This window comes from Notamacropus eugenii, chromosome 1 (genome assembly GCF_028372415.1).
Source record: "Notamacropus eugenii isolate mMacEug1 chromosome 1, mMacEug1.pri_v2, whole genome shotgun sequence".
NCBI lineage: Eukaryota > Metazoa > Chordata > Mammalia > Diprotodontia > Macropodidae > Notamacropus > Notamacropus eugenii.
Window position 1 is genome coordinate 319,632,384 of NC_092872.1, and position 72,089 is coordinate 319,704,472.

A 72,089-nucleotide genomic window follows, 5' to 3' on the forward strand; every position below is an offset into this window, starting at 1 on the left:
GCTGTGGGGAAGGACAAGGGAGGTGAGATTGTCATGCAGGGCTTGACTGAAGTAGGAGGAAGATTCAGTGAAGCCCTGAGGAAGGATAGTCCAAGGATACTGCTGTCTCCACCAAGTAAAAGCAAAAAGGTATTGGTTGGAGGGGTGCACAGGTACAGAAAAGAAGGCACAACAGAGATCAACAGCAGTGAGCACAGTGTCAAATGGGGGGAATAAGGGATAACAGAGTATGGGGTTTGGGGACCACCAGGGCCTGGGGGAGAACAAGGACATTAACAGCACTGAGGTCCTGCATGAGGTGCCAACCTTGGTTACCAGGCTTCTTAAAAGGGAAAATGGGAGTGTTGCAAGGAAAGGTACAGGGGACTATCAGTCCTTTGGAAAAGAACCTTTGGAGGAGAGGCCTACCACCTTCAATAAGGGCAGAAGGAAGGGGATACTGATAGAGGCATGGAAGGGGACGGGAAGGGTAAATCTGAACCTCTATGGGGCGACTGTGGAAATGCACCCAATATCTTTACGGTCTGTGGCCCATAACTGGCGCAGAACCTTGACCAGGGATAATTTTTTGTCAGGGGTGCCAAGTATCTCAGACTGAGGTAGGAGAGATAAGGTTGTTATAGGTGCTGGGGAAGAGGAACTGTTGGGGTAAAGCTTAACACAGCAGAAAGGAAGGATAAGATGTCTCGTCCAAGAAGATGACAAGGGTCCCCAGGGACAAGATAGAAAGTGTGTTGAAAATTGTCCTGTCAAGAATGATTGAGACTGGATTAGTTCAGAAAGCCCAAAGAGGCTTAATAGAAATCCCCCCCCACTAGTAGACCTTCATTACACGGAGGAAGGGGGGTGGGAAATTTGCAGAGATCCAAAACTGACAGAGTAGTGCCATTGTCAACCAGGGCTAGAATGGGGTGGCCTTATACTACCACAAACCGTTCCCCTAATTGAGAAAGAGATAGATATGGGTAGATAGAAATCAGATCCTGCTTGGAGTACCCCTATGATTGTTAGGTGGAGTGGTCTTGAAGACACCTGCTCTTTTGAATTTCTATAACCTTGAGATGGGGTCTACATTCAGATTTCCAATGTCCCGGTTTCTTACAGTAGTGGCAATTACTACGTATGTGATCCTGTGCCAGAATGGAAGTGGGGTGTGAATTTGGAATAGGAGCTGTCAGTTGCTGAAACAGCATCGTATAAACCTGAGTCTTTTTAGTTTGAAGTTCCCTTTCTGCTTCTGAGTACTCCTCAGCCTATGTTGCTAGGGTCTAGCCAAGCTGGGATGTAAGTTTAGCTATAAATTGTAGATGTTTGGACTGCCACTCTGGCTGAGTGATTTTGATATTACCTGAGAGGGAAGATTGGAGGTTATCAACAAAGTAGGAGAGAAACTGAGTTTGTCCCTCACCTTCTCAATTATGGACTAAGCCAAAGTCAGCATCAAAAATCTCAGCTAGGTGAGTATAAAATTGAAACACAATCTCTTCAGAGGGTGGTACACTTAATTTTAGAAAAGTTTACAAGTCGGGGAAAGGCTGCTGGGATAGCTTCAACTACAGCTTCCCCTAGGACTTTAGCCTCCTGATAGTGCTTTTCCTGCTTTTTATAAGCAACATAATTTATTTTTTTGCGTTTCCTCAGTTTTTGCTTTTGTGTCTGCCTTTTTCCACCAATTCCTGACTTCAGCTTTCTCAACCAGGATCACCACAAAGAGGCAATTGTCAGGGATCCCTGGGCTACAAGATTGGAAAGTGACCTTGAATTGATCAGTAAAACATATAGGGTATTGGAATGGATCAGGCAAGTCCTTTCTTATGGCCTGCAATTTGCCCCATTCCCAAGGCTCAGAATTATACTGAGTGGTGGAAACAAGTGAGACAGTTGGTTTGACATAGCCCTCTCCATCCACAATAGATACAGTCTAGGGGCTCTGCCTACTGATTACCTTAAAAGGATCAGTTCTGATGGAATTATGTTCATATCTCTGGTCCATAGACAGAGAGTAATTATCCAACTCAGGACTAGACTCTTTAACGGGAAGGGAAGGGGGAGGAAGCAATGATTGAGGAACAGTTACCCTCCTAAGGATTAGAAGAGGCAAGGGAAGGCAAAGAGGGAGAGAGTAACCACAAAGTCCAGTTATCCTTCCCAGGACCAGAGCCTTCAGGGGAAGGAGGGGAGGAAGAAGGTGAGGAATAAGGTGGAGGGAGGGAAGGAGAAGAGACAGCTGGAGAGGAGGGACAAGCTAGGACTGTCAGGCAAGAAGGTAGGGTAGGGTAGAGGGAGTTAGCAGGTGTTGAGGAAGTGGGGCAGGGGGTGGCACAGGAACAACTTCTCAAGCATTGAAGGAAGAGGCCTCTTTCTCACTCAGCCATTTCAATAAACTAACAATGAAACCATTTCCACTCCTGGTTAGATGTTTTGTTGGCCTTTCAACTTAATTTGGTTTTGAAATAAAGTAACTTTGACTGGTCAAAAGAGGCCCATTGTGGTCAACATAATTTAGGGCTATCTTAAGTTAACTGACACAAGCCCTGGCAATACCTGGATCCTCAGGCTGATAAAGGCAGGACGTATAAGAATCAGGGGTCTTGTAAGCCGGATTTCTAATTTCAGTTTTTGATTGACCCCTAGCTAATTTTCTTAGTCCTATCTTTAATTCTAGGGGATCTATATAGCAAACATTTGACTGCAGAGTTGGTTCCTGCCCCACGAGCTACCTTTATATTGTTTTTAACAGGAGATATATACTTGATCCCCGCCTGCTGAGCTAGCTTTTAGTCTTTGCAGGAGATACTTGATCCCTGCCCCCGAGCTAACTTTAAATTTTTATTTTTTTATTGTTAATTAATTAACTAATTTTAAGATTATCACTTTGATATCCGCGAAATTTTGAGTTCCATTTTTTCTCACCATCTCTCCCCTTCCCCTACCCCATAACACCCTGCATTCTGATTATCCTTTCCCTCAATGGCTCCTCCCTTCTATCACACCCCACTCTTCCTTTTTCCCCATCTTCTCACGTTTCTGGTAGGGTAAGACAGATTTCTGTACCCCATTATCTGCATTTCTTATTTCCCAATTATAAGCAATAACAATTCTCAACATTCTTTGCTAATACTTTGAATTTCAACTTTTCTCCCTTCCTCCCTCTCCACCCATCCCCACTGAGAAGGCAAACAATTAAATATAAGTTACATATGTGTCGGTTTGCAAAAGACTTCCACAATAGTTATGTTGCATGAGACTCACTATATTTCCCTCCATCCTACTCTGTCCCCCTTTTATATTATTCTCTCATTTGACCTTGTCCCTTCCCAAAATTGTTTACTTCTAGTTACTCCCTTCCCCCGTTTGCCCTCCCTTCTATCATTCCCCTCATCCCACTTGTCCCTTTCTCCCTTACTTTCCTGTAATATAAAATAGATTTTCATACCAAATTTAGTGGGCATGTTATTTCCTCCTTAAACCAAATGTGAAAAGAGTAAACTTCACTTTCCCCCTCTCATCTCCTCCTTTTCCTTCTTCATTGAAAAAGATTTTTCTTATCTCTTTGATGAGTGATAATTTTACCCATTCCATTTCTCCCTTTCTCCTTCCAGTATATTCCTTTCTCATCCCTTAATGTTTTTTATAGATATCATCCCTTCTGTATCAACTCAACCTGTATTCTTGGTCTATATGTGTGTGTATGTGCGTGCGTGCGTGTGTGTGTGTGTGTGTGTGTGTGTGTGTGTGTATAATCCCTCCACCTACCCAAATACTGAGAAAAGTCCCAAGAGTTACAAATGTTATCTATCCATGTAGGAATGTAAACAGTGCAGATTTAGAAAGTCCTTTATGATATCTCTTTCCTCTTTATCTCTTCATGCTTCTCTTGATTATTGTGTTTGCAAATCAAATTTTCCCTTCCGTTCTGGTCTTTTCATCAAGAATGCTTGAAAGAACTCTGTATCATTGAATAACCATTTTTCCCTTGAGGTATTATAGTCAGTTTTGCTGAGTAGGTGATTCTGGGTTTTAATCCGAGTCCCTTTGACTTCTGGAATATCTTATTCCAAGCCCTTTGATCCCTTAATGTAGAAGCTGCCAGCTTGTTTGCTATCCTGATTGTATTTCCAAAATACTAGAATTGTTTCCTTCTAGCTGCTTGCAATATTTTCTCCTAGACCTGGGCACTCTGAAATTTGGCCACAATATTCCTAGGAGTTTCTCTTTCTGGGTCTCTTTGAGAAGTGATGGGTGGATTCTTTCAATATTTATTTTACCCTCTGCTTCAAGAATATTAGGGCAGTTTTTCTTTTTTCTTTTTTTTTTAGTGGCTTAAAACATGGATACTTATATTGTACTAAAGTAATTTCTGTATAGAAGTTAAATTAATGTAAATCAATTGCCATAACGAGGAGTCAGAAAGAAAAGCAACTCTGAATAGAACTCTGATCAAGTAATGATAAACTATGGGTCCAAATATTGAAGATGGAGCTTGATAAACCCTTCCTGCCAGAGTCCATGTGGGAATTTGTTCTTCTGAATTATGTGTATTTGTTGTGAGGCATTCTCCTTTCCTCTTCTTTTCTCTCTCTTCCTTTCTTTTTCATTCTTCCTTCTACCCTTTCTCCTTCTTTCTTTCCTTCTTTCTTCCTTTTTCTTTTTTTAATTTATTTATTTATTTCACTTTTAACATTCATTTTCACAGAATTTTTTGGCTCCATATTTTCTCCCCCCTTGTCCCCTCCCCCCACCCCAAAACACCAAGCATTCCAATTGCCCCCATCACCACTCCACTCTCTCCTCCATCATTCCTCTCTGCCCTTGTCTCCATCCTCTCCTCTGTCCTCTTGGGCCAAATAACTTTCTATACCCCTTTACCTGTATTTGTGTGTTTCTCCTCCACGATCTTGGCTCCGCCCCACCACCCCCCGTGAAAATATTTTTTGTAATTCTATTCATAATTGTATTGACCACCATGAAGAGGTTGTCTTCTGAGATGGACTCCAAAATATTTTGTGATGTCTAAAATTATTTTATTTTATTTTTTCCCATTTATTTATTTATTTAACTTTTAACATTCATTTTCACAAAATTTTGGGTTCCAAATTTTCTCCCCTTTTGTCCCCTCCCCCCACCCCAAAACACCGAGCATTCTAATTGCCCCTCTCTGCCAATCTGCCCTCTCTTCTATCATCCCTCTCTGCCCTTGTCTCTACCCCATACCCCTTTACCTGTATTTCTTATTTCCTAGCAGCAAGAACAGTACTTGGCAGTTGCTCCTAAAACTTTGAGTTCCAACTTCTCTTCCTCCCTCCCTCCCCACCCCTTCCCTTTGGAAGGCAAGCAATTCAATAGAGGCCAAATCTGTGTAGTTTTGCAAATGACTTCCATAATAGTAGTGTTGTGTAAGAACTAGTTATATTTACTATCCTGTCCCCCATTACTTCTGTTCTCTCTTTTGATCGTGTCCCTCCCCATGAGTGTTGACCTCAAATTGCTCCCTCCTCCCCATGCCCTCCCTTCCATTATCCCCCCACCCTGCTTATTCCCTTATCCCCCACTTTGCTGTGTTGTAGGATAAGTTTTCATACCAAAATGAGTGTGCATTTTATTCCTTCCTTTAGTCGAATGTAATGAGAGTAAACTTCATGTTTTTCTCTCACCTCTCCTCTTTATCCCTCCACTAATAAGTCTTTTGCTTGCATATTTTATGAGAGATAATTTACCTCATTCCATGTCTCCCTTTCTCCTCCCAATATATTTCTCTCCCACTGCTTGATTTCATTTTTTTAAAGATATGATCCCATCCTTTTCAATTCACTCTGTGCACTCTGTCTATTTGTGTGTGTGTGTGTGCGTGTGCATGTGTGTGTGTGTAATCCCACGCAGTACCCAGATACTGAATAGTTTCAAGAGTTACAAATATTGTCTTTCCATGTAGGAATGTAAACAGTTCAACTTTTATAAGTCCCTTATGACTTCTCTTTGTTGTTTACCTTTGTATGCTTCTCTTCATTCTTGTGTTTGAAAGTAAAAATTTTCTTTTCAGTGCTGGTCTTTGCATCAAGAATGCTTCAAAGTCCTCTATTTCACTGAAAGACCAATTTTTCCCCTGAAGTATTATACTCAGATTTGCTGGGTAGGTGATTCTTGGTTTTAGTCCTAGTTCCTTTGACTTCTGGAATATCCTATTCCATGCCCTTTGATCCCTTAATGTAGAAGCTGGTAGATTTTATGTCATCCTGATTTTATTTCCACAATACTTGAATTGTTTCTTTCTAGCTGCTTGCAATATTTTCTCCTTGACCTGGGAATTCTGTAATTTGGCTGCAATATTCCTAGGAGTTTCTATTTTTGGATCTTTTTCAGGTGGTGATAGGTGGATTCTTTCAATATTTATTTTGCCCAGTGGTTCTAGAATCTCAGGGCAGTTTTCCTTGATAATTTCATGAAAGATGATGTCTAGGCTCTTTTTTTGATCAAGGCTTTCAGGTAGTCCCATAATTTTTAAATTGTCTCTCCTCTATCTATTTTCCAGGTCAGTTGTTTTTCCAATGAGATGTTGCACATTATCTTCCATTTTTTCATTCTTTTGGTTTTGTTTTGTGATTTCTTGGTTTCTCATAAAGTCATTAGCCTCCATCTGTTCCATTCTAATTTTGAAAGAACTATTTTCTTCAGTGAGCTTTTGAATCTCCTTTTCCATTTGGCTAATTCTGCTTTTGAAAGCATTCTTCTCCTCATTGGCTTCTTGAACCTCCTTTGCCAATTGAGTTAGCCTATTTTTCAGGGTGTTATTTTCTTCGGCATTTTTTTGGGTCTCCTTTAGCAGGGTGCTGAAATGTTGTTCATACTTTGCTTGTAAGTCTTTTATTGCTCTTCCCTGTTTTTCCTCCACCTCTCCAACATAATTTTGAAAATTTTTTGAGCTCTTCATGACCTGTTCCCAGAACTGATCCCATTGAGTGGGCTGGGATGTAGAAGCAATGACTTCTGTGTCTTCCCCTGATGGTGAGCACTGCTCTTCCTCATCAGAAGGGAGGGGAGGAGAAACCTGCTCACCTAGAAAGTAACCCTCTACAGTCTTGGTTTTTTCCCTTTTCTGGGCATTTTCCCAGCCAGTGACTTGAGCTCTGAATATTCTCCTCACACCCACCTCGCCTCCTGATCCTCCCAGCCAGAGCTTGGGGTCTGAGGCTCAAATGCTGCTTCCCAGCCTCAGGGCTTTGGGCGGGGGCAGGGCTGCTATTCAGTGTGAGATTAAGTTTAGGTGCTCAGGTGGGGACAGGGCCGCCTCAGGGGCTCAGTTCCCTCACGGGGTTTATGCAGAGACCTTCAACAATGGATCCAGGCTCCTGCCTGCTTGGGGAGCCCCGGCCTGCTTCTGCCTCTGCTGTTGCCTCCCGAGGGGGCCTGAGTATGGGGGCACCCCACTCCCCTCTCTACCCACCAAAGAGACCTTCTCACCAACCCCTGTCACCTGTGGGTGGAGGCACCCGCGTGGCCCCTGGAGATCCTGTCCCTGAAGTCCGCTCGGATCTTCTCTCGGTGCTGGCGCCAGGGCCAGAGCAGAGCTGGGTTGGGCTCCACGTCCGCTGTGCGATGGACTTTTTGTGAGAGGTTTGCAGGTCGCTCTGGAACAGAAATCTTATCTGCTCCGCTGTTATGTGGCTTCTCTTGCTCCCAAATTTATTGGCAGCTCTTTACTACAGATATTGCATGGACTGTGGGTTCGGAGCTAGCGTATTTGTGTGTTTCTACTTTGCCATCTTGGCTCTGCCCTAGGGCAGTTTTTCTTGATAATTTCTTGAAAGGTAATGTCTAGGTTCTTTTTTTGGTCATGGCTTTCTAATAGTCCCATAATTTTTAAATTGTCTCTCTTGGATCTCTTTTCTAGTTAAGTTGTTTTTGCCATGAGACATTTCACATTTTGTTCTATTTTTTCATTCTTTTGGCTTTGTTTTGTAATTCCTTGGTTTGTCATACAATTATTAACTTCTCACAGCTCCACTCTCATTTTTAAAGAAGTATTGTCTTCAGTGAACTTTTGAACCTCCTTTCCCATTTGGCTGATTATGTTTTTTAAAGCCTTCTTCACCTTGTAGGCTTTTTGGACCTCCTTTTGCAATTGAGTTTGCCTATTTTAAAGGCGTTATTTCTTCAGCATTTTTAGGTCTCCTTTAGCAAGCTGTTGACTTGCTTTTCAAGTTCTTCCATGGCCTGAGCCCACTGTGTAATAATTTTTGAGGTAATGGATGCAGAAACCTTGACTTCCTCTTACAGTATGCATTGTTCTTCCTCATCTGAAAGGCTGGAAGGAAATACCTGTTCACCAAGAAAGTAATCTTCTATCATCTTATTTCCCTCTCCTTTTTTGTGCATTTTCCCAGCCAGTTACCTGACTTCTGAATCCTTTGTCAAGAGAATAGTCCTAGTGCTTCTTCTCACTCCAGGACTGTGCTCAGGGCTGAGATTTAGATCAGCTGCTCAATTCCCCCAGGAGCTTTAAGTTGAGCCCTTCCAGCAATGAAAGCTGTCGAACAACTCAGATATTGTCATGCTCTACTGCTACTGCTGGTGCTGCTGCCTGGGGTCCCATGCTGGGGGATACCTTGCTCCCCTCTCATCCAGTTGGGAAATGCCTCTCACTGACATTTGAATTTTTCTTTGGCACTTGTGGGTTGAGGGATCTGAGACCCTCCCTGCTGAAGATACTGCCCTGAATGCCTATTCTGGTCCTCCTCCTCCCAGTTCCACATGACCAGGTCTGGGATCTCCTCCACTCAGTGTCTCATGTGATAGACCTTTCCTGTCTGCCTTTCAGGTTACCTTTGGCTAGAAATCTCTTTCACTATGTCTTTCTTTGGCTTCTGCTGCCCTAGAAGTTGTTGAGAGTCACTTTTTACAGGTATTTTATGGACTGTGGGAAACAGCTATAGTATGTGCATCTTTCTACTCCACCACCTTGGCTCTGCCTCCACAGCTTGTAATTTTTGCAGGAGGGACTTGATGCCTCCCCCCTGAGCTAGTTTTTAAGTTTTACAGGAGATCTATTGATCTCTGTCCCCTCAGATAGCTTTTAATTTTTCCTTAGCCTGATCATCAAAGGACATGTAAGTAATACAAAGTAATTTAATAAGACTTGGTCCCTGCCCCAAAGATAGCTTAAAGGGAATTTGTGGACTTCACCCAAACTACTGGGAGTCCTTTGGGAACTGGGAATTGAAGAACGTACCCTGACCCCATCAAGGTCAAAGAGTTCAGGAAAAACGGATCCTGAGGGGCCTGAGACTTGGCGTTGACCAGGTGAGGAACTGTACTTTCTAGTCCATCAGTTGCAATCTGCATGTCATGGCACCATAACTGGTGACCTGAAAGTTTGGTTAAGAAAAAGTAAGCAGGCTAAACACATACAATTTATTCCCTTTAAGCTAGTGGTCACGTGATCACCAAGCCAGAAATTTTTCTGACAGCCTGATGGAAAAATGACCAGATTTAAATACACTTTTCCATAAGAAAGGGACTTTCTGAGTTGAATAAGTTGTAAATTCAGTGAGATAAGAAAATTAGCAAAGGAGGGTCAGGTGGAATTTATGATTCCAGGATGTGTGAATTTCCTCTGTATAGCATATGTCTCTGTGATACAAGATAAGAAAAAATCCCACCACTCTGGTTGCAGGCATCCTGTCATAAACATGTCTTTGAAATTGCTGACATGGGAAAGGGCATTTTTAGAGCAATGTAAAGCAGTCTGATTGATTAGTTCAGGTTGGGCTTCTTATTAAATTTCAAAATTTATGTTAAGTGATTTGCAGGGGTAAAGGAAGAAGGTCTCAGCTTGTGAAAGTGCTTCCTGCTGGCAAGGGGTGTAGAGATGTCCCTGCCTCGATGGGTACTGTTCAAGGGGTACATACCCTGACCAGTTTTCTGGAAGTTGATGACTTGCGCTTTGGAAAAGACAAACCTAGCAAGGAGGTTAGACAAAGACCAAACAGGCAAAAAAGGAGTACAAAGAAAAGACAATTTCTCTGGCAGAAAAGATAATTTCTCTGGAGAGAATTAAAGATGAATATAACATGGCCAAAAAATAGAAGAGTATGTTTGATAGGGGTGCTTTTGGCTGTCAGATATCCCCTTTCTTTCTAAATTGCTCCCTGGGCATATAGAACTATGAAAGCATATTTTGAGTAAATAAAAGCATTAATTGGGCTGCGGTCAAGTCCTAAGATATGGATTAAGACTCCCAAAGCCTGTTCTCTCCTTTCATCAACTTACAAAGTGAAAAGTTTTTCTAGATTAATCTTAGTTTTCAAAGTCTTAAAAGCCTGGTCTGAGTCAGGGCCTTGAGTAGAGTCACAAAGGGGTTTAACAATAAAACCAAAATCAGCAATCCAGAGTCTACAAAATCCTGCCGTGCCTAAAAAGACTCAAAGCTATTTCTTAGTGGTTGCATCAGGGATAGTGCTTTTGCTGTGAAACGTGACAGAGAGAGAGGTGGGCATGAGTTTATGGCACAGATACTTTATGAATTGGCATGCTATCTGGACTTTGTTCAAAGAGACTCTATTGTTTAGAGTGTCCAAGAAATTAAGGGTTTCTGTGGTAGCAGCCAAAGACCCAGCCTGGGTGGGACTGCAAACAGGAGTATCATTCACACACTGAATTAAGCTACTCCCTAGTAGTTTCAAGTCCCCTAAATCCTTTCCAAAAGCCTGGCCAAATACATGAGGGTTATCTCAAAACCCTTGGGGCAAGACTGTCCATGTTAGCTGATATAGACTTGATTCCCCAGGAAGAGTCCATACAAAGGCAACAATAAATTGTGAGTATTCTCCGTTAGGCTTTTTTGTGGGAAGGATTGCAGAGTTACGTGGAGATGAACAAATGACAAGGATTTTACACTTGAGGAATTTTTCAATTAAACGTTATACTCCTTCCCAGACCTCAGGCTTTGTCAGATACTGGCTGTGAAGAGGGAACACTTTAGAGTCTGGAAGAGTAACAACAACTGGGGTGGAAGAAGTAGCTTGCTCTGGAATTCCAGGATCCCCAACAATTGTCTTGACTGTCTCCCACACTTTCAAGCAAACATGGGGAGATCTAGTGAACAGAGGCAAATGGGATATGGGAGGTTTAACTAGAGAAAATTGGCTCCCTAATTTCACCATCGGGTCCCTTCCCAACAAGGGGATAGGGCAAGAGGAGATCATAGGGAAGGAGCATTTAAACACATCCTCAAGTAGATTGGGGAAGGGATATGTCTAGGGACAGCCCTTAATATCCCCTTCCATGTCTATCAACTGATGGGTCCATGGGTGGGTAAGGCCAGAGCAACTGGCTAAAGCAGAGAACTAAGCCATGTTAACGTGGGTAATGTTACCTTCAACCTCTGATTTTGCCCAGGGCATGGCAAGAGAGGTGGAGAAAGTGGGAGCACTGCCAGAACCCAGGCTTTCCTGTTGTTCCAAGACTTGAGAAGACTGGAGTACAAGGTACTGGGAAGTAGCTGCACCACTTTTTCAACCTGAGGGAAAATCTTTCCTCCAATGTGCCTCCTGGTCACTTGGCCATGGTTTCACACGTGTTGGTTTCTGGGCTCCCTCTTAGGGAGAGGAACCCTGGAGGGTCTCTTCTTGGACCAGTGACCCTCCGTGTGTCATCGAAAGCAAGTTTCCCCACTGCCCAAGTAGCCAGCCTTCTTCCAAGGGGTGCCCTGGAGGGGTGCTTCCTGGGTATTTTCCTGGCTGTGGAATTAACCGGGAATTGAGCATCTTTTCTGACTCTGAGCGCTATTTCCTCTGCTTTGACTAGGTCTCTGTTGTTGAAGACTCCAAAGGCCATCTCCCATAATTGGGCCTGAGGTGTTTGGGGTCCCATTGCAATTTCTGCAGTTTCCTCCTAATATCTTGGGCAGACTCATTAGTGAAACACATGCTAAGGATTGCTGCACCTTCAATGGAATCAGGTTCCAAGTTTTTTGCTTTTGAATAGCTGCTAGTAGCCAGTCTTGAAAAAGGGCAGGGTTTTCCTTTTCTGCCTGAGTAGTTTCCCTAGCGTTTTGAAAACTTACTTGTTTTGGAAGTACAGGTTTTAGGCCATCTAACAGGCAAATTACCATATGGTCTCTCTTTCCTCTATCCTTACTCTTTTGACAATCCCATCCTGATTCATCAGTGGGAACAGCAGCTGCTCCTGGTGGGTATTTTATGGGATCATTGCTAGCCATACAATCCCCAAACTTTTGGGCATGTTCCCAAATTCTCCCCTTCTCCCCAGTGATACAACAGGCAGAGAAGAGAATAAGCAGATCATTTCAAGAAAGTCCAAATTGTAGGAATATATCCCTAAAACCCTCAGTAAACTTAGTGGGGTCTTGCCAGTATCTTCCTAGTTTCTCTTTAACCTAAATGAAGTCTGAGATGGAGAACAGGACATGAACTCTAATAGTTCCACTAGAGGCAGACACTTCCCTCAGGGGAAAAATTTTTGAAGGTACTGTGGGGTCAGGGGCTCATTTAGAAAGATAGAAAGTCTCACTTTTTCTTAGGGAGGTGCTGGGGAATGTTGACTGAACTGTATTGCCCTGCAAGGTCAAGGGATTGGTCTGGCAAGGGGAAAGATCAGCTGGTATCTGAGGAAGGGAAGGGGTCAGAGCAGGAGATGCCACAGATCAGGGCCTGAGGCCAGAGTGGATGTTGTCCCAGGGAGAGGGGCTGCAGAGGGAGGCACCTAAGCACGACCCACGCCTAGGGTCTGAGCCAGGATCGCCAAGGGGGGAGAGGACAAGGGAGGAGATGCAAGGTAGGAGACATGGAAGGTAAATGAGGCTGGAAATGAGAGGGGTTGCGGTAGAGAAAAAGGGAAGGGAAATCAAGGAAAAAAGGGATGGCCAAGGAAGGAGAAGAATGGGAAACTAGGAGGGCTGAGGAATCTTAGGTAAAAGCCGGAGGGCCTAGCGGAGATTGGGGTGAAGATAGGAGTTGGGATGGTAGGAATGGAGGTCGGGATGGAGAGAGAGCTAAAACCCCAGCGGCCTTAAAATGGGGGTCATCCAAAACGTCCAGTTCATCACAATTGCCCCTTTCTGTGGTGGTTGTAGCTACAAATATCTTACAATCTTTTTTAAGAATGGGGTTCTCAGAGAGCTTAACAAAGGCCCTTATGTAAGGTATTTCTATCCATTTTTCCTTTTGGTCACAATATAATTAAACTATAAAAGAGTATTACATTATATGGCCCGAAAATGGGCCATACTTTGTGATCCTCTAGGTAATACTGAGGCCAAACTACGTTGCAAAAGAACACCAAATATTTCTTTTTAAGTTCTTTAGAGAAGCTAATTTTTTCCCCAATTTTGTAAAAGGCAACCCAAAGGTGAATTTTTGGGGATTTAAGAGGATTGACCCATTACTGGCATGGAGTTGGAAGTCCCTTCCTCCATAAAGGGGGATGTGAGAATAACCCTTGAAAAAAATACATGGGTAAAAGTAACTGATGTTTTCCCAAGTCCCTAGCATCGAGGAAATTCAGAGTTGAGTACACACTTCCCAATAGGGCATCTGTCTTTGTCTATGCTTTGGAGGGTGTGCCCAGGTTCATGACCTGGAACACAGCAGCTGGATCAACCAACCTGAGATCATCAGGCTGAGTGCAAGACAGCCTTCTAGCTGTCTGACCTACTGGGAACTGAGCCAAGGTCCAGAAACTCTTTCCAAGGTGCTTGGAGAGTGAAACTGGGATAGGGAGAGGGTGAGGTTTATATACCTTCCAGTCTTGGCAGAAGAACTTGAGATTAGCAGTTCTTCTCAGTAAGGGAACCATATGTTGAAGGTCAGGGGTGCTGGTGACCCCAACATACTGACATTCTGGATTCTGCTTGAATGAATTCAACACAGGCCTTCTTAAAGACAAAGAAAAACAAAGTCTATTAGATTTGCCACATTGAGTCGGCTCTTAAAGAGCTTAAGCATTTGTAATACTTGTATTCACAAGTAGGCCAGATACAATCTCAGCTAGACAGAGTCAGAGCTGGATTGAATCTGAGCCAATTTTTGACTTTTTAAACAGTTTTTAGCTCCAAATTTTATAACTCCCTCCAAACCTACCCCTTTCCATGTGACAGTGAGCATTCTAATTATAGGATTTCCGTGTTTGGTGGGGCCCTTTGACTCAATCCAAATTTCACTTGAGGATCTAGAGGACCAGAGTTGGTCTTGAGGCCACTGGTTCCCCATCCCTGCCTAATGAGTGGCATCCCTTTGAATTCCAATTCTCAGTCATCACCAAAAGATTTGCCACAAATATTTCTGTACAGGTAAGGCCTCTTCCGTTTTTTGTGATCTCTTTGGGATAGAGACCAAATAATGATATTGCTGGAACAAAGAATATCTACAATTTGATTTCCCTTTGGACATACTTTCAAATTACTCTCCAGAATGGAGTAACACCAATGAGATTCCCATAGCAACTGCTATAAATATGCACATGCATTTCCAGCATTTGTTTAAAAATGTGAAAATATGTTGTCCTTCAAGATAAAACCAAAAAAAATTTATTTGAAATATTGCTATTAGGATACCAGAAAGCAAGATTTAGTGAGGTACTCTTTACCAATTCAGGGAGCAAAGATATTGGAAGCAAGTTCCCCTAGGCAAGTTCTTTCCTCTGTCTGTGTATCTTCCTATTTAACTCTCCCTGCCTACACTTTTTCCTGCAATCAATGTAAAATGCATAATGTTTCCAATCAAAGATTCAGCACTTGATTGGCTTAGTGTCAAGAACCTTGAAAATCGGCACTTAATTGTAAAGGTGTGGGAATCCATGTGGTCCAGATCCTGGTTGGCTCTCCTCCAAGGTTCCATGTGAGGCCTATTAATGGGTAGGGGAAATCTTATATCCTATTAACTTCACAGATAGTTGGATAAGTTTACAACTCCACTGGAAGCACATTTGTGCTCCAATTTTCCAGTATCTTCTCCAACATTTTTCATTTTAATTTTCTGCTATATTCACTAATCTGATAGGTTAGAGCTGGTATCTAAGAGTGGTTTTAATATGTATTTCTCTAATCAATAGTGATTTGGTTCATTTTCTCATAAGACTAAAGTTAACTTTGATATTTTCATTTGAAAACAGACTCTTCAAATGCTGCCATCATTTCAGTTAGGGAATGACTTGTATTATAAATTTGACTCAAATGTCTATATATTTGAGAAGTGAGATTTTCATTAGAGACATTTATTAAATATTTTCCCTACAGCATTGTGCTTTATTTTCAATTTTGGTTGCCTTAGTTGTATTTGTATGAAAGCTTTAATATGAGATAATCAAAACTATCCATTTCATATTTTATAATGCTTTTTATTTCTGGCCTAATTCTAAATTCTTCCTTTAGTCATTGACCTTAAAGGTAAACTAGACCTTGTTCTCCTAATTTCTTTATGGTATCACTCTTTGTTCCTAAAACATGTAAAAGATTTTTGACTTTATCTTGGTATATTCTGACATGGTGGACCTAGTTTTTTTCATGCTATTGTGCAGGTTTCCTTCCTTCCTTCCTTCCTTCCTTCCTTCCTTCCTTCCTTCCTTCCTTCCTTCCTTCCTTCCTTCCTTCCTTTCCTTTTTTCATATCTTCTTGCACAGAATTACGAATATGACAATGTTTTATATGATTTCATATGTATAACTTGTACTAGATTGGTTACCATCATAAGAAAGGGTGCAAGGCAGCAGGGAGGGATAAAACTTAAAACTCAAAATTAAAAAAAAAAACAGTTACAATGTTTTCACATGTAATTGGGAAAAATGTTTTTTATAAAAGATATGGATATATGGTTTACATTTCTAGTCAAATAATGAGTTTTTGCTCCTAAGTTGTGGGTCTTTCAGTTTATCAAACACTAGATTACTGTGGTCATTTACTACAATGTCTTCTGTAAGTAATCTGTTCCATTCACCCACCACTGTATTCTAGCAAGTGCCAGATTATGTTAATAATTACAACTTTATAAGACAGTTTTATGTCTCATGGAGCTAGTTCACCTTCTTTCAAATTCTCTTCATATTCTTCACTTTTTGTTCTTGCATAAAAATTTGTTTTTTTTAATATTTTCTAGCTGTATAAGGTAATTCTTGGTAATTTGATTATTATGTCATTGAAGAACGTATAGTTCAAGAGTAATTTAAGGTCAGAATTATTTAAATAAAATTGCTGTTTTTATTTTATTGATCCAACCTACCTGTAAGCAATGAATATTTTTCCAATTATTTGATCTCATTTTGTGTATGTGTGTGTGTGTGTAAAAGGTCTTTTATAATTGTGTTCATACAGTTTTGGGGTTTGTCTTGACAGGTAGACTCTCACATATTTTATGTTATGCATAGTTATTTCAAATGAAATTTCTCTTTCTATGTATTTGTAGGTAATATTTAGAAATACTGATGATTTGTGTAGTTTTAATTGGTATACAGCAACTTTGCTAAAGTTGTTAATTAATTCAACTAGGTTTGAATTGATTCTCTAGGATTCTATAGTTTTGTTTCCTCACTGGTTATTTTAGTTCCTTCAATTCTTTAATTTGTTCTTCTATTCTTGTTATAGCTAACCTTTTTGGACACTGTTGAACAATAATAGCAAAAATTGGCATGCTTGCTTTACCCAGATTGTGTTGCGAAGATTATTGGGAAGACTTTATCCCCACTACAGGTAAGGCTTGCTGATGGTTTTAGATAGATACTACTTATCATTTTAAGGTAAACTGCATTTATTCCTCTCCTTTATAGTGTTTTTAATAGGAGTGGGTGCTGGATTTATTCAAAAGCTTCTCCTCTCTCTGTATCTATTGAGGTAATCACTTGGCACGCTGATTTTGTTCCTGTTATGGTCAAAACTCTGGTGATGTTGGATGTATCCTCTATTCCCAGAATGAATCTCACCAGATGATAGTGAATGATTCTTGTGACAGATTGCTGTAATCTCCTTGCTAGTATTTTATTTAACATTTTTCATCAAGGTAATTAGGGAAATCAGTCTATGCTTTGCTTTTTGGTGTTGTTTTTCCTCTTCCTTATTTAGGTTTGATATTTTTGTCAATAAAAAGAATTTGTTAGAATTCCTTCTTTGCCAATATTTTAAAGGAGCAATGTGGCTTTGGAATTAATACTTCCATAATTTTTTGGTAGAATTCACTTGTGAGTTCATCTGAAATTTTTCTTAAAAAGTTGATTGATGTGTTGTTCAATTTCTTTTTTCTAAGATATTGTTATTTAAGTGTACACTTTCCTGTTTTGTTCTGGGCAATTTATATTTTTCGTGAAGGTTTTATTTTCAATATTGCTTAGATTGTCAGATTTCTTGACATCTAATTGGATGAAATAACATGAAATCATTTCTTTTATTTTCTCTTCTTTAGTGATGAAATCAACCCTTTAATTTTACATGCTAGTAATTTGTTTATCTTTTTTTAAAAAACATCCAATTAACCAATAATTCATCTATTTTATTATTTTCTTTTCCCATAAAACCATAAAGTACTTTTCCCATAAATAGTTCAGTGGCTTTCCTATTTTTAATTATATTAATCTTTTTTGATTTTGTAATTTCTGATTTCCTATTTAGTTGGGGATTTTTAATCCATTCTTCTACTTTCTTAACCCGCATATCCAATTATTTGATCTCATTTTTCTCGATTTTTTGAAGTAAGCATTTTCGTATAAAATTTTTTTCTCTAAATACTGCTTTGGCTACATTCTATCAACTTTGGTAGGTTTTCTCATTGTTCTTATTCTGCTTAATTTTCTTACTGATATTTTATTTGTGCTTTTTGAATCATTTATTTTTTAAATACTTAATTGTTTATTTTTCCAGTTTTCCACATTCACTTCCACATCACTTTTAATTTCAAAATTTCTCCCCATCTCTCCCATTCCCCATTCCAGGAAGCATGCATCACATCCACCCCTTTCCTCTTGGCTTCCAGGCTGTCTTGGGAAAACAATCTGTTTCACTCTATCTTTTTGTGGCTTCTGCTACTCTAGAATTTGTTTAGAATCATTTTTGAACAGATCTCTGTTTCTACACCCCCATCTTGGTTCTACTCTCACTGACTCATTTATCCTTTTGAATTAGATAAATTAGTTTCCAATTAATTGTTTTCATGTTTCTTAATACTGCTCCTTATTGAGTATATTTTTAATGCATTATGACCTGATGAGGATTAATTTTATATTTCTGGCTTTCTATATTTGGTTTTGAACGTTTTATGCCTAATACACGGATATATTTTGTTTAATGCCATTACACTGAGAAAATACATATTTTTTTCCGTTCTCTTTCAATTTTGTCCAGAGATATTTCATATTTAACTTTTCTACAATTCTATTTACCTCCTTGTTTATTTTGAGGATAAACTTATCTAGTTCTGAGAGGGGAAAGTTTTGGTTTCCAGTAGTATACTTATATAGTCTCTTTTCTCTAGACTAGTCTATTTCCACTAGAGAAAGTATACAACACTATATTGCAAATATACATTTGGATCATGTGAGATTTATAATTAAATGCAAAGTTATTTTTTTTTATTTTTTTAAAATAAACTTTTATTAATATCTTTTGTTTTCACTTTGCCTACATTTCCCTCTGTATTCCTCTCCCTCCCACAACCCAGAGAGCTATTACTTATGACAAAGTTTTTCTTTTTTTTTCTTTTTTTTTTTTTGGCTTTAGTAAATCTGTTTTGTTTATTTTTATTTAACTTTTAACATTCATTATCACAAAATTTTGGGTTCCCAATTTTCTCCCCTTTTGTCCCCTCCCCCCACCCCAAAACACTGAGCATTCTAATTGCCCCTATCACCAATCTGCCCTCTCTTCTATCATCCCTCTCTGCCCTTGTCTCCATCTTCTCTTTTGTGCTTTAGGACCAAATAACTTTCTATACCCCTTGACCTGTATTTCTTGATTCCTAGTAGCAAGAACAGTGCTCTACAGTTGTTCCTAAAACTCTGAGTTCCAACTTCTCTTCCTCCCTCACTCCCCACCCCTTCCATTTGGAAGGCAAGCAATTCAATATAGGTCATATCTGTATAGTTTTGCAAATGACTTCCATAATAGTTGTGTTCTATAAGACAAACTCTATTTCCCTCCATCCTATCCTGTCCCCCATTACTTCTATTCTCGTTTTTGATCCTGTCCCTCTCCATGAGTGTTCACCTCAAATAGCTCCCTCCTCCCCATGCCCTCCCTTCCATCCTCCCCCCCACCCTGCTTATACCCTTATCTCCCACTTTCCTGTATTGTAAGATAGGTTTTCATACCAAAATGAGTGTGCATTTTATTCTTTCTTTAAGTGGAATGTGATGAGAGTAAACTTCATGTTTTTCTCTCACCTCCCCTCTTTTCCCCTCCACTAAAAAGTCTTTTGCTTGCCTCTTTTATGAGAGATAATTTGCCCCATTCCATTTGTACCTTTCTCCTCCCAATATATTTCTCTCTCACTACTTAATTTCATTTTTTAAAGATATGATCCCATCCTCTTCAATTCACTCTGTGCACTCCGTCTCTATGTGTGTGTGTGTGTGTGTGTGTCCATGTGTGTGTGTGTAATCCCACCCAGTACCCAGATACTGAAAAGTTTCAAGCGTTACAAATGTTGTCCTTCCATGTAGGAATGTAAACAGTTCAACTTTTCTAAGTCCCTTATGACTTCTCTTTGCTGTGCACCTTTTCATGCTTCTCTTCATTCTAGTGCTTGAAAGTCAAATTTTCTTTTCAGCTCTGGTCTTTTCTTCAAGAATGCTTGAAAGTCTTCTATTTCACTGAAAGACCAATTTTTCCCCTGAAGTATTATACTCAGTTTTGCTGGGTAGGTGATTCTTAGTTTTAGTCGTAGTTCCTTTGACTTCTGGATTATCCTATTTTACACCATCGATCCCTTAATGTAGAAGCTGCTAGATCTTGTGTTATCCTGATTGTATTTTCACAATACTTGAATTGCTTCTTTCTAGCTGCTTGCAATATTTTCTTCTTGACCTGGGAACTCTGGAATTTGGCCACAATGTTCCTAGGAGTTTCTGTTTGTAGACCTCTTTCAGGCGGTGATCTGTGGATTCCTTGAATACTTATTTTGCCCTCTGGTTCTAAAATCTCAGGGCAGTTTTCCTTGATAATTTCATGAAAGATGATGTCTAAGCTCTTTTTTTGATCATGGCTTTCAGGTAGACCCACAATTTTTAAATTTTCTCTCTTGGATTTATTTTCCAGGTCAGTTGTTTTTCCAATGAGATATTTCACATTTTCTTCCATTTTTTCATTCTTTTGATTTTTTTTTGTGATTTCTTGGTTTCTCATAAAGTCATTGGCCTCCATGTGTTCCATTCTAATTTTGAAAGAACTGTTTTCTTCAGTGAACTTTTGAACCCCCTTTTCCATGTGGGTAATTCTGCTTTTGAAAGCATTCTTCTACTCACTGGCTTTTTGAACCTCTTTTGCCAATTGAGTTAGCCTATTTTTCGAGGTGTTCTTTTCTTCTGCATTTTTTGGGTCTCCTTTAGAAGGGTGTGGACCTGCTTTTCATGTTTTACCTGCATCTCTCTCATTTGTCTTCCTAGTTTTTCCTCCACCTCTCTAACTTGAATTTCAAAATCCATTTTGAGCTCTTCCATGGCCTGAGCCCATTGAGTGGGCTGGGATACAGAAGCCTTGACTTCTGTGTCTTTCCCTGGTGGTAAGCATTTTTCTTCCTCATCAGAAAGGAAGGGAGGAAATACTTGTTCACTAAGAAAGTAACCTTTCATAGTCTTATTTTTTTCCCTTTTCTGTTCATTTTCCCAGCCAGTGACTTGACTTCTGAGCATCCTCTTCACATCCACTTGGCGTCCAGATCTTCCCAGCCAGTGCTTGGAGTCTCAGATTCAAATGCTGCTTCCCAGCCTCAGGGCTTTGGGCGGGAGTGGGGCTGCTGTTCAGTGTGACATTAAGTTCAGCTGCTCAGGTTCGGGCAGGGCGCCTCAGGGGCTCAGTTCCCTCAGGGGTTTATGCAGAGACCTTCAACAATGGATCCAGGCTCCTGCCTGCTTGGGGAGCCCTGGTCTACCCCCGCCTCTGCTGCTGCCTCCTGAGGGGGCCTGAATTATGAGGACACTCCACTCCCCTCTCGGCAAGCCGAGAAGACCCTCTCACCAACCTTTGGGACCCGTGGGTGGAGGGACCCGTGCGGCCACTGGAGATTCCATCCCTGAAGCCTGCTCGGATGTGCTCCTCTCGGTGCCGCGTGGCCAAGGCAGAGGTGGGCTAGGCTCCACGTCCGGGGCATGACGGACTTTTTCCATCAGGTTTTCAGGTCCCTCTGGAACGTAAATCTCCTCTGTTCCATTGTTCTGTGGCTTCTGCTGCTTCAGAATTTGTTGGGAGTTCTTTTTTACAGATATTTTATGGGCTGTGTGTTCAGAGCTAGTGTATGTGTGTCTTTCTACTTCGCCATTTTGGCTCTGCCCTGCAAAGTTATTTTAACATAAGAAAACCTACAAATGCTATTGATTTTATAAATATTCAAAGTTTCAAAAATGAAATGATTATATCAGCTGATGCAGAGAAAAAAACTTATCCTAAAGCACAGCACAAATGTCTATTAAGGCACTTGAAAATATTGCTATTAAATAATTTTTTCCTTAAAATGACAAAAAGCACCTTTCTAAAGCAATCAACAAGCATTACTTGTAATGGGGTTAAAATGGAAAATGAATTTCCAGAAAAATAATATGTGAAAAAGGATGCCCAACATCATCAATATTAATCAATACTATATTGAATATTATAGCAATAGGGAATTTCTTTTTGCATACAATGTGATAATATACTCGGAAAATCTGAAAGATTCAACTGAAAAGTTAACTGAAACAATTATTTTAGTAAAGTAGCAGCATAAATCCCCATAAATCATCAGCATTACTTCATATCACAAATAAAATCTGAATTCATTTCTGAACAGCTTGCTCTCCCTCATAAGAACTAAGTTTTCCAGGCCTGCTCCAGAGAAAGAGACATGGTCAGAGTAAAGTGTAAACACTTCCAGGCTGATGCCATTGAAAGAAAAAACAATGTGCTCAGAGAGAAGCAGAGTCGGCTACTAGAAACTTCACTTCAACTTTCACCTCCCGCATGGTCTCAATAAATTTTGTCTCGTTAACTTTTACCTCCTAAACTTTCATGTGAAGAATATCAGAAACTAGAGGCAGACCAAAGGTGTCAGAGTGAGAGCAAATACTCAGTTAAGCTATTAGTCAACTCCTACAGATGCCTCTAAAAAGAGAATCTCACCAAATTTTGGAGATAGAGAATCCAATAGGAGGCAGACTGTGGCAGAATCACAGAGCAGGACAGACTGGAAGATCCATAGGAAGAATCTGTTCCATGGGGGTGAGCCCAAAGCACACCAGACAGCGCATCGTGCAGTGGAGTGGCCAAGAAGGACACACCCAGGGTGGCCTTAGGTAGCTCAGGGTAGGAGACCAGCGGAGTTGAATGAGTGACAGCAGCTGAGCCCCAGGTATCACTTGCAGAAGCTCCCTGAGACTTTTAGTCCACCTGCTTGATCTTCCAGGAGCCAAAATGGCAGTGTGATGGATAAATGCTCTCTCTTGCTCCACCTTGTAGTGGACTTTGTAATAACCATGAAATATTTCCCCAGAAGAATCCTGGGTCAGTGGGAACAACTGAAGGGGCAAACAGTCTGGTAGCCTCTGAGGCTTGGAAAATAGCTAAGGAGGATTCCCCTGACTGTGGAGGAGGCTAACAGGAAGGAGAGAAGCCCCAGAGGTGTTGACAACTCGCACTAGGAGCCAGATGTGCCTTAGCACTGGGAGATTACCACCAGGGGTGGTGAAAACTTGCACTAGGGCCTAGGAGCTAGGAGAGGAGCCTATGTGGATGGGGTGGAACCTCTCACAAAGGCACAGTCGTGACTGAGTGCAAGGAGAGAAAACACAGAGGGGGTGGAAATTCACACTAGGACCGAGACAGCCCCAGCTTAGTGAACCAGCAGAAGAACAGAGCTCCAGTGGAGTGGAACCTTGCAACCATCAACACCAGGACCCTAGGCGTGCCTCAGCACACCAGAGGAAACACAAAGAGTAGGGAAGCCATGATCATCAAGTGCTGAGTTTGCCTTGTCCCTAGCTCAGCTGAGGAGATCTTCCATGTCCAGCTCGCCCCTCCCCCACACTTAACAAGCGAGCTCCCAAGCTAAGCTAGGAAATACAAAACAAAAGGAAGAAAAGGCACTTACCCTTAGCTTTCCCCCACCAGGAGATCAACAATAGACTGTACAACTTCTACATGAAAGAACAAGAGGCCACAACACACAAAGCAGCAATATCATGAGCAAGAAGAAGCAGAACAAGCACGAAAAGACCATAGAATTTTTCTATGGGGACAAGGACCAAAACACGAATACAAAAGAGATCAGTATTGAAACTGTACTCTCATCTGAAAGTTCAGAAGGCACTATGAACTGCTTGAATACACAGAGAGCACTCCTAGAAGAGCTGAAGAAGGAAAAAGAAGGAAAGAATGGTAAATGATTTTCAAAGTATGAAAAAGAATCAACTGAAGAGAACAACTTTTCAAAAGGAAAATTTGACAAATGGAAAAGGAAGTACAAAAACTTAATGGATGAAATAATTCCTAAAAAGAAATAATTGAACAGATGGAAAAGGAGATGATAATGTTATCTGAAGAAAACAATTTGATGAAAATTAGAACTGGACAAATAGACGCTAATGACTATGAGACATCAAGAATCAGTCAAACAAAATCTAAAGAATGAAAAGATAGAAGAAAATGTAAAATATCTAATTGGAAAAAGAACTGACCTGGAACATAGATCCAGGAGAGAAAATTTAAGCAGTATTGGCCTCCTGGAAAGCCATGTTGAAAAAAAGAATCTGGACAATATCTTCCAATAAATCATCAAGTTAAACTGCCCAGAAGTGCTAGATTCAGAGGACAAAATAATCAATGAAAGAATCCACCATTCACCTCTGGAAAAGGATCCCAAACTAAAAACACCAAGAAATATTGTTGCCAAATTCCAGAACTATCAATTGAATGAGAAAATACTACAAGCAGTAAGAAATACATCATTCAAACATCGAAGAGTTACAGTCAGAATTATACAGAACCTTGCAGCTTCTACATTAAAAGACTGAGGGAATTAGAATGTGATATTATGCACAGGATCTGGGACTAAAATCAAGCATAAATTGTCCATCAAAGTTCAGCATAATATTTCAGGCAAGGAGATAGACATTTAACGAAATTAGGGATTTCCAGACCTTCTGGACAAAAAGTCCAGAACTCAGTAGAAATTTCGATCTTCAAACGCAAGTGTCAAGAGAGGCATAAAAAGGTAAACAGGGGAAAAGAAAAACTTGTTACTCGATTTAGGAAAACTGTTTGCCTCCCTATAAGGGAAGATGATATTTGTTGATCTTGAGAATTTACATCTATTATGAAATATAAAAGGGAGATACATAGAAAAAACAGTTATAAGGTAAATGATGTGATGATAAAAGTACGATTTAAACTTGTGAAGAGATTGTAACAGGAGATGTGAAAAGGATGAGGCACAAAACAGTAAATTACATCACAGGAAGAAGTACAATATTATAGTAGAGGGGAAGAGGGGAGAGAGATGAGCATTGTTTGAGAAGTACTTCGTCTGATTTGGTTCAAGGAAGGAACAGTAAACTTAAGCATATAAATTTAACTGTTGCTACAGGCGGTAAGAGGGGAAGGGGGAAGAAAGGGGAGGGGAAGCTAAAAGGGAGGGGAAAAGTAGTAAGGGTGAACGGGAGTAAAAGGGAGAGGGACTGAAACAAGAAAGTGAAGACTGCAGGAGGTGGTGGTGAAAAGTGAAACCTCTGTTGAAGAGGGGAAGGGAGACGGGAGAACTGATAGCATAAAGGTGAGAAAGAGGATGAAGGGAAATACATAGATTGTAATCATAACTGTGACTGTGAATGATATGAACTCTCTCGTGAAATGTAGATGGATAGTAGAAAGAATCAAAAGCCACAATAAGTTGTTTACAAGAAACACCTTTGAAATGGGGGGATACACACACTGCAAAGGTAAAAGGATGGAGGAGAATATATTGTGCCTCAGTTGATATAAGAAAAGCAGGGTTAGCCATCCAAATCTCAGACAAAGCAAAAGCAGAAATAGATCTAATCAAAAGAGATAAGGGAGGAAACTATATCCTGCTGGAAGTCACCATAGATATTGAAGCAATATCATCACTGAACATGTATGCTCCAAGGGGTATAATATCCAAAATCTTAGAGGAGAGATTGAAGGAATTGAAGGAAGAAATAGACAACAAAACTATACTAGCAGGGGACTTCAACCTCCCCCTCTCTGAACCTGATAAATCTAACCTCAAAATAAACAAGAAAGAGAATAAAGAAGTGAATAAAACTCTGGATACGATAGGTATGATAGATCCGTGGAGAAAATTACATCGCGATAGAAAGGAATATACCTTTTTCTCAAGGGTACATGGCAGATACACAAAAATTGACCTTGTTCTTGCACATAAAGACCTCACAATCCAGTGAGCCAGGCAGATATAGTCAGGGCATCCTTCTCAGATCATAATGCAATAAATTATATGTAATAAAAGGAATTGGAAAGATAGACCAAAAATTAATCAGGAACTAAATAATCTAATCCTAAAGAAGGAGTGCATGAAACAACAAATCATAGAAACAAACACCTTCATTCAAGAAAATGGCAATAATGAGACAATCTACCAAATCTTATGGGGCACTACAAGAGCAATTTTGAGGAAAAGTTTCATGTGTTTGAATGCCTACAGGAATGAAATGGAGAAATAGGAGATTAATTACTTGGGTGTGAGGCTGAAAAAGATAGAAAAAGAACAAATTGAAAATCCCCAATAAAGAACAAATTAGAAATACTGAAAACCAGAAGAGACATCAATAAAATTGAAATTAAGAAAACTATTGAACTAATAAATAAAACTAATAGTTGATTTTATGAAAAAAACTAATAAAATTGATAAACCTTTTGTCAATTTGATTTAAAAAAAGAAAGAAGAAAACTAAATTACCAATATCAAAAATGAAAGGTGTGCACTGACCTCCAATTATGAGGAAATTAAAATAGTAATTAGAAATTACTTTGCCCAACTTTATGCTCATAAATTTGACAGTATAAATGAGGATGAGCATTTTAAAAAATATATAATTTGCCCAGATTAATAGAAGAGGAAGTTTAATACTTAATCAACCCCGTTCAGAAAAAGAAATTGAACAAGCCGTCAATGAACTCCTTAGGAAAACATCTCCAGGGTCAGATAGATTTACAAGTGAATTCTATCAAACATTTAAAGAGCAGTTAATTCCAAGATGTTATAGAGTATTTGAGAAAATGGGGGAAGGACTTCTCCCAAATTCTTTCTATTACACAAAAATGTTTTTGATACCTAAAGCAGGAAGGGATAAAACAGAGAAAGAATCTTATCCACCAATTTCTCTAACGAATATAGCTGTGAAAATTTTAAAGAAGATTTTAGCAGAAAGAATACAGCAACTTATCTCGGGAATAATATATTATGATGAGGTAGGATTGATATCAGGAACACAGAGCTGGTTCAAAATTAGGAAAGCTATTAGCATTATCAATCATATCAACAACAAAACTAACAGAATCCCCATGATTATCTTGATAGATGCAGAAAACTTTTGACAAAATACCATACCCGTTCCTATATTGACGTTGGAGAGCATAGTAATAAAAGGAACTTTGCACAAAGTAATAAGCACTATCTACCTAAAAACTTCAGGAAGCATTATATGTAGTGGATATAATCTAGATATATTTACAATGAGATCAGGGGTGAAACAAATCACCACTATTATTCAATGTGATACTAGAAATATTAGTTATAGCAATTAGAGAAGATAAAAAAATTGATGGTATTAGATTAGGCAAAGAATAAACTAAGTTATCACTCTTTCCAGATGATATGGTGATAAAATATGCCAGATATTGAAATAAAAACTACTTGAAATAGTAAACAAGTTGTCAAAATTGCATGTTGCCAAATAAACCCACACTAATCTTCTGCATTTTTGTATGGCAGTAACAAAGCCCAAGAACAAGAGATAGAATGAGATATCCCATTTAAAGCTTGGGTAGATATTTTAAAACATTTCAGAGTTTACCTGCTGATACTAACCCAGGACTCTATAAACACAACTACAAGACACTTTTCACACAAATAAAGTCAAATGTAAGTAAGTTAAAAAACATCAGTTGCTTATGAGTAGGCTGAGCCAATATAATAAAAATGACAATTTTACCTAAATTAATTTACTTATTTAGCACCATACCAATTAGCATATCAGATAAGTGTTTTCTAGCGATGGAAAAAATCGTATCAAAATTCATCTGGAAGAACAAATGGTCCGGAGTATGAAGGAGACTAATGAAAAAAAGCAAAAAATGCTGGGTAAGGTGGCCTAGCTCTACCTGATACCAAATTGTGTTTTAAAGCAGCAGTTATCAAAACCACTTGGTAATGGCTAAGAAACAGAAGGGCAGATAAGTGGAATAGACTATCTACTCAAGACAGAATAGTCAATGAACATAGTAATCTACTGTTTGATAAATCCAAGGACCCTAGCTTCTGGTTCAAGAACTCGCTGTTTGACAGAAATTGCTGGGGAAATTGGATAAAAGAGTGCCCGAAACCAGGCATAGATCAATGTCTGACACCCTACAGGAGAAGAAAATCCAAATGAGGACCCAATCTAGGTATAAAGATTGGTACTATGTACAAAATGGTGGAGTAAGGAATAGTGTATTTATCAGATTTATGGAGAAGGGAAGAATTTGTGATAAAAGCAGAGATAGAGAGCATTATGAAGTACAAGATAGATAATTTTGGTTACGTTAAACTGAAAAGTTTGTTGCACAACCAGTCTCAGTGCAACCAAATTTCGGAGGGATGTAGAAAATTGAGAAGAAATTTTTACAGGTAAGGTCGGTGTTAAAGACTTCTTTTCTACAATATATGGAGAATTGAGTCAAATGTACAAAAATATAAGTCATTCCCAAATTGATAAATAGTTAAAAGGTATGATCATGAAATTTTCAGAGGATGAAATTAAAGATGTCTATATTCGAATGAAAAAATGCTCCAAATCACTTTTAATAGAGAGAAGCACACCAAAACAAGTCTGAGTTATGACATCACACCTATCAGATTGGCAAATATGACAGAACAGGAAGATGATATATATTGGAGAGGATGAGGAAGAGTTGAAACACTAACGCATTGTTGGTGGAGCTGTGGTCTGATCTGGCCATTCTGGAGAGCAGTTTGCAAGTATGTCCAAAGGGCCACAAATATGCATATCCTTTGACCCAGCAATATTGCTTCTAGGACTGTATCCCAAAGACACCATAAAAATGGGAAAGAGTCCCACATGTACAAAAATATTTATAGCAGCACTCTTTGTGGTGGCCAAAAACTGGAAATCAAGGGGATACCCATCAACTGGGGAATGGCTGAATAAATTATGGTATATGAACATAATGGAATACTATTGTGCTATAAGAAATGATGAACAAGAAGACTTCAGAGTGGCCTGGAAAGCCATATATAATCTGATGCTAAGCGAAAGCAGCAGAAGCAGGAGAACTTTGTGCATAGCAATGTCTATAGTGTCTGTGAGGTTTTCCTGGTAGACTTGGAACTTCTTAGCACTGCAAGGACTTCAAAAAATTCCCAACGATCTTCTAAGACAAAATGCCTTCCACATCCAAAGAAAGAACTATGAAATTCAATCACAGAACATAGGAGATCATTTTTTCTGTATGCGTATTACATTTTGGTTTCTTACGTTTTCTCCCATGCAATTTAGTTCTTCTACACAACATGACTATAGCGAAAATATATTTAATAAGTATGTTTGAGTAGCACCTATATAAAACTATGTGCCATGTCGGGAAGGGAGGGGAGAGGTGAGAGGGTGAAGGGAAAAATAATAATCTAAGTTATATGGCAGTGATTGTAGAACACTGAAAATAAACAAAATTAATTTATAAACAAGAATGGCAAAAGCTCAGCAAGAAAAGAATGAAGTATCTCCTATTGCTTTGGGAAGACAGACTTAGAGGTGTTGACCAGACATTTTATTTTGAATAGAGTACAAACATTGTTAGAGGAAAACTTATTTCTTAAATGCTTATATCAACAAAACAGAGAAAGAATAGACTAATGAATTTGACATGCAATTGAAAAAATACTAACAAACTACAAGAATCCCCAATTAAAGACTGAATTGTAAATTCTAAAAATTAATGATCAGATTAATAAAATTCAAGCTACAAACAATTAATAAATAAAACTAGGACTTGCTTTTATGGTAAAAGAACAAATAAAATAGATGAACTAAAAACCTGAAACCACTACCATCAAAAATGGAAAGGGTGAATATATAACTAATGAAGATGAACTTAGAACAATTATGTGGAATTATGTTACCTATTTTAGGCTAATAAGCTTAACAATTTAAGTGAAATGGAAGAATATTTACTAAAATAAAAACTGACTCAAATGACAGAAGAGGAAATAGACCTAGAGTCGCAATAGATTGACTTTTGAAAGAGAATTGACCACGTCCAAAATGAATTTCCTGTGAGAAAAGCACTAGGACCAGACAGAGTTACAAGTGAATTCTATCAAACATTTAAAGATCAACTAATTCCAATAGCAAATAAATTATTTAGAATAACGTGTATTGAAAGAATTCTACCACATTCCTTTTAGGAAACAAATATGGTACTGATACCTAAACCTGGGCAGAGTAAAGACCGAGAAAGAAAATTATTGGCCAATTTTATTAATGAAAAAGAAAGTAAAAATCCTAAATAAAATTCTAGCTAAAAGGTTAAAACATTATGATCAAGTAAGATTTATACCAGGATTTTAAGCCTGTATGTATGTAAGTATATAAACTTAAAAAGAAAAAGATAATCTTGATTGTATCAATAGATGCAGAAAAAATTTGACAAAATTTAACCCTCATATTTATCAAAGACACTTGAATGTATTGCTAAAATTCGTTTTTTTCCCCTAAGTTGGTAAGTAGCCTACACTTGAAACTATCACCAAGCATTATTTCTAAGAGGAAAACCTCAAAGCCTTCCCAAGATGATCAGCCTTCTAACAAGGCTACCAACGGACATCAATATTATTTAAAATTATATTGGAAATCCTAGCTATAGCAAATTAGAGAAGAAAATTAAATTGAAGATATATGAATAGGTACTAAAGTTATTTCTTTTTGCAGATGTGATGATGTATTTGAAAATGCCAAAGATTCACTAAAATTATTTAAAATAATGATTTTAGCAAATCAGTGCATATATAAATGATCTGGACTCCTATGTGTCACTAATGAAACTCTACAGGAAGAGATGATTAAAATACTCCTTTTAAAACAACTCTAGACAATGTAAGTTCTCGGGATATATGCTTGTGCAAACAAATCTAAGAAGTATATTAACGAATTTGTATAAAAATTTTTATACAAATACAATCAGACTGAAATAATTTGAAAAAAGTATTTATTTTTGTTGGGAAAGCAAGGCCAATGTAACAAAAACAACATTTTTATGCAAAGTACTTTTATATTCAATGTGATAGCAATTAAATCATAAATTTTCTTCTGCTTGAATTTGAAAATAAAATAAATAACTTCATTTGAATAAAAAAGTCAAGAATATCAAAAGAAATAATGGAAAAAATATAAAGGAAGGACATTTAGCAGTACTAGATTTTAAAGTACATTGTAAGGCAGCAATTATCAAAACTATCTGGTTCTTACTAACATATTGAAACCATATCCATTAATAGTATAAGCATACAACTTTCACCATTAAATAAGAATAATAACTTTCTATTTAATAAGTATAAAAACTTAAGATTTTGAAATAAGGTTTTACAAAAATAACTGAGAAACCTGGAAAAATCGCATGTCAGAAACCAGGCACAGATCAATATCTTATAGAACTTACCAAGAAAAAATGTCAAAATAGACATGCCACCTTACAACAGGAAGCCTCCTAGCCTATCCAAATAGACCTTCTGGCACAATTTCTTAGATTTTATTTTTTAAAAGGAAAGCAATTTTTAGGGGTCAACCACCATCTTTCGTTACATATATCAACAGAGGAAATACAAACAGAGACATGAACACCCACAAACAGGGGTTCTGTCTGACCATAGGCAATAAATATATAACAGATAGACAGACAGATTCAACTGACTGTTACATATTTATTTAGTTACTAGAGAAAGAAGCACCAGTATCAAAGGTTTTCAAAGCATAGGTACTCTTTAAGGGCTACTCAAAGCCTCACCTGGCACATAAACTTTCTTCTAAAGAGTAAGCCCCAAGTCAAAATCTTACCTCAGAATAAATATACACTTTTCAGAGCAACTAACAAAGTTAGTGATTGAGAAAGATGTGGGATGGAGCCAAGATGGGGGGATTAACGGCACAGACTTTCTAGAGTACTGCCCCTAAGCCCAGCCAAATACCTTCAAAAATGACTCTAAACAAATTCTGGAGCTGGAGAACCCACAGAATGATGGAGTGAAGCAAATCTCCAGCCACAACAGCCTGGAACGTCGCCGGGAAGTGTCTGTCATGCCAGGCAGAGGGCAGGGGGCAGTCCAGCGTGGGTTGCACTGTCACAGACAGGACCTGCGCAGTCCATAGCGAGACTGAATCCCTCACAGCTGTGGCAGTTTCCAGAATTCAGGACTACAAAACACCAAGGACAATTTAGAAGGTTGAAGGAAAAAGCCTGTGGGATCAGTATGTGAGAGTGGAGTGATCTGGTCCCAACCCCAGGGCAGCAAAGAAGAAAGGGACTGAAGAATCTGTGGCAGCCACAGCAGCAGTGGCAGTGTCAGTGACTGTTTTTGGAGTTCTAGGCCCAAACATATTGTGACAGTACACCCCCAACTCAAGTAGAACCACAGATCTACCTTGGCAAAGAGCTCAAAAGTCAAGTAAATGCCTAGGGAAATCAGTAAAAATTGAAAAAAACAATTAGACTACAGAATCTTACTTTGGTGACAAAGACGATCAAAACATGCAGACACAAGGCAACAAAGTCAAAGCTCCTCCATCCAAAGGCCCTAAGAAATAAATGAATTGATCTCATGTAGTGGAAGAACTCAAAAATGGTTTTGAAAATTAGGTAAAAGAAGTAGACCAAAACTGGGAAGAGAAATGACAGTGGTGCAAGAAAGTCATAAAAAACGAGTCAACTGCTTGCTAATGGAGTCCCAAAAAAAATGCTGTAGAAGACAATACTAAAAAATAGACTAACCCAAAAGACAAAAGAGATTCAAAAAGCCAATGAAAAGAAGAATACTCTAAAAAGGAAAATTGGCCAGGTGGAAAAGGAAGTCCAAAAGCTCATTGAAAAAAATAATTCCTTGAAGATTACAATGGGGGGGCAGAGCATAGATGGCAGAGTGAGAGCAACAAGTTCACTTGAGTTCTGGAAGTCAAGATGAAGGAATGATCTCTAATCGCTATTTCCTTCCTTTTGTTGACCTCAAACAACCCAGATAGTATTTCCCTAGGAAAAATCCTGGAACAGTGGGATCAGCTGAAGGTGTAAATAGTCTCTTAGCCTGTGAGGTTAAGATAATTGCTAAGGAGGGTCTTTCTTGCCGTGACTGAAGGGAACGAGTGCAGGACCAGAGCTGTCCCAGATAGCACCACATCAGCAAACTGGAAGGAGATCTTCACATCCGGGGGTTTGGAGCCTGCAACAGCTAACACTAGGATGCCAAGCGTGCCTCAGCACCCCAGGGCAATTGGGAAGACAGTAGTGTAGAGTAGGTCACCAACAGCAGAGCTTGCCTATGGTCTAGCTCAGCAAAGGAGACTTCCTGTGGCCACACCACCTCTTCCCAACAATTAATGCAGTTAGCTCCAGGGAAACTCCAAGGAAACCCAGAAAGACTTCACCTGGCCTCTCCTTTTGAACATCAACCAGCTGAGCACCACGTAAGCTGCAGCATTTTACCTTTTAGTTGGAAGAATCAGAGGCCACAACACAAAAAGCCTCAAGTTCAAGGCACAAAAATTGTGAGACAGAGCCCCCTGTCCCCCAGAAGCAAAATTCTACTTTAAAAGTCAGGAAAAGGGAGATTATCACGAGCAAGAAGCAAGCCACAAAAGAAAGGACCATAGAATCTTTCTATGGGGACAAGGACCAATAGAATAATACTGAAGGGGTCAGCATTGAGACTGTACTCTCATCTGAAACTTCAGAAGGGATTATGAATAGGTCTCAAGTCCAAAAAGCATTGTGAAAGGAGGTCAAGAAGGATTTTAAAAGCCAAATTAGAGAAATACAAAAACTGGCCAAAGATTTTAAAAATATGAAAAAAGAATTCACTGAGGAGATCTTTCTAAAAAGGAAAATTGGACACATGGAGAAGAAAGCACAAAACCTAACTGGGAAATTGGACAAATGGAAAAAGAAGTACAAAAACTAACTGGAGAAAATGCCTCTTTAAAAGGAACAAATGGACAGATGGAAAAGGAGATGCAAAAGTTAACTGAAGAAAACAATTTTATGAAAATTAGAATTAGGCAAGTAGTAGGTAATGACACTGTGAGAAATCAAGACTCAGTCAAACAGAATAAAAGTAGTGCAAAGATAGAAGAAAATGCAAAATATTTATTTGGAAAAAAACAACTGACTTGGAAAATAGATCCAGGAGAGAAAATCTAGGAATAATTTGTCTACCAGGAAAACACGACGAAAAAAAAGAACCTGAATAATATCTTCCAAGAAATCATCAAGGAAAACTGCTCAGAAATCCTAAGCTCAGAGGCCAAAATAATCTTTGAAAGAATCCACCATTCACCTCTTGAAAGGGATCTCAAATTAAGAACACCAGGGAATATTCTTGCGAAATTCCAGAACTATCAATTGAATGAGAAAATACTGCAGGAAGCCAGACAGAACCAATTCAAATATGGAGGAGGTACAGTGAGGATCAAACAGGACCTTGTAAATTCTCCATTAACAGACTGAGGAAATTGGAATGGGATTTTCCGTAAGGCAAGGGAGTAGGGACTACAACCAAGGATCAATTACCTAGCAAAGTTGAGCGTAATTTTTCAGGAAAGGAGATGGAAACTCAATGAAATAAGGGATTTTCAAACCTTCTTGATGAAAACGCCAGAGACCAATAGAAAATTTGATCTTTAAACACAGATCTGAAGAGAGGCATAAAAGGGTAAACAGGGAAAAAAACAAACTTATTATAAAGATTAAAATGGAGCAGAGGCAAGTTCATGACTTTACAAGTAATCAAGAAATTATAAAATAAAACCAAAGGAATGAAAATCTAGCAGGCAATATGAATATCTCTTTGGGGAAAAAAAAACTGACCTTGAAAATAGACCCAAGAGAGAAAATTTAAAAATTATGAGACTACCTGAACGATAGGGGCATAAAAGGAACCCAGGCATCATATTTTAAGAAATTATCAAGGAAAATTCTTCTAATGTTCTGTAACCCTAGGTTAAATGAATATTGAGAGAATCTATGATCGTCTCTGGAAAGAGATTCCAAAAGGAAAACTTCTAGGAATATTGTACCTAGATTCCATAACTCTCAGATAATGGAGAAAATATTGCAAATAGCCAAAAGGAAAGAATTTGAATATTGTGGAAATACAATCAGTATAACAGAAGAGCTAGCAGCTTCTGTATTAAGGGATCACAGGACTTGGAATCTAATATTCCAGAACTCAAAGGAACTAGGATTAACACCAAGAATCAGCCAACCCCGCAAAACTGAGCATGATACTTCAGGGAAAAGAAGGTCATGCAATGAGAGAGAACCTTCAAGTATTCTGGATGAAAAGACCAGAGTTGAATAGAAAATTTGATATTTAGACACAAGACTCAAGAGAAGCATGAAAAGATAAACCGGACAAAGAAATCATAAGGGATTTGATTAGGTTAAACTGTTTATATTACTGTATGGCAATATGATACTTGTAACTCATAAGAAATTTCTCATTATTAGATCAGTTAGGAGTATATATAGACAGAGGATGCAAGTGTGAGTTGAGCATTAAAGGATGATATTTAAAAGAATCCTAAGTGGTATGAAGAACCACTTATATATGCAGAGTGATTTCATGAGAAAATTAGAAGGATATGGAATATATTATCAGATTTATGAAGAAGCAAGAGATAGAGAGCACATTTAGGTGTAAAATGAATCATTTCCATTACATTAAATGAAAAGGTTTTAGTCAAAAAATAACAAATGTGGTCAAGATCAGAAGGAAAACAGAAAATCTGGGAAAGTATTTTGTACACAGTTTATTAGACAAAAATTTCATCTTTTAAATGTATAAAGAACTTTTAAAAATTTATTTGAATATGAGTCACTTCTTAATTGATAAATGTTCAAAGGATATGAACAGATAATTTCCCCAAAAAAGAAATCAAAATAATTTATAGTCACATGAAAAAATTCTCTACTCATGGTTGATTGGAACAGTGCAAAATAAAACTACCTGGAGACATCATTTTATACCAATTAGATTGGCTAAAGAGTTAGACTGGTAAAGTGACAAATGTTGAAGGGGATATGGAAAAATGCGACTCTCATTCTTGGAGGAATTGTGAACTGATCTAACCCTTCTGGGGAGCCATCTGGATTTATGTCCAAAGAGTTGTTCAACTACCTATAAACTTTGATCTGGCAATACCCCTATGTGGTCAATTCCTGAAGATAAAATGACTCCATAAATCCTAAAATGTTTCTGGCAGCTGTCTTTGTGTTGGCAAAGAAGTGGAAATTGAAGGGGCACTGCTGAACAAATTGTGGTATATGTTTGTGATAGAATACTATTGTGCTAAAAAAATGATGAGCTCAATGGTTTTCAGAAAAAAGATGAAAAAATGCGTAAAATAATATAGAGTGGAATGAGCAGATGCAAGAGAAAGTTACATACAGTAACATCAATATATGTTTGAGAACAAAAGTTCCTTGTTCTATTAAAATACTAAAATAATTATAAAGGATTCATGAGGGAAGATGCCGGCATCTAGACACCTAGAGAAAGAACTGAGCAAGAATAATTTTACATGTGCGATCTCTAGGTTGTGGAGGGAAGAAATAAGGGAAAATTTAAAAACAAGGAAATTTACCTAACAAAAAATAATCAGAAAGCAAAAATAGAATTGGGAAAAATACATTGGTCATCTCTTGAAAGAAAACCCCAAATTAAAACTTCCAGGAATATTAGAGCTAAAATTCAGAGTTTCCAGATCAACTTAAAAAATTCTTACAAGTAACCAGAAAGAACTCAAGTACTGAGGAGTGAAAGGAATGATCACATATGATTTAACAGCCACCACCACGAAGAAGTTGAAAGATTGGAATAAACTATTCCTAAAAGTTTATAAGCAAGGACACTTATCAGTAAAACTGAATAAAAATCTAAATGGAAATAAAGTACGGATTTTTAAATAAATAGAGGACTTTAAAGAATTCCTAATTAAAAGACTAGAGCCATGTAGAAATACTGAAGTTCAAAAGCCGTGGTTAAGAAAAACAATGATGCAAGTAGGATCCAAAAATCCTGTTTGTCTGAAACCATCTCCTAGACACAACCAGTGGCACAGTGGATAAAGCATTCGGCCTGGAATAAGGAAATCCTGAGTTAAAATTTGCCTCAGACACCAGCTTTGTAACTCTGGAGTGAATTATTTTTTCCTGGTATGCCTCGGCTTTCTTAACTATAAAACTGGGATAAGACTGGTACCCTTATCTTGGGATTTTTGTAAGGATAAAATGAGATATTTGCAAAAAGCAGTTAGCACAATTATTGGCATGTAGTACTCATTGTATGAATGCATACTACCTATAGTTCCTTTCTCCTTTTATCATGAACATAACAACTAACGAAGAATAAAGTCCCTACATTCAAATATGGAGAGATTGTGTCCCTATGGAGGAAATCTTAGTGCACAGAAGGTGAGAGTGGTTTTTCTATGTCTTAATCATACTAAGAGAAGAGTGGAGGGGGGAAGAATAATATTAACACAAATGGGAAAGGTAAAGAAATATTAGAGAAATTAGGGAGCACAAGTAAATATATAAACAAAACTTCTTCATTTTTATCTGAACTAAATAAGGGAAGAAAACTCAAAAACACACACAGACTTGAGGACAAAATTTTAGATGACCTGAGTAAAAAGGTCAGAAAACTGATTGCAGTAGGCTGAGAAGTTCCTTAAAGGAAGGCAATAAGTATGTAATTTTCCTAGGAATCAGTGAAAGAGAAAAGATTTGTAAAGACAGCTTGAGGATGATAACAGGATGAGAGAAAGTTTTCAGGCTTGATAGGCCAAGATATATTTTGTAGGAACAGAAATTTAACTGTATTTTATAAGATGCTTTGAATTGTTCTTTTTCCTATAGATTATGAAGCAAGGACAGGATAATGTAAATATAAGACTTGGATCAGGGGAAGAAAAATCAGAGAAACAGAGGAAAAAAAGCCAGTTAAAGCTTTACAATATACAAAATTGCACAATCACAAAGGCTGATTGGAGAATAACTTGCGTTTTTGCCAGCATCCTAATGATCCCTGATGAGAATACTTTTTACCGATTATTAAAGAATTAATGTTAAATGGACATGAGAGAAAAATGCTGTCATTTCTGATGCCACTGTGCACAGTAGATGGCAGCAGACTTCCTTGCTCTGGGAAGGAGCAATCTGAGGCTCAGCCTATACCTTTGCCCAGACACTCCAGAGAATATGGTGTCATTGTCTTACCACACACAATGAGTCCTTCTGAAAAACAAAACATGGAAATTTCTGGAGAATACAGGGGAATCAGCAGACTTTATTTTGCTGTATCAATTTTGTGCCTCTAATCCTTCCACTCAGAGGGATATGAGCTTGAGTATGCTGGAAAGTTTTTTTTTTTTTTTTTTACACCAGTTCTCCAGGGAAGGAAAAGGAACGCACAATACACTTTTAAGTTTAATCTACATTATTTTCTCTTGCCCTTTGTAAAGTCTAAACAGAAAATAAAACAAAATCAAACTCGGATTTTTAGTGTCTGCTAATTTCCTAAGTATACTACTCATTTGAAAACTTGATAATGACGTCTCTCATACCAATAGAGCATACTCTGGATATAAGGGACCTTGAATGGGACTGGGGATACATAATTCACATGAATTCCAGTTATACAGAGAATGAAGAAAAAAAAGCTTTACAAGCCAGCAGAGTTGTCAGGAGTAAGGTCAGAAGTGGTGTCCCTCCCCGCAGATAGATCCAAAAACTACTGAAGATAAAAAAAAATGAGGAAATTTTGGGGTTCCTTCCTAATTAGAAAGGGCAATGGTATAAAAGCACAAGGAGAATACCCTTAATTTTGAGAGAAGAATGGAATGAAAGAGAAGGATAGACACTGAGTCCTCACAAATGATATTTAGATTCTCTGTGTCACTAACCTTCCCTAGTTTAGGGGAAACACCTGTGTGCTGGGACTCATCCCAGTGGGAGGCAGTTGCTCTTACTAATACTGAAGAGAAAAAGAAATGCAAATTGTGCTCCTCCCTGAAGGGATGAAAACCATCAAAATTCTGTGTCTGCAGTCCTGGGAGAGGAACTTTTCCTTTGTGTGGCTTTCTCTCCTAAGGACTGACATTGTACAGCCTGCACAATGGGTTTTGGACTGAAGGGAATTTTCATTCTGGCTATTTTACAAGGTAGTTAGTCTTTTATTTTTTTTGCTTCTAGACCAAGGACATACTCTTTGAAGTGATGTATTTGTGTGACTTTTGTCTTTTATGATTATTTGCAGGTGTCCATTGTGATGTTCAACTGGTAGAGTCCGGCGGTGATGTGAGACAGCCTGGAGGATCTCTTCGCCTTTCCTGCAAAGCTTCTGGATTCACTTTCAGCAGCAGCTATTACATGAGTTGGATCCGCCAGGCTCCAGGGAAGGGGCTGGAGTGGATCGCAGGGATTAATACTAATAGTGGAAGCACAAGCTATGCAGACTCTGTGAAAGGCCGATTCACCATCTCGGTGGACAGCAGCAACAACATGGTGTACCTGCAAATGAATTCCCTAAAAGCTGAGGACTCAGGCATCTATTACTGTGCAAGAGACACAGTGAGAAAAAAACATATGAGACCAGACATAAAACTACTGAATCAGATCGGCCATGTGCAGAATGACTTGGAGAGGGAAGTCAAGAATATTGAGCAGAAAGAGACCACTTAGAATAACAGGTGAAGTGTGAGGCTGAAAAATTTTCAAGGTATATGATTTCTTCCCAATTCACAATGAAATCTATCCCAGCCATCCTTCTTTCCTTCCATCCATCTAATTTTCTGTCACCTATCAATCTATCTACCTATCTGTCTATCTATGTAGCTATCATCTATCTATGTATCTATCTATGTATCTCTCTATGTATCTATGTATTTATCTATGTATCTATGTATCTATGTATCTATGTATCTATCTATCTATCTATCTATCTATCTATCTATCTATCTATCTATCCATCTATCTATCTTCTAATCTCCTTTGTGTCCCTGATACTCTTTCCTGTTCTGATGCCTGCAGGTATAGAGAGAAGATATATTCTTTGAATAGCTTGTATGTTTTGTCCACGATTGTAGTTTTGAAACATGAGGCAAATCAGGAATTATTGAACATTCACTTTGTTCACCCCATAGCATTTTTGTATACACTGTGCAAGTGGAAAACTTTTCTACCTATGGGTACATTCAATATACATATATGTGTTTGTCTTTATGTATATGATCCTCCTAATGGATATTTATACAGATCTACACACACACACACACACACACACAGATATATATATATATATATATGTATATATATATATATGTATACATATATATCCACATGACATATATATATATATATACATATGTGTGAATGTATTTATACACAAATCAGAGGATCATAACACCGCAATTTGAGGGAATATGAAGCTTCTTTTCATTCAGACCTCCCATAATATCAAAATTATATTCATTTCCAAATGATCATCTTCTTTTGACTGGATATACCTTTGTGTACTTCAGATCCTCATCTCAGAAATCACAGTAACCTTACTTTCTCTATACTTTTAGTTTCAGGAGACATTGAGCTCCATAAGGATAAAACTCTTCACAGGAACCTGTGAAGCAAGACTTACCCTCAAGTAAACCATCTTCAGCTCTTTGCTAGTGAATCACCGAGCTCTTGATGATGTCCAAAATGTCTCTTTGCCTTTCAACTTCCCTGGATTTTTTCTTCCTCTTTGCTATTGACTATACATCAGTCTGTTCTCTAACTTCCCCCCCCCGCTTTCCATGTGATGGTAAGTAATCTAATATGGGTTACACATGTACAATCATGTAATGCATTGCCATATTAGTAATTTTGTTCAAGTGGAGTTTAACAAATAAAGCAAGAAAGAAAAAAGAAAGAAAAAGGAAGGAAGAAAATAGGGTAAATGAAAAAATAGTATACTTCAGTCTCTATTAAAATGGTATCAGTTCTATTTCTGGTAGCATTTTTCATCATAGGTCCCTTGTCGATGTCTTGGAGTATTGTATCCACGAGATTAGCTACACCATTCACAACTCTTCATCATTCAGAATTGCTGCCACTACGTACAATATTCTCCTGGTTCTCTTCACTTCACTTTGTATGAATTGATGTAAGTCTTTTCAGCTTTTTCTGAAAAAATCCTGCCTGCCATTTCTTACAATGCATAAATATTCCTTTAAAAGAGTATGCCACAACTTGTTCAACCATTTCCGTAATGCAGTCATGGGGAACCTGCAGAATCGGGACGACATTTGGCTCTCTTGATTCTCAAGTGAGGAGCTTTGACTGAATGCAAACTTCACGTGAGGATCTAGAGGACCAGATGTAGCCCTGAGCCTGCAGGTTCCCCACCCCTCCCCTAATGAGTGGCTTCCCTTTGATTTCTAATTCTTAGCCACCACATTCTTAGCTGCTGTAAATGTTTTTGTACATGTAAGTCTTTTTTCCTTTTTTATGCTCTTTCAGATATACACCCAGTAGTGGTATTACCAGACAAAGGATATACACAGTTTGATTGCTCTTTGCACATAGTTTGAAATTGCTCTCCCTAATGGAATAGCATGAACTACCCATAGAAGCTGATATGAATATGCATACATATTCCCCGGGTTTGATCTCAGAATATAATAAACTCTCTTCCTCCAAGACAAAGTCAAAATATTTCTTTGTAACGTTGCTATTAGGATACCAGAAGGCAAGATTTAGTAAAGAATCCAGGGAGCACTTACATTGCAAGCAAGTTCCTCCATGACAACTCTGCCTATTTTTCTCTGCCTGCTTTCTTCTCTACCCATATCTTTCCCTCTAAGCAATGCAACAAGCAATTTGTTTCCGGTTGAACACTTGGCATCTGGTTGGCTTCATGTTGAGAAGCTTGGAAATCAGCACTTACTTGGAAAGGTGTGGGAATCCTTGTGGCCCAGAGCCTAAATGGCTCTGCTCCAAGGGTCCATCTGAGGCTTATTAATGGATGGAGAAGATCTTACATCCTATGAACCACACAATTTTGTTGAATGAGTTTACATTTCCACTGACAATGCATTTGTGTTTCAGTTTCCCCATATTTTCCTTGACATTTATCATTCTACTTTTCTGTCATATCCACTAATCTGATAGATGTGAGATGGTACCACAGGGTTCTTTAAACATTCATTTTTCCAATCAATAGTGATTTAGATCATTTTTTCATATGATTAAATATTGCTTTTTTAAAAATATTTTCATTTGGAAACAGCCTTTTCAAATCCTTCGTGAATTTATCAACCAGGGAATGATATGTATTGTAAATTTGACTCAAATTTCTACATGTTTGAGAAGTGAAGTCTTTATCACTGATATTTATTAATTTTTATGCCACAACTATCTCCTTTTCATCTACTCTTAGTTTCCTTGGTTTTATCTGTGTGAAAATTTTCATTTTATATAATCAAAATTATCCATTTTGTATTTCACAATGCTATTTATTTCTGATCTGATCCTAAGTTCTTCCTTGAACCATTGATCTGAAAGGTAAACTCTTTCTTGTTCTCCTGATTTGTTTATGTCATCACCCTTTATTTCTTTTTTTGGTTTTATTTATTTATTTTTAGATTTCAACATTGACTTCCACAAAATTCTGAGTTCCACTTTTTATCCCCATCTCTCCCCTTCCCCTGCCCCATGACACCTTGCTTTCTGATTATCAGTTCTCTAAATGAGCCCTTCCTTCTATCACACCCCATAGTTCCCTTATTCCCATCTTTTCTCTTTTCTTGTAGGGCAGGATATATTAGATACCCCATTACATGTATTTCTTATTTTCCAGTTATATGCAATAACAATTCTCAACATTTGTTTCTACTACTTTGAATTCCAACTTGTCTCGTCTCTTCCCTCCCCACCCATCTTGACTGAGAAGTCAAGCAATCCAACACAGGCTATATATGTGTCATTTTGCAAAACACTTCCATAATAGTCATGCTGTGTAAGACTAACTATATTGCCCTCCATCCTGCCCTGCCCCCCCCTTGTTTTCTATTTTCTCATTTGACCTAGTCCCTTCCCAAAAGTGTTAACTTCTAGTTACTCCCTTCTCCCATTTCCCTTACCTTCTATCATCCCCCTCAGTCCACATGTCCCCTTTTCTCCTACTTTACTGTAGTGTAAGAAAGATTTTCATACCAAATTTACTGAGCATGATATTCCCTCCTTAAAACATATGTGAAGAGAGTAAGCTTCACTTTTCCCCTCTCACTTCCTCCCTTTTCTCTTCCACTGAAAAACATTTTTCTTATCTCTTTTATGAGTTACAGTCTGCCCCATTCCATTTCTCTGTTTCTCCTCCCAGTATTTTCCTTTCTAAACGCTTAATTTTATATTTTTATGGATATCATCTCTTCTGATTTGATTCAACCTGCACTCTCTGTCTATATATGTGTGTGTGTGTGAGTTTGTGTGCGTGTGTGTGTGTGTGTGTGTGTGTGTGTGTGTGTGTGTGTGTGTGTGTGTAGTCTCTCCACCTACTCAAATACTGAGAAAAGTCTCAAGAGTTGCAAATATTATTTTTCCATGCGGGAATGTATACAGTTCTGCTTTAGAAAGTCCTTTTTGATTTCTCTTTTTGGTTTACCTTTTCATGCTTCTCTTGATTCTTGTGTTTGACAGTCAAATTTTCTTTTCGGGTTCTGTTTTTTTCATCAATAATACTTGAAAGTCCTCTCCATCATTGAATGTCCATTTTTACCTTGAAGTATTAGAATCAGTTTTGCTGGGTAGGTGATTCTTGGTTTTAAACCCAGCTCCTTTCACTTCTGGAATATCCTCTTTCAAGCCTTTTGATTCCTTAATGTTGAAGCTGCTAGATCTTATGTTATCCTAATTGTATTTCCACAATACTCGAATTGTTTCTTTCTAGCTGTTTGCAATATTTTCTCCTTGAGCTGGGAGCTCTGAAATTTGTCCACAGTAGCCGCCAGCCGTCCCGAGCTGCTGTTGCTGCCTCCTCTGCCACTGCCAGGGGCCATGCTGGGGGGACTCTGCTCCCCTCTAGCCCAGCTGGAAAAGCCCTCCTTCACTGACCTATGAGTATTTCTTTGTGTCTTGTGGGTTGAGAGATCTGGATTGTGCCTGAGAGGTTTGTTCTGGTCCTGTTCCTCCCTGTGCTGCGTGGCGAGAACTGGGTCAGCGTCCCGTGGAAAAGAGCTTCCCTGTCATCCTTCCAGGTTATCTTTGGCTGGAAATTTTCTTCTCTCTGTTGTTCTGTGGTTTCTGATGCTTTAGAATTTGTTGAGAGTCATTTTTTTACAGGCATTTTGTGGCCTGTGGGGGATGTGCTAAAGTATGTGTGCCTATCTATTCTAACATATTGGCTCTGCCCTCCTCCCCTTTTATTTCTTGATCGTGTGTATATTTTGACCTTATATTGGTATAGACTGAGATGATCCTCTATGCCTACCTTTTGACATGCTGTTTTGCATTTTTCCTTTTTTTTTTTAATTCTTCATTGCTTTGTTCTTTCTCTCTTTCATTGTTTTTCTTCCATTCTTTCTTTAAGTGCTTTGTTCAAGTATTCTTGCACAAATTACTAATATGACAATATTTTATATGATTGACCATATGTAACTTGCATTAAATCAGGTACCATCATAAGGAGGGTTGCAGGGATGCAGGGAGGAATAAAATTTGGAACTCAAAACTTAAAAAAGAAAACACTTATAAATGTTTTCACATGTAATTGGAAAAATATTTTAAAAAATTATAATTACCCTTGTACGATTTATATTTCCAGTGAAATAATGACTTTTTTTGTTCCTATATGGTAAATCTTTGAATTTATGAGATCCTACATTATGGTTGTCATTTACTACAATGTCTGGTGTACCGAATCTATTGTATTCATCCACCACTGCATTCTAATAAGTGAAAGATTGTTTTGACAAATGCTAATTCAAAATACAGTTTTAGATGTCGGGAAGCCATTTCAACTTCCTTCACATACTCTTGGTATTCTTCATATTTTCTTCTTAGATATAAATGTTGTTTTTCTGTTTTCTGTCTGTAAAATAAATTATGATAGTTTATTATGTCATGAAAAAGTGTAGTTTAAGACTAATTTAGTTTTAGAAAGTAAGACACCTGGTTGTGAGGCTCACAAAATTTCCCAGGGAGGGTCAGGAAATTGTCCCAGAATAGCTTCCACTGTCCACTGCTTCCTTGGTAGCTTGACTTTAGGACAGTCCATTTGATATGCCCCTTAACACAGCTGTGAGGTTCACAGGACTTGCCCCTTAGGGTCAGTGAGTTAGCTAGGACTAGCTTAAGGGGTCCATTATTTCCCTGGTAGTGAGTCCTTAGGAAGATCCATATCATATGCCCTTTAGCACATCAATTCCCTTTTCACTGACAGAACTAAGAAATAGAGTGGACAGAGGGTGGCATTTATTAGGCTTCTCTTGAGACATCAGATGTGCTCACTAAGAAAACCTTCATTGATACAGTAGCAGGAGTGAGGTACAATTCTGTCCTTCCTTTTAGATGTAAGGGTTACTTTAAATTCCTCAGATTTCTTACTATTATTTTTTCGTACAACTGGAAAATAAGAAATACATAAAATGAGGTACAGAAATTTACCTTGCCCTACAGACAAAAGAGAAGATAGGCAAAAGAATAGGGAGGGATGTTAATAGGGAGGACACATTAGTTGAAGCAGCAATCAGAATGTAAAGTGTTTTGGGGTGGGAGGAGGGGAAAGATGGGGAGAGAATTTGGAACTGAAAATTTTGAGGAAATGAATGTTGAAAACTAAAAATAAATAAACGAATAAAAGCTTTCATAAATAAAAAAAAAGAATATGGATGCTACACCAGTGACGTTCATATATGTTTACTATTGCTGTTATTTCATTGTCTAAGGTACCTTTTAGCAAAATGCAGTTTTCCTGCTTATCTTTTTTAATTAGATCTATTTTTGCTTTTGCTTTGTCAAAAATTATGATTATTACCCCTGATTTTTATTATTTCAGTTGAAGCATAATAGATTCTGTCCCAGTCCTTTACCTCTACTCTGCAACTGTCTCTGTGTTTGAAATATATTTCTAGTATTTAGCATATGGAGAGATTCTGGTTTTTAATTCATTCAGTTATCTGCTTTTGTTTTACTCGTGAACCAATCCCATTCATATTCACAGTTATTGTTAATTATGTACATCTCTCCATCTTATGTTTTCCTTATTTTTTTCTTGCTCTTATTTTTCACTGTGTTCCTCCCTACAAGTATTTTAGTTCCGATGAATGATTCCCTTAATCTGATCTCCTTTCTATGAATCACACCCCCTTCTCTTCTCCCTCTCACTTTTAGTTCCCTTATGGACGAGACTGGTTTCTATATCCACTTCAGTGTGTATGTTATTCCCTTTGTTAGCCAATTTTTATGAGTTTAAAGTTAAAGTATTGCCTGCTACCTCCCTTTCTCCCCATTCGTGGTAATAGCTGTTTCATGCTTTATTATGTGATATTATTTCTCTCATTCTGTCTCCTCCTCTCTTCACTCAGTACAGTCTTCTTGCTCACTTCTTAATTTTAGGTGTTTTTTTGGGTGGGGGATATCATGTCACCATAGTCATCTCTCACCTCCAGGTGTCTTTATGTGTATATCCTTCAAATTTCCCTTATAGTGAAAAACTTGTTAAGAGTCCCTCAGGAATACAAAGTCCAAACTTATTGAATTTCTTTCATTTTCTCTTTTTTATTTCTTTTTTACCCTTTTACATCCTCTTTAGTCTTCTCTTTGAAGAAGAAGTTTTTATTCTTCTCTAGCCTTGTAATTAGTGATAATTGAAAATACCGTATTTCACTAAATGCCTTTTCCTCCCCCTCAAGGATTGTACTCAGTTTTCCTGGGTATGTAATTCTTGGTTGTAATTCTAATTCCTTTCCCTTTTAGAACTTCATATTCTAAATTGTCTTGTTTTTTAATGTATAACTTTCTAAATCTGTGTATTTCTGACTATGATTTCGTGATGTTTGAATTGTTACTTTCTGGTTGTTTGCAACATTTTTCTCTGTGACCTAGAGTTCTGGAATTTGTCTATCGTATTCTTGGGTGTTTTCATTTTGAGATCTCTTTCCAGATGTGATAGTATCATTCTTTGAATGTATACTTTACCCTCTGTTTCTAGGATATTAGATATATACTTCCTTTAATAATTTTTTGAAATTTGATATCCAGGTAATTTTTTTTGATCACAGCTTTTAGGTAGTCCAATAATTCTTATCTCTCTTGCATCTATTTTCCAGTCAGTTGTTTTTCAATGAGAAACATCACATTCCCTTCTTTTGATTTTGTTTTACCATTTCTTGAAGTCTTGGGAAATCATTAAGTTTCGTACAACCAATTCTAATTTGTAAAAAAGTATTTTCTTCAGTTAGCTTTTGGAGGTCTTTGTCCATTCGACTATTTCTATTTTCTGAGGAATCATTGCTGGCAAATTTTTTGTATCCTTTTCCAATTTTTGTTCTTTTTACCTTTCCGTTAACTCTATTTTATGATTCTATCACACTATTCTTATTTCTTTTCCCATTTTTTTTCTTCAGCTTCTCTTATTTGATTTTAAAAGTCCTTTGCAATCTTTTCCAGGTGTTTCTTTCCTTTAAGGCTTTGCAGATAGCCATTTTCACACTGTTGTTCTGTTTTAAGTTTTGCCTTGATCTTTCCTCTCACTATTGTTTTTTGGGTTTTTTTGGTAATTGTTCTCATTAATAGTTTTTATTTATTTATTTATTTATTGGTCTTTATTGTGTCAACCCCAACTTGAGTTTTTGGATTTTTCAAATACCAGATTAATATGGTCATTTGCTGTCAAGTATTGCGTGCTTAACCCATGCCATTGATTTACCATTTTCTTTCTTAGCCAGTAGAAGATTGTTGTCCCGGTTACTGCTTTGTGTTATACTTTCAAATCCGGTACTATTAGGCATCCTTTCTTCACATCCTTTTTATTGGCATTGCATCCTTTAAGATGAATTACTATTTTTTCTATCTGTATAAAATAATTTTTAGAAACTTTGTTGATACAGAAGTAAATAAGCAAATTAATGTAGGTAGAAATGTTTTCTTTAAATTATTTTGGTCTTCTCATGAGCAATTGATCTTTTCCGAATTATTCCAATCTGACTCGATTTGTGTGAAAATGTTGTATAGTTGGGTTAATACAGTTTCTGGGTTTGTCTTAGCAGGTAGACTCCCAAGTAGTTTATATTGTCTACAGTTATTTTAAATGGAATTTCTCTCTCTCTTACTGTTGGGTTTAGTTGATAATATATAGAAATGCAGAAGATATATATGGGAGTTTGTTTTATGTCCTAGAAATTTACTACAGTTGCTAAGGATTTAAAACAAATTTTTGTTTGATAATCTCTGATTTCCTAAGTATATTATCATATACTCTGTAAAGAGTGGCAATTTTGTTTTCTTATTTCCTACTTGGATTTGTTCAATTTATTTTCCTTCTCTCATGTCTATATCTAGATTTTCTAGTACAAAAAGGCACTCTGCAATAATAATAATAATATAATGGATACAATTGCTTAACCCCAATCTTATTGGGAATGCTTCTAGTTCATCCCCATTACACATAATAGTTGCTGATGCTTTTAAGTAGCTACTTCTTATCACTCTAAGGAAAGATCCACTTTTTCCCGTACTCACTAGTGTTTTTAATAGATATAGGTTTGTATTCTGTCAAAAGCTTTTTGTGTGTGTTTATTGTGATAATCATATAATATCTGCTCATTTTTTTATTGTTACAATTATTTATGCTGATGGTTTTCCTGATATTGAACCACCCCTACGTTTCTCTTAAAACTTCACCTCGTCACAGTGTGTGATCCCTGGAATATGCTACTTAAACAAAATTTGTGGAATGCAGTCAAAGCAGTAATCACAGTACTGTTTTTCTTTTATCTTTTAATGCTTAAATTAAAAACAATAAATATCAATGAATTAGGTATGTAAATTTAAGCACTAGAAAAAGCACATTAGAAATTCTTAATAATATCTTAAAGTAAAATTCCTGAGAAGAAAAGATTCCTACAATTGAAAGTAGAAATTGAGAGATTAATAAAATTTAAAGTAAAAACCCATTGAATCAATAAACATATCTAGAAATTGCTTTTATGAAAACAGCAACAAAAACATGATAAAGTCATTGTTAATTTAATGACAAAAATGCAAATTATCAATACAAAAAATTAAAATGTTGAATGTGCCACCAATAAAGATGAAAATAAACGAATTATTAGTAACTATTTTGCCCAATTATGTGCCATTAAAACTGAGTAAGAGAAAGGGGTGGATATTTACAAAAACTGAAATTTTGCACATTAGTAGATGCATAAATGCAGTGACGAAATCATTTTATCTTAGAACAAGATAGTTACCAATCTATCAATGAGTTCCATAAGAAGATAAAATTTCTATAATGCAAAATACTGTAGGATAAATTAACCCCAATACTGTAAAAGTAATTTAAAAAAACCTGAAGAAATTCTACCAAATTTATTTCATGGCAAATATGGTTTTGTTACTTAAAGTAAGGAAAGCAAAAACACAGAGAAAAGTATAGCCCAATTTTAGTGAATATTAATGCAAAAATATTAAACAAAATACTAGCAGGGCGTTAAAGTATTATATCATAATATCATGTTTCACGGATTTATGTAGAAAGTATTCAATATTACGAAAAATGTAATCGTAATTAACCACACCAAGAAAAATAATCACAACAGTATAATTGCATCAATTAATTCACCAAATTTTAGATATAATAGCAAATCCATTATTTATGAAAATGCTAGAAAGCATAAGAATAAATGGAACCTTTCTCAAAACAATAGATAGTGTTTATCTCAAACTGAAAAGAATTATTACATGTAATGGTGATAACCTAGGAAGTAAACATCTCAAATGATGTAGAAATCTGCTGAACATGTAGAGCGGTGAAAAAGCTAGGATGACAGAGTAGGGGAAGGACTTTTAGAGGAGTGTGTGAGTTGGGATTTTGGAGGGTTGGGGAGAAAATGGGGAGCTGGTTAAAGTTATATATGAATTGAGATGCGGGGAGTGGGGAAGTGAAGTGGAGATATTCTTGGAAGGATGGATGAAGTGGGGGTTACGAGGGTAGGAGAAGTTTTATTTTTATATAGCAACTTCTATATTTAGTTTGTTTGTTTGGAAAATATTGCCTTCATTACCTTTTAGAAACTCAACATGCTTATAAATATTTATATATTTTTCATAAATATTCTGTGTCAATAGACTTATTCCTTTTTCTGTTGTTTTACAACTGATAAAAATTTAAGAATTCCAGAAGACTTTGATCACATGAAGAATCCGATGTCACTTTTAAATTATTTGAGTGTATGTTAATATTGGCCTTCCAACATTATTAAATATCCTACACTTGCAAGTGTATTTTAAGAATTTGAATACACTTCAATAAAGCATAACACCTCCCACCAAGGACCTGTACCAACAAAACAAAGCTTTTCTGTAAGTGATATCTAGACATACCACGTAGACACACCTAACCACACCTAACCAAAGTAAGTAAAACAGTAATAACCCCCCCACACACACATACAATGCACTTCTGCTTTTCAATATTTATTATTCTGAATGACCAAATTCAGCATACAAGGAGATCAATATCTTCTAAAATTGAGATTGCAAAGAGATTACGTGAAAATATGGAATACAGTTTAACTAAAAGTCTTTCACTCCTAAAACTGCCTCTCCTTAAAATAATATATTTTTACAAAATACTTCAGAACAACTACGCAAAGACTTCTGTTTTTTTTTTCTTCTAATTTCGGGTGATTACAATCAGATGAGAAAAATTTTGTCCAGATAAATTTCCAATGCACAGTTTTATATATACACAAGCACAGTTAAAATAGAACACCAGTTTTCCCATTTTGCTCACACATTCAAGAAATACAAGGAATTTTTTTTTTTTTGCAAATATACAGACATACACACTTTAAAAAAATTGATTATATTAAATTCTAGGGGCTTCACCCCTGCCCCAAAACCGGTTTTGTTTCATATCATTTGAATCTCTAGAGAATAATAAATCATTCAGTTACTGGACTTTCTTTAACTGTTAAACACATACAGACATACAGAGAGAAGAAACACAAAAGATGTCATTGCTACATCATTGGTGAGTTCAGTTCCCCTGCAGTTATGAAGGTTCTACTGATCTGAGATGGACAAAAAATAGACAAAAAAGTCGGAGACACAAAGTGAGAAAAGGAAACACACAAATATCAAGTACATGATAGCTTGAAAGTCTGACTAAAGTTTTAGAGACAGAATCTTATAGAACATACATCCGTGGAAATATCTTATGCAAAATTAAACAGACAAGTTATTCCATAACATTTAATGGAGTAAAAAAAAAAATCAATTTTAAAATACTCTGAATTGTTGTTGGCACCAAGCAAAGAGGTGTATTCTAGTCAAAGGAAACAAGCAGAGCAACGTAACAAGAATAAAAGTTTTTATTTTTATTTCTTTTTTATATCACACAGGCTTTATTTTGAATATAAGGGCAATAAAAGTATAGAATAATTGTTTTTCCCAAAAAATACATGTTATATTTTTTCCATTTACATGTAAAGATAGTTTTCAACATTCACTTTTGTAAGATTTTGAGCTCCAATATTTCTCCCTCCATCCCCTATCCCACTCCAAGACAGCATACAATATCATATAGGTTATTCATGTACAATCGTATTGGACATATTTCCACATCAGTCATACATTGAAAGAAGAATCAAAACATAGGGAAAAGCTGCGAGATAGAAAAGACAAACCAAAAAAGGTGGTAAAACATAATGCTTCGATCTTTTTTCATACTCCATGCTTCTTTCTCTGGATGTGGATAGCATTTTCCATCCAGAGTCTTTTAGAAATGTCTTAGATCTTTGAATTGCTAAGAAGAGTTAAGTCTATGAAACATAGTCATCATACAATGTTGCTGGTACTGTGTACAATGCTCTCCTGGTTCTGCTCAGTTCACTTTGCATCAGTTCCAGTAATTCTTTCCAAGTTCTTCTGATATCCACTTGCCCATTACTTCTTATAGCACAATAGTATCCCATTACATTTGTATACCACAACTTGTTCAACCATTTCCCAATTCACAGGCATCTCCTCAATCTCCAATGCTTGGTCACCACAAAAAGAGCTGTTTATAAGTATTTTTGAACATATGAGTCCCTTTTCTTTTTCTTTTTTTAAATGATCTCTTTGAGATACAGACCTAGAAGTGGCATTGCTGGATAAAAGTGTACACTCACAGTATTATGTTCTTTTGATCATCCTTCCAAACTGCTCTGCACAATGCTTAGAATCTGTTGCCAACTCCACCAACATTGCTTCTTTAGCTTTAGTATTCCTGTTTTCCTACTTCTTCTCCAACATTCATGATTTTCCTACTTTCATCATATTAGCCAATTTGCTAGGTGTGATTTGGTACCTCAAAGTTGTTTTAATTTACATTTCTCTTCGTAGTGATTTAGAGCATTTTTATTTGACTACATATAGATAGCTTCAATTTCTTCATCTGAAAACTGACTTCATATCCTTTGATGATTTATCAATTGGAAAGTGACTTCTATTCTTACAAAGTTGACTCAGTTTTCTATGTCTTTTATAAATTAGGCTTTTATCAGAGACACTAGTTGTAAACATTCTTTCCCAGTTTTCAGCTTCCCTCCCAATTTTCATCGCATTGGTTTTCTTTGTGCAAAAACTCTAATGTAACATAATCAGAACTGACTATTTTGTATTTCAGAAAATTCTCCATCTCTTGTTTGGAGAAAAATTCTTCCTTTCTCCATAGGTCTAAGGGGTAATCTATTGCTTGCTCTCTTGGGTTTCTTATATTTTCATCCTTTACATCTAAATGCTATACCCATTTTTACCATATCTTGACATACGGTGTGATTCCAATATGCCTTGGAACATTAATTTTTCCAGATTAATTTTGTTATTATTTTTTAGCTCTAAAAATTTTTTTTGTTAGTTATATTGGTGTGATACTGAATAAGTAAAATAATTTAAGTAGAATTGTCAGTTTTATTATATTACCTCAGCCTGCTCATGAGTAAATAATACTTTCCAAGTTGTTTATATCTGACTTTATTTGTGTGAAAAATCATTTTGTAATTTTGTTCTTAACTGTATTCACCAGCAAGAAGAGTTTGTCTTGGGGGATAGACTGCAAAATATTTTATGGTGTCTACAATTACTTTAAACAGAATTTCTCTGTCTCTTGCTGTTGGGTATTGTTAGTGATATATAGGAATGCCAATGATTTATATGGGTTTCTTTTATATCCTGCAACTTTGCAAACATTGTTAATTATTTCAAGTAGCTTTTAGTTGATGCTCTAGGTTTCCATAAGTATACGACCATATCACCTGCATGAAATGCTAGCTTTGCTTCTTTGTGCACTCTAATTCCTTCAATTTTATTTTCATCATTATTCCTTAAACTAACATTTCTAGTACATTATTCAATGATATTGGTGATAATAGTAATCCTTGCTTAATCTCTCAACTTACTGAGAATACTTGTCTCTCTTACATATAATGTTTGCTGCTGGGTTTAGATAGATGCCATGATTAAACGTGAAATAAATAAATAGACGTAAAAATCAGGGACACAAGGCAAGTCCAAGTCTTAGAAAGATGTGGAATCCACAATTAGAAATTATCTGTAGCACATTAAGAAAATTCAAAACAATCTTTCTTACCTCGTATCTAATACCAGAAACAGGAATGGGGGACGTAAGTGGACACAATTTTGTCTTAAAAAATAAACTTAAATTGCTATGTCTTACTTCACAATTTCTCTCAGTGTCTCTTTCCTTCTAGCTCTCATAGAACCATCAAACATAACAAATAATACATTTTTCTATTTACTTGTTTTTGGATTTCAACATTCACTTCAATAACTTTAAAATTTTCTACTCCTCCAATTTCTCTCCCTCCCTAAAATGGCATGCAATCTTATATGGCTTCTACACATACTTTCCTGTCAAACACGTTTGCACATTAGTCATGTTTCAAAGAAGATTTACAGTGAATGGGAGAGACCATGAGAAATAAAAACAAATATCTGCTTTGCTCTGCATTCTCTTTCTATAGTTCTTTCTCTGGACGTGGATCTCATTTTCCATCATGATTCCTTTCGAATTTTTTATGTCCTTAAATTGCTAAAAAAGGCTAAGTCTATCAAAATCAGTCATCAGAGCACTGTGGCTGTTATTGTGTACAATGTTGTTTTTTCTGTTCACTTCAAATCTATGCCAGTATTCTTGGGTGTTTATGCACGAATTCCCATGTTTGTTTTTATTCATGAACATATAAGCCATGGTAAGGAGAAATTTTAAACAAAGCAAGAAATAATAGAAGAATACTGCGCAGAGCTTCTGAACCAAGGAAATGCTGCCAATTTAACACATTCATGTACCACATTTAGAAAGAAAAGAAAAAACCAAGAGGCAATTACAACAAAACTTTTGCTCTTCTCTTAAACCCTCCCAGAAAATTTGTTTCATTGCTTAGAGTTGTCTTTTTATTTATTTCTTGCTTTTTGAAGTTCAACTTTACAAATTCATCTAGTATTTTATTTTCCCCAATTACATGTAAAAATAATTGTTGCAGTCATTTTAAAAACTTTGAGTTCCTAACTCTCTTCCTTTCTCATTTCTCACCTCCCCTCATTAAGAAGGCAAACCATTTGATGTACGTTATACATGACTAGTCATGCAAAACATTTCCATAATAATAATGATCTGAAAGGATAAAGAAAGAGATATAAAACTCTCAAGAAAAAGTAAAGAAAGTGAAAAAAGGCAAGGTTCAATATGCTTTCAGACACCATCACTTCCTCCCTGGGGATGGAGAGTATATTTCGTTATCAGTCTCCTAGGGCTGTCTTAGATAATTTTATTCCTGAGAATAGCTAAATCATTCATAGCTGATCATTTTGCAATATTATTTTTACTGTGTACATAGCTCATTTCACTTTGCATTAGCTCGTGTAAGTCTTTCCACGTTATTTTTTTTTTTGAGATTATCTTGCTCATCATTCCTTTAGCAGAATACTATTCCTTTATAAGCTCATCAGTTCCCCAATGGATAGGCATCCCCTCAATTTCCTATTCTTTGCCCCCAGGAAAGAGGTGCTGCAAATAGTTTTGCACATATACTTATTTTTTTCTTTGTGTTCATATATATACATATATGTATGTATATATGAATACACACACACTCATATATATATATATATATATATACACACATATCTTTTGGTAATACAGACTCAGTAGTGGCATTGCTAGGTCAAAGAATATGCTTGACTTTATAACCCTTGGGAGATAGTTACAAATACTCTATAGAATGGTTTACAACTCTAAAAACGGTGTTTCACATTACCCACATACTCTCCACCTCTTGCGATTTTGCTTTTCTATTCTTTTGATCAACCTCATAGGTACGACATAGAACTCATAATTGTTGTAATTTGCATTTAGCAGTCAATAGTAAGTTAAATCCTTTTTTCATATGAGTATAGGTAGATTTGAGTACTTTGGGAAATGACTCATTTTAAATAATTTGACTCAGTTCTCTATGTATTTGAGAAATGAAGTCTTGTCAGAGAAACTTTGTTAATTTTTTTCACAGTTACCATTGCTAAGTCTTTTCCCCTTTATTCTATCCCCCCCATTCGTTCTCTTTTCTTTCTCCTTTCTCCCTGTCTCTCCTCAGATATGCTTAACTTCTGACTGTCTTCTCCCCCATTCTGCCCTTCCTTGTCTTAAACCCTTCCTCTCCTACTTTCGTGTTGGGCTAGAGAGTTTTCTATACCAAATTGAATATGTATTTTATTCCCTCTTTGAGTCAGTTCTGATGGAAGTTAGGTTCACTCATGTCTCTCCATTTCCCCAATACTCTCATCGACTGTACCTCTTTTCAGCCTCATTTATGTGAGATAATTTACTCCATTCCATCTGTCCCTTTCCCTTTCTCCCAGCACATGTCTCTCTTAACCTTAATTTTATTGTTTTAGTCATCATCCCTTTATGTTCAGCTCACACCTGCACCTTCTGTCTAAATATGCTCCTAACTACCCTAAGTCAAAACATTGTTATGAATTAGAAGCATGATCGTTGCATGGAGGAATGTACACATTTAAATCTTACTAAATCTCTTATGATTTCTACTTCCTGTTCACCTTTTTATATTTCTCCCAAGTCTTGTAACTGGAAGTAAATTTTCTCTTCACCTCTGGTCTTATAAGGAATGCTTGAAAGCCTTCGATTTTATTGAATATTCCCCCAAAGAGATTATATTTAAATATTCTGGGTAGGTGATTCTTGTTTATAATCTGTAAGGTCTGTAGTTTCTCCATGTAGGGAGTCCTGAATCTCTTCTCCTTCCCCCATACAGTTATGGAAACCAAAGGAACCAAAACCAACTAGATATACATTGAATATTGGGGTCGCAATTTGATTAGCTTGATTACTTATATTGGGGCAGTATGATGAATACCTGCTAAGAATTTCAATCTGGTATAGCAGCCAGATGAGTTGTTGAATTCTCACACAACAAAACGAAACAAAAAGAAACAAACAAAAACCAAATCTTCATACTGATTCTAAAAAAACAAAAACGAAAACAGGCAACTGGATGAGGACCTAGCGAGTGCGTCACTACTGACTGCTGGATGTTGAGGTTCTTTTGCTTAGTTGTGAGCTGATTTCTAAATTTGGGCTTTAACCCAATGTTATGCTATCAAAGTCTAAATATAAGAATTAATACTGGTCCAAATGATCCTAAAGAGGTTCCCATATTCTTCTTGTGGCTTTTACATTACTCATCTGAATTATCACTTTGTATTTCTGTATCTAACCTATGATATTTAATTGGTCACTGTCTGGGGTTCCACCTTTCAGGGAGTTTAAGATAATGGTTTTTCGTTTTATTCAAGTATTATGCCTTTTCCTCATTTGGGATCCCACATACCCCTACCTCCTTTGCCTTCTGGTTTATCATATTCCAAGTCTTCTGGTGCTTTAATGTGGAAGCTGATAAACAACTCAAGAGCCCAAACCACTTGACACAGATAGTTCAAAGTGAAGTAAAACTAAAGACAAAAATCACAGAATGAACCCTTCATCTATAAATATGAGGCACACTTTCAGGCAAATACAGTCAAAGGGAACAGTGGGCATATACAAAGTATGCTAGTGGAAAGATACATATAAGCAATACACGTGGCCAAGACAACTCAAATTTGTGCCACTTCAAGACTCTGATTCTATTTTTCTTGTTATGGAGTTTCCATGTTGCTTTTTAAAAAAAATTCATTTCCAATTCTAGCATCATTGCACTGCATAAATATATATTTATATGTATGTATATATATACTTATTCAGATAGATTAATTAAATTTATGTATATATTTGTACATACATATATAATTTTTATTTTTATTTTGTCTCTGAATGAGACTGTCCTCCTTTAAAATAGTTACTATATTTTGCTTTTCTTTATATCCCATTACTTAGTTTAGCAATGTACCTGGCACAAATTAAGTACTGAATAAATGAATACTTGTAGCTGATTGGACCATCTGTTCCTTTCTGATTGAGACTCTCCCCTATTGCTGAAATGTGTTCTATTTATGATTTCCATTTTTATGTATGTAAGGAGTAAATTTGCTGACATTTTAACATATCAAGCACAAAAGTATCCATTTGAAGTATAACAAAGTACTGTCTATTGCTGCAAATTAAATTGTAAATTGAGGCACATTCCTCTAAGTAAGATAACACTCCATTATTAGGGCTGGTAATCTGAGAATAAGATGGGTGAGTGACTGCCTAATTCTCCAGTCAAAGACCCCAAGCAAAAGGCAGCACGTCTTCCATAGATTTTGAAGGCCACAGAACAAAAAATTGAACAAGATGAGTGATATCAAGGACGTGAGGTTAACGAGAGTGATTATACTTCTGCAGGAGGAGGAAAAACATGATTATTTAGAAATTGGGAATGGGGCCTAAGAGAATTAGCATTTGTGACGAAGATGTAGTTATAAATTGAATCCACTTTCAAGTTCTGAAATAAATGGCTTAGACTCCTTGGGAAAGCACCAGATATTTTTGAGGATAGTATGGTGGTGTAAAGTTATTAGGCCCAATTCCCTTGTGGCAAGCCATACTTCCTCAAGGTTTGCAATATCACTGAGACAGAAATAGAGTAGTGGTTAACAAAAGAAAGAAATTTCAAAACTTCACCCATTATAGTCAGCTGAATTCTGAACTAAGTTCAGAGACCTAAAACAAAAACTAAGTAGTCAGTTAGACATATTATCAATTAATTGTAAGGGAAGGATACAGGATTTTAATTTCTTTTGTTTTAATGTTATCAGTATTATATGCATACAGCAATGTTACATTGCAATGTAATTAAAATTGGGGGATAGTTTCCATTTATTAATAGACCTATGTAACCACCTGGGTGTCATGGAAGCCTGAGTCACATGAGACTGAGTCACATGCAGCCTGTAGTGGAATTAATTTACTGAATAGATAGAATAGGAAGAGGCAGAGCTAAAGTAGACCTGAGAGGAAATTGGTCAGAGTCTAGTCAGAGTCCAGGATGCAAGCAGCTGACTACCACGAATGAAAGAGTTTGTTTGTGATTTTGTTTAATGGAGCTGGTTTGTGGGAAGCCTAGCAGGGGAAAAGCTTGGGGAAGGTGTTATTCTCTGCATTGTTATTGTGTGCAGATTTTTGTTACTATGATGGATTTGGCTTTCTGGTGTCTGAATAAATACTTTGATTCTGTCTTCCATGTGGAGAGTTTGTTGAACTTCACGATGCAGAATTGTTCCAGGATATTCATGGTCACTGTAGGGGTGGTGAATATCATATTGGGCTACACACATGCGTTATGCCCAGATTAAACATGCCTTTACATAGCGCCAAACGGTGTCCCTTCACAAATTGTCAGCAAGTGTAAAGAAATGTTTATATCTTTAACTGATACAAGGAATTTCATTAATCAATTTGACAGGTTTTTGGGCCTTGAAGTATGAAAGTAATTGGCTCTACATGAGAAATATCTAGTGACTGACTGAACTACATAGTTCCAAAATTATTTTTTAAATGTATTGATTTATTTTTGGTTTTTGACATTCATTTTCATAAGGTTTTGAGTTCCAAATTTTCTCCTCATCTCTCCCCTTCCCCCACCACAAGACACCATACATTTTGATGACCACTTGCCTCAAACTGCCCTCCCTTTTATCAGACCCCTCTCTTCCCTTATCCCCATCTCCTCCACCTTCTTGTAGAGCAAGATAGATTTCTATATCCAATTACCTGTATTTCTTATTTCGCAGTTGCATGCACAAACAATTCTCAACATTTCTTCCTAAAACTTTGAATTCCAACTACTTTCTCTTCCTCCCTCCTATCCCAACTGAGAAGGCAAGCAATTCAATATACTCCATACAAGAGTAGTCACGTAAAATCTTCCATAATAGTTATGTTGTGAAAGACAAACTATATTTCCTTCCATAATGCCTGTCCCCATTTATTCTATTTTTTCTTTTGACTTTGTCCCTCCCCCAAAGAGTTTGTTTCTAATTACTCTCTCCTCTTATTTGCCCTCTCTTCTATGACCCCCACACACATTCCATTCTCTCCAGCTTTCCTGTAGTGTAAGATAGATTTTCACATGAAAGTGAGTGTGCAAGTCTTTCCCTTCTTAAGAAAAATGTGATGAGAGTAAGCTTCACTTTTTGCTCTGTCACCTCCTCCCATTTTTCCTCCATTGAGAAAGTTTTTTCTTGCCTCTTTTATGAGACAAAATTTGCCACATTAGTTTTCTCCCTTTCTCTTCCCAATATATTCCTCTCTTACCCCTTGATTATATTTTTAGATATCATCACTTCCTATTCAACTTACCCTGTGCCTCTGTCTCTAAGTATGTGTATATAATCCCTCCAACTACCCAAATACTGAGAAAAGTTTCAAGAATTTCCATGTAAGAATGTAAACAGTTCAACTTCAGTAAGTCCTTTGTGATTTCTCTTTCCTTTTTCCCTTTTTGTGTTTCTCTTGATTCTTGTGTTTGCAAGTGAATTTTCTGTGCAACTTTGGTCTTTTCATCAAGAATGCTTGAATGTTCTTTATTTCACTGAGTGATCATATTTTCCCCGGATGTACTATACTCAGTTTTGCTAAATAGGAGATTCTTCTTTTTAATCCTAGTTCATTATACTTCTGGAATATCATATCCCAAGACCTCAGATCCATTAATGTAGAATCAGCTAGATCTTATGATATCCTGATAATATTTCCTCAATAATCAAATTGTTTCTTTCTGGCTGCTTGCAATGTATTTTCTCCTTGACCTGAGAACTATGGAATTTGGCTCCAATGTTCCTAAGAATTTTCCTTTTGGGGTCTCTTTCAAGAGATGATCTGCAGATTCTTCCAAGATTGTTTTTACCCTCTGGTTCTTGAATATCAGGGCAGTTTTCCTTGATAATGTCATGACAGATGATGTCTAGGCTCTCTTTTTGATCATGGCTTTCAGGTAGTCCAGTAAATTTAAAATTGTCTCTCCTAGATCTATTTTCCAGGTCACTTGTTTTTCCAATGATATATTTAACATTATTTACGATTTCTTCATTCTTTTGGTTTTGTTTCACAATTTCTTGGTTACTCATAAAGTCCTTAACTTCCATCTGCTCCATTCTAATTTTTAAAGAACTATTATCTTCGGTGAAATTGTGAACCTTCTTTTCCTTTTAGTTAATTCTGCTTTTAAGGCATTTTTCTCCTCACTGGCTTTTTGGAACTCTTTTGCCATTTGAGTTACTCTATTTTTAAAGGTGTTATTTTCTTTAGCACTTTTTGGGTCTCCTTTAGCATCATGTTGACTCACTTTTCATGATTTTCTTGCATTCCTGCATTTCTCTTCCCAATTTTTCCTCCACCTGTCTTATTTGATTTTCAATTTTTTTTTTTTTTACTTTTTTCATGCCCTAAGACCCTTGCATAATTTGGGGAGGTTTTGTAGGTAGAATCCTTGACGTTGATGTCTTCCTCTGATGTTATGCATTATTCTTCCTCATCTGAAAGAATGGTAGAAAATACCTGTTCTCCAGGAAAGAAACCTTCTTTTATCTTACTGTTTTTCTCTCTTTTAGACATTTTTCTTTTACTTGATTTTGAGTCCTTTGTCAAGTGGAGGTTATACTCTAGGGACCTGTACATTCTGAGTTGCTGCAAGATGACACAATCAAGGGAGAGGAGTTTATTTCTTGTCTGGCCTGTGGTGTGGTCTGGAAGCAACCACAAGTTTTTCTATTCAGAGCAAAATTCCATCTTTAGAGACTCCATCAGATAGTGCTCCTCCTCATCCAAGGGTCATCTCAGAGCTGACATCTAGATCAGTAGCTTAATTCCTCCAGGGCCTTTAGCCAAAGGCTCCAAAAAAAACCACTCCTCTGCTTCCACTTCCTGGGGCAGGGTCTAGGGAGGGCCCTGATCCATTGTCGCTCAGGTGAAAGAGTTTTCTCACTGACATGAAGGCTGTCTTTGGCTTTGGTGTGTTGAGAAATCTGGGAACTGCAGCTGCTGCCAGTGATTCCATGCCCTGAAGATTGCTCTGATCCCGGTCATGCTGCCCAGCAAGGCCAAGGCTGGGTTGAACTCTGTGGGCTGTGCTCTACTCCGAGCCGTGTGCAAGAGACCTTTCCTGTCAACATTCCACGTAGTCTTGGACTGGAAATGTTTTTCACGTTGTAGTTTTGTGATTTCCACTGCTCTAGGATTTGTTAAAAGACATTTTTACAGGTATTTTATGGGCTCTGGGAGTGGAGCTAGGGCAGATCACTTCTTCTGCTCTGCCATCTTTGGTGTGCCTCCCATCTGAAAACTTACCCTCTCCATAACACTGGTTTGAAGAACCAATAATGTTCATGATGACAAAGTCCTTTATTAATTTAATTATTTACCTTCAGTTGTCTTTGGTGATATTATTGTCCTTATTGAGTAGGCTGACCAAATTGCTGTAAGTTTCACGCTAAAAAGCGCTGCTTTACTGCATTTTGACTAGAAAAGTGCAACTACATTGTACTTTTTCCAGTTCTTGTGCAAGTATGCTATCATGAAAGTGACCTGTAATATTGAAGAATTTCTCTGGGCAACTAAATTTTGTCACAGACTCTCATGTCTCACCTTGGTCAAAGGCCTGGTCAGAAAGAAAAAAAGTTATTTACAGATTTCTATTCTTCTCCTGTCATTGCTTTTGGTTTTGGCTGACAGCAAGCACTACATGGTCTATAGATAATTTCTCAGGCCTTCTTGAAGTCACACTGAATCTTGGGTAGATGACCGGGGTCCATGTAAAGGATCAGTCTATTAAGGGGGTTTCTGGGAAGAATCTTGTCAGCAGGGACTAAGAGAGAGACTTTATCATCCTCCATAATTGTAACAGGATAATTAATTTCCTTTACCTTTATAAAAATGGGCAAGGAGGAGTATTTGAACTTCTGGAGGATAGCCTCCTCTTTCCATATAACCCAGAATATTTCTTTCAATGATTTCCTGCCCTGTAAATCTCTGCTGAAATGGAATCAGTATTAGGCACTTTGTCACAGGAGAGGAGCCTAATGGCGTTCAATAAATTTTCCTGAATTGGAAATTCAACTAGAAGAGGGATTGACTTCAATCTGAGGTATACGACCAGTGGCTTCAGCAGTGATGAACGTCTATCGAGAATGCTATGGAAAGATTCAACTTACATCTCCAGAAACATGCCCTTACCCTAATCAATGTGACTCTATCAATGCTTAGTAGTTGAGATGCCACATAGGTCTTTTCCCCATACATAGTCTTCAGAGAATCATAAAAGCTACTTGGATTGTTACTGTCAGTGTAAAACTGAATTTCTTCTGTGTTCCTGCTGCGCCATGAATTTTACTTCTCTCTAAGCTTTGTTTTCATTTTACTTTTGGTGGAGTTAAATGCCACCTTCTTGAGGAAAGATGAACTCCTGCTGGTAAGCCCTATGGAATTCTCATTTTTCATTTAGCACCTTCTGAATTTCCCCTTCATTTTCATCAAACAGTTTTGATATTTGAAAATGTTCTGGCCCAAATGAGTAAATGCAATTATGTACACCAAATCAATCAAAGCTGTTTACTCCTTTTCTCTTCCCTTGTTGCCAATTGTATGTTGGCTCAATTTGCCTGTGAATGGAGAAGTGCTGCATTCTATTGATATTAATGTTTCCATTAGACATCTTGTTTTGGGCTCCCACTCTTGTTACCGCAAGTGTTTAGTTTGGAGAGGATAATCATAGAATTGGTCCAACACATTGTGCCACACATCTCTTTTGTCACTCTCCTTCTCTGCAACATAGGATAGTTTATTAATTAACAGTGTTTGCTCTGAGGATGCATCCACAAAATGTTGTTGCACTTATATAAATGGAAAACAGTGTTGGTGATGAGAAGGTTATGAAACACCAAAGTCTTCAGCTGTAAGTGCCTGTTTCTGTTTCTTCTCTATTCTTTCCAATGACTCTATGCTACGCCTGATCGGAAGCTTGGCACAGATTTATACTCTTGTCTTCTTTCGGCACATTGATGATGGGGATGTTCAGTTATTCAAAATATTCTTCTTTGGCTTGACCATTGCTGTTATGGTGGGAGCATGCACAGTGGTGATGATGGCAGGGAACTTTTCTTCAAATGACAATCATCTTGTCATCAACCTGTTGTTGACTCCTTTTTGGAGGCGAATAAATGTGTAGACTAAATTAGATTTGATTGAAAAATCTGTATCAGCTTCATAACACTCCTTGTCACAGTGACCTCTCCAGAAAAATACAGCTCCAAATTTGGAAAGTGTTTATTTTATCATTTATCATATCAAGCCTTCTCTCACTCAAGGCTGCTATTTCTACACGATAATTGCTGATTTCTTTCACAACAGAAGATTTTTGAAATCTGGTGAATTTCATGTTGTTCATAACAGGGCAAACATTCATGTGATTCATCTTGGCAAAAGTTTTTGTATTTTTTCTGCTTCTGTTTTGACTAGAAGGTAAGATCCTTAAGTACTTTAGTAAGCAGACCAGGATTAGGTTAGTTGAAGCAGACAAGTTTTAGGGTACCTGTTTTAGCCTCTTTCTCATTCCAGTAGATGAGAAGTGAATTTCTTAAAAAAAAAAATGAAACACTTGTGTAGACACCTAGGGGACTTCTGAATCCCACTGATGATTCAGTTCAGTGAGAAGTAAACTCTATAGTCAGTGCTCACTTTGATGATTACCACTCCCTGTATCTATTACCCCTTACCTATCCCCACAGGATTTTGAGGCAGGCAAAAATGGTATGTTTGTTGTCTTTTGACTTGTGCACAAACTGGATTTAAGTGAGGTACAGTTGCAAGAACTCATCATCCTCACTCTGCTTTTCAGTCATTGAATTCCAATGGCAAGCCCAAAGTCAAGATGGCTGGTGATGTCTGACAATTTAGTTGATGACCTTGACACCCTCACTGTCTACCCAAGCTCTGAGTGCTCTACACCACTTGCTTTCATTGCCTTCATTGTCTATTGGAAAAAAAAAAACTGTCCACATCTGCCCCTTTGACTAGGGACAGCCTTCTGCTTGGTGTAGACACCTTCTCCCCAAAAGAAAGGAAAAAAAAAAGTGAAATGTGATATGCTTTGATCTGCATTCAGACTTCATTATTTCTTTGTCTGGTGGCTATTTAGAAATTTTTCATCTTGAATCCTTGGGGACTGTTTTGGATTATTGAATTGTTAAGAATACCTGAGCTACAAACTTGTTCATCATATGTTACTCATATTGTCTTATACAATGTTCTCCTGGTTCTTTTACTTCATTTTCCACCAATTCACCTACTTATTTTCAGGCTTCTTCTGAAACAATTCTACTGATCATTTCTTAGAAGTATACAATAGTATCCCACTATAATCATATACCATGTATTCTTCAGTTATTGCCCAATTGATGGAATCTTCTGAATTTCATATTCTTCGCCACCACAAAAATACCAGTTATAAATGTTTTTATACATATAAGTCTTTTTCTAAGTTTAAAAAAAGTCTATTTGGGATTCAGATCTGGAAGTAAATCAAAGATAAGGAATAATTTTATAGCTATTGGGACACAGTTCCAAATTATTCTCCAAAGTGTTTGGATTACTACACAGTTTCACCAATAGTACATTCGTGTCTCAGTTTTCCCACATTCTTTCAATATTTGTCATTTTTCTTCTTTTGTCATATTTGCTAATCTGATAAGTGTGATGTTGTACATCAGAGTTATTATAAATTTTTCCTCATTAATAGCTACTTTGAAAATTTTTTCTTTTGACTGTAGATTGTTTTGATTTCTTCATCTGAAAATTGCCCATTCATATCTTCTGACCATTTATCAACTGAGTAGTAATTTGTGTACTCATAAATTTGAATGTGTTCTCATAAATTTGAGAAATGAGGCCTTTATCAGTGACACTTAATATAAAAATATTCTAACAGCTCTCTGTTCTCCTTCTGACCTTGGCTGTATTGATTTCAATGGTATACAAGTTTAAGTTAATATAATGAAAATTATCCATTTTGCATCCTGTAATCTTGTCTTTCCCTTGTTTGGTCATACATTTATGTGTTATTCATAGAAGTAACACTTAAGCTATTCCATGCTTCCCTAATTTACCCATGGTATCACCTTCTACATCTAAATGATGTATTCATTTTGATCTTATCTTGGTACACAGTGTGAGGTGTTGGTTTACATCTTTTTTTTTTTCCTGCCAAACTGTTTTACAGTTGTCTCAGTAGTTTTGGTCAAATACTATATTTTTGTCCCCAAAACATGTGTCTTTGGTGTATCACACACTATATTATTATGGGAATTTACTACTCTGTGTTGTATACAAAGGGCAGCTATGTGAAGAAATTGAATAAGTTGATGGGCCTGGAAAACACATCATCGTGAATTCAAATTATACACTTACTAGCTGTGTGATTGTGGGCAAGATATTCAATCCTTTTTGCCTTAGTTTATTCATCTCTAAAATAAATTGACGAAGATTAGTGCAAACAATTCCAGCAATTTTTTCAAGAAAACCCAAGACTTGTCAGAAAAAGTCAGATACAAGTGAAATAACTTTGCAATAACATTTTGGCTGAGTGTAAAACTCCAGTATTGTGGGAAAGGAGTTGAGCCTTTGTTATATATCTTGGGCCAGAAGCGGGGAACTGTGACTTCAAGGTGATATGTGGTCTTGCAGGCCCTTCCCTATGACCTCTTCTCTGAATCCAAATTTTACAGAAAAAAACCTTTTATGTTCAACTAATACCTAGAACTGATTTTCCTTAGACTAATAATATTTGGGAGGTAGGATAGATAAAATTTGAGCTTGCTAATCCCTGTTTGATTACCCCAGAGCCTGGATACTCTCTTATGTTCCTTTCTAGATAGGAATTAAAGTCTCTCATAGAGAAGGGTGCAAGCAAAACACTCCAGAGATATCTAATTTTGCCTCTCTATCAGTCACACTTACGTAGGTGCATGGGAAGTATAACACACATTGGTAAAATGCAGTATCACATTTCTCTTACACACACTTCCTTGCAGTATTTCCTTGTTCTCATTCCATGCTCAGATCTTGGATTTAATGGAGGTCGTGGCAGGTCCTGTGCAAAATCCACTATATCTAATTAAAGTGAAATTTTGATTAGAACATGAAGCCTTGTTTCCACTTGTTCTTCTATATCACCTATTGTCATCTTACTGTTATTTTTTATTCTGGGTGAATAATAAATCAAATCAACCTAAAGTTTAGGTGATGTTTTTCTACTTAACCACTTGAAAATTCTTTCCATATTACTGAAGATTGTGTATAGTCTGAAAATGATAACTAAAATTGTTTTGGTGTGATGAGAAAAAGAGGAGAAAACCACCTCTAATCAATGAAACCACCACACAGAGATGCCAGCCAAGGAAAAGGACAGTATAAGTAGGAAGATACTCAATAGTTTGATTCCTCTGTGATGAAACTGAGTCTGATTCTATTGTTATATGATAGGAGAATGGGCTGGTAGGTCTGTCTTCTTTCTCTGTGTTACCACTTTTTATTTGCCCCTCCCTCAACTCTCATGTACAGTAAAATCTTAACTATAGAGGAGAAATTAGTTAACCTAACATAGCCTACCTCCAATATAACTCCAGGTGAGATCTTAAGGCAGATCTTACAGCACAAAGAGGTCCCAAAATCTCTTGACAAGAGATAGCCCCAAGTAGATCCTAGTAAGAGAAAGAACTGTCTGGTCCAACACACTCAGTACCATGGAGGCCTAGGTCATACTAATCTGTTGTAGAGTTACACCAATGTACAGGTGCCCTCAGTACTTTTCGTAACCCCAACCCTTACCTCACTGAATGAACAAGAAAGATTGTGAAAAACACGAAGCAGTCCCTTGATGTGGGGGACATCCATAAAAGCAATAATACCAGTTCATGCAAAGTCATATACAAAAATAACTTTCTGTTCTTCAGAAACTGTGCATGGATCTGTTGCAAATGAAACAAGGGACACAAAATGGAAAAAAATATTCATGACAAAATGTCAAGGAAAATTGTTATCTTAAAATAGAAAACAGGAAACCCAATTAAATAACTGAATGCCTTAATAATTAGAATGAACCAGAGAGAAAAAATGACTCAATTATAAAGGAAGAAATAGAAAAAAAAAACTAAAAAATTTTGAGAAATAATATCAAAACCAAAGGTTATATGGAGAATTCCAAGAATCCTCAGATTGTACAATGTATGATCAGAAAAAAAGTTTTAGGAAACCATAATGAAAATTGACAAGCTGTCTTAGAATTGGAAGGTAGCATGAAAAAAAAATCACTGGAGATATCAGGGAAACACACTGTCTAGAAAGAAAGAGTGTAGTTCAAGTCTGTTAAATAATCTGATGGAAAAAAATAAAAAACCTCAGAGACTCCCCTTAGGAATGAAATTGAAACACATCAGGCCTCAGTTGGAAGAATTCTCTTACAGCTCACAAATGGATAAATTTCCATTTGTAAAATTTTTGAAGTTCTGCAAAAACAAATATGATAGAGGTGAGATTAAAAGGAAAACAATGAGGAAAGGAATCTTTACAACTTCCTGTGATAAAGCTCTTGATTCCCAGATATCTGGAGTAATTTAAATTAATGAGTAAATCTCCAATCGAAAGAAATCTCCATACATATGAATAGGTAGTTCACAAGGGAAAAGTTTCAAACTATCTTTATTTATATGTATTTTCTGGTAATATGTGTATGTACATATGTATGTGTGTGTATATATATTCATATATATACATATATATGAAAATATGCTAATGTCATATCACTAACAATTAAAGAGATGAAACCAAAGCACTTTTGAGATTCTACCTCATACCAGAGGGACAAAAAAGGAAAATGATAAATGTTGAAGGTGCTATGGTCGAATGGACACATTGATGCACTATTGGTGAATCTCTGAATGGGTACAACTATTGTGGAAACAATTTAGAATTATACCACTAAAAGTTGCTAAAAGGCTGCCTTTTGACCCAACTGTGCCCGTGTTAGGCCTATACCCAAAAGATTAAACAAAGAGGGAAAGGAGCTTTTATATAAAAATATTGATAGCAGTTGTTTTTATGGTGTTAAAAACAAAAAACTGAAAATAGAATATGTTCAACAATTCAGGTGAATAAGTTGTGGTATATGAATGTGACAGAATGCTACTGTGCTGTGGTTTTGTTAGGCTTCAAAGAGCACCAAAATGACATCACTGTGTTAAAGGTACAGTGTGTCTGACTGTGACTGATCAGACCAATATGAGCTTGGAAGGCTCTACCACAGGTGTGCTAAAAATAGTCCATATGGACATTAGGAGTATAGATGTCTCTTAATGTGCATATAAAGTACATATTTTCCCAGGAGTTATTGAAAGGGAAATAATATAGAAAGATAACTTGAAGATAAAACAAAAGTCAATGAGACTTTTTATGCCTCGGAGGCCAAATTGTTTTGATAGGACCAGAAATTTAGCTGTATGTCATAAGCTACTTTGAAATGTTCTTTTTACCTATAAATTGTGTAGCAATGACAGAACAATGGAAATGTAAGACCTGAACCAGACAAAGGAATAACAGAGAGACAAACTGAACCAGTTTAGGCTTTACAGTATACAAATTACCACAGTTCCAAAGGCTGATGGGAGAATAATTAGTGTCTTTGCTAGCATTCTATTGGTCCCTGATGAGAACTACCTTATAATGTAGACATAAACCAGAAAAATATTGCCTCTCTCTCTTAATGCCACTGTGTACAGTGTATCACAGCAGACTTGGTTGCCTTGGAATGGAGGTTACCTACACATGGAGGTTCAGATTATGCATTTGTCCAGATACTCCAGACGATATCCACATTCTTCAGAGGATATTGTGTCACTGTTCAACTATATACAATGAGTTATACTGAGAAACAAAACATAGGACATTTTAGAGGAGATTTCAGGAGATTCAGCAGATTTTATTATGTCCTGTACATTTTGTGCCTCAATTCCTGCAGCTAAAGAGGGATATGATCTTGGACGTTATTGTCAGTTTTAAGCAACCAACTCTGAAGGGGAAAAATACACTTTTTACTGTGAACTGCTTTACTAATAGTTCTCTCTCCCTTTGTTAAAATCTAAAGAACTAAAAAACCCTGTATATATGGCCATAATTTTCAATGTTCGTTGATTTCTGAAGTATACTGCTCACACTGAAAACTTAACAATCACCTCTCTCGTGCCAATAGAGCATACCCTGTATATAAGGGACAATGAATGGAATTTGGGGCATCTAATCCACATGAAATCTGATTCCAAAAAGAATGCGAAAAAACCAGCTCTATAAGCAAGCCAAAGTATTTAGGAGCATGCTGAGAAATTGTCCCTTTCCTCTTTCCCTGCCAATAAAATAAAAGAAAAAAGTATTCCTAAAGCAGATTCTACGTCTGGTGAATATCAAGAATGCAAAGACTTGGGGTACCTTCCTAATTAGAAAAGGCACTACGAAAATATCAGACCAACAGAAAAGTCTTATGAGTATTCCCTTGGAAGTGAAAGTAGATTGGATTTTCAGTGTCACTAACGTTCCTCAGGCATTGAGAACCAATTCTGGGGAAACTTCTATGAAGCTCAGGGAGGGTACTCATTCTAGTGGGAGACAGTTGTTATTGTAATACTGAACAGAGAAAAACAAGCAATTTGGGCTCCTCCATCTAGAGAAGAAAACCAGCAAAACTTCTGTCTGCAGCTCTAGGAAAGGAGCTTTTCCTTTGTGTGTCCTTTCTCTCCAAAAGACTGGCATTGTAGAGCATGAAAAATGGGTTTTGGACAAAAAATTTTCATTCTGATTATTTTACAAGGTAGATTTGTTTTTTGACTAGGGAAACACTCGTTGATGTGATGTATTTGTGGGACTCTTGTCTTTAATGACTCTGTTTGCAGGTGTCTATTGTGATGTTCAACTGGTAGAGTCTAGTGATGATGTGAGTTAGTCTGGAGGATCTCTTTGCCTTTCCTGCAAAGCTTCTCAATTCACCTTAAGTTACTATAGTAGGTTGGTTGTTGTCTTCGTCTTCGAACAGGACCAAAATGGCATCACCATTGTAAAGTGACATATCAGTGTGTCCAACTGTGGCAGATCAGACCAATACGAGCTCAGAATGCTCTACCACAGGTTGGGCACAGGTAGCCTATATAAATATTTGGGGTGGATATTCCAAATTTGTGCATCCTGCGTTTACTTTGTGCTGTCTCAATTTCACTTTGCTCAGAGGACAGCACCTTTTCTTATGTGGTCATGTCACGCTGAGTGGTCCAGTGCCAATATCTCCCATGTTTCACAGTTAAATCTAAAGTTCTTGAGAAAGACCTTGAGAGCGTGCTTGGATTCTTTCTTCTGGGCACCATATGATCACTTCCCCATGCAATTTCTGCACAAGAGAGTCCTTTTGGCAAGCATACATTTTGCATTCGAACACCGTGGCCACCCAATTAGAGCTGCTTTCTCTGAAGTTCAGTTCAGTTCAGTTTGATAAAGGATTTCAGTGTCTGGTAGCTTATCTGGCCAGGTGATCCATAGAACCTTCCTGAGACAGTTGAAATGGAAGTCACTCAGTTTCCTGGCATGGTGCTGGTAGAGCGTCCATGTTTCACAAGCATATGATAATCAGGTCAGCACAGCCGCTCTGTAGACCTTCAATTTGGTAATCAGTCTAATACCTCTTCTCTCCCAAACGTTTTTTCGGAGCCTCCCAAACGCTGAGCTAGCTGTTGCAATGCGTGCATCACACTCATTTTCAATGTGCACATCCCTGGAAAGTACACTACCAAGGTAAGTGAACTTATTCACAGCAATTGAAACTTCTCCTTTTGTTGTAACAGATGGTTCCACTTATGCGTAGTGTGGTGGTGGCTGATGGAGAATTTGTGGTTTTTTGGTGTTAATTATTAGGCCAACATTATCACAATCAGCAGAGGATTGATGTATACTGTGTTTCATCTCAGTTTCAGAGGCTGCACTGAGGGCACAATCATCTGCAAATAGAAAATCATGCACCAACACTCCCTGTACTTTGGTCTTGACTTGTAAATTTTTCAAATTGAAGAACTTACCATCAGTATTGTAGTTGATCTTGATGCTGTGTTCAAACTTCTTGAAAGCATTTGTCAACATGGTTGAAAACATCATGATAAAAAGCATGGGAACAAACACACAGCCCTGTTTCACTTCACTGGTGACTGAGAGGGTACGAGAGCTTTGTCCATTATCCAGAACCTGGGCAAACATGACATCATGAAATTGACATAAAATATTGTTGAACTTATCTGGGCAACCAAATTTTCACATAATTTTCCATAAGCCCTCATGACTAATAGTGTCAAAGGCCTTGGGGAGATCTACAAACGTTGTATACAAACTTCTGTCCTGCTGCTGGCATTTCTCCCGGAGTAGTGCAGGAAACACCATATCAACAGTTCCTCAGCCCATTCTGAAGCCACACTGGCTGTCATGTATATGCCCATCTTCTGAGTGAAGGATCAGCCTAGTAAGGAGGACTCCAGCAAGAATTTTGTCAGCAATGTCTAAGAGAGAGATTGCCCTGTGATTATCGCAGGACAATCTGTTCCTTTACACATA

At 37.1% G+C, this 72,089-nt stretch overlaps 1 gene segment (V, D, J or C); it reads left to right on the plus strand.

Moving 5' to 3' along the window:
• The first annotated feature begins 38,739 nt into the window (after positions 1-38,739).
• On the plus strand, positions 38,740-39,425 carry LOC140525489 (immunoglobulin heavy variable 3-23-like). The segment is given in 2 exon segments: positions 38,740-38,868; positions 38,964-39,425. Coding segments are annotated over 2 exon segments (471 nt in total).
• The last annotated feature ends 32,664 nt before the right edge of the window (positions 39,426-72,089 follow it).